At 42.0% G+C, this 71441-nt stretch overlaps 3 protein-coding genes across 11 annotated transcripts; 1 reads left to right on the top strand and 2 right to left on the bottom strand.

Annotated features, from left to right (window-relative positions):
- Positions 1–34: 34 nt before the first annotated feature.
- STOML3 (stomatin like 3) lies at positions 35–9616 on the bottom strand. Its single transcript, XM_075139737.1, has 7 exons — positions 9463–9616; positions 5841–5944; positions 4928–5000; positions 3587–3669; positions 2156–2359; positions 1001–1135; positions 35–852 (listed from the first exon to the last, which is right to left on the bottom strand). Exons 1-7 carry the CDS (start codon positions 9512–9514, stop codon positions 652–654), a joined length of 852 nt encoding a protein of 283 aa, XP_074995838.1. The 5' UTR covers positions 9515–9616; the 3' UTR covers positions 35–651.
- Positions 9617–11131: 1515 nt separating this feature from the next.
- PROSER1 (proline and serine rich 1) lies at positions 11132–34216 on the bottom strand. Of its 9 annotated transcripts, XM_075139726.1 has the most exons (14): positions 33746–34216; positions 30538–30603; positions 29730–29798; positions 29176–29270; positions 27103–27196; positions 26485–26595; positions 25688–25771; positions 24664–24742; positions 22286–22381; positions 22120–22164; positions 18059–19820; positions 17246–17393; positions 13431–13485; positions 11135–13068 (listed from the first exon to the last, which is right to left on the bottom strand). In XM_075139726.1, the coding sequence occupies exons 1-14, from the start codon at positions 33788–33790 to the stop codon at positions 12800–12802; spliced, it is 3018 nt and encodes a 1005-aa protein (XP_074995827.1). In that variant the 5' UTR covers positions 33791–34216; the 3' UTR covers positions 11135–12799. The 9 variants fall into 9 exon arrangements, 8 of the variants coding, with proteins under 8 accessions (XP_074995829.1, XP_074995827.1, XP_074995828.1 ...); XM_075139728.1 differs by lacking the exon at positions 25688–25771 and having other exon boundaries at positions 11132–13068; XM_075139727.1 differs by lacking the exon at positions 30538–30603 and having other exon boundaries at positions 11136–13068.
- A 205-nt stretch (positions 34217–34421) lies between these two features.
- On the top strand, positions 34422–43598 carry NHLRC3 (NHL repeat containing 3). The gene is given in 11 exon segments (XM_075139734.1): positions 34422–34459; positions 34461–34532; positions 34534–34587; positions 34589–34768; positions 34771–34884; positions 36172–36324; positions 37181–37328; positions 37862–38062; positions 39207–39298; positions 40871–40983; positions 41484–43598. Coding segments are annotated over 11 exon segments (1374 nt in total). The 5' UTR covers positions 34422–34441; the 3' UTR covers positions 41713–43598.
- Positions 43599–71441: the final 27843 nt, after the last annotated feature.

The raw sequence follows: 71441 nt of genomic DNA, 5'->3' as shown, positions 1-71441 counted from the left end.
GTAATGCATGGGCATACATTTGCTTCCTTTTATTACAGAGCTTTTATTACAGAAATGTCAGTGATATGGCAAAATCCAGCTGAGGTCAGTAAAGAAAGTGCTAATTTTTATTCATGTAAGATAAAGAATAGGCTGTTCTACTGACATACCAATTACCCAGTAATTCTGTTAATAGTTACGAAAGAATACCTCTAAGGTTATGGGCCAAATCCTTCTTTCCACTCCGCAGGACTTGAGTTAAATACCAGTATCTGACCCTTTTGCTGTGTGCAGTACATCAAGAGCTCAGAGGTTCTTGCTTAGCAGACAAATCACCAAATAACTGCTCCACTCAAGACTCTGTAAAATGTGGTGAAAGCATCATTAAAATTTCATATTATGTCTACCACGCATTTTACAAATTTTATTGCATTTTACGCATTTTCTTCCATTTCACTTGGACATGAGTCTGAGCTGAAACTGCTTAGTGCCTGAACTTTGCAAATGCAGTCTCCTAATGTGGGAGCTATATGTGGTTATTAAACTATTTTTACCTTATTAGGTAAAAAGGACCAAAGCATGCTTCTACTTAAATTCTGGTATTCTGGAACACCTTACTTCCCGGGAAACCCTTTAAATGTTTCTGCCCGAGGAGCTAGTGTAGAACAGTCTCTATCCCCCTCTGTTTTTCTGCCCAAAACTCTCAAGTATATCTATAGGGAGAGGGAAGACAATGGTGGAATTATTCTCTGCTGCCACGTTTGTTAATGTTTGCAGGTAGCGCAGCTGAAGACCTGCCGGAGACTCAGCCAGCACCATGGAGGCCTGCTTGAGGGCTTTAGAAGCATTCATTTCTCCCTCTGCTGCCACAATCTGCAAAGTAAGAGAAATGGAAACCACATTGTGACACTGCCCATGGTGGGGAAAATCCACCTTTACAATGAGGAGAAAACAAACAGGCACTTGGATGCCTGCAACAAGGATATGGGAGCTTGGAGGTAGACATTGCCGTGGCTCTCACCTTAGCTCTTGCCTCTCGAGCAGCCTCTGCTTCGGCCGCCATTGCCCTCTGCATGGCCACGGGAATCCTGACATCTTTGATCTCCACTCGGGCCACTTTGATTCCCCACTGCTCCGTGGCACTGTCGAGGATAGCCTTAGGGACAAACACACAACCCACCACGATGGCAGTGGTGACAGAGAGAAAAACCACGCGATGTACCCTGCCGCTCGGACGGAAGGAAAGGCAGCCTGTAAACCTGCACAACAGAAAGACGGAGCCCTCCAGGGGCACTAACATCCCACGTGGTGTGCGTACGGCGGGTACCGCAACATTATGAAACTCTTGCTGATCAACACCGGTGTCTGAGACAGAGTGTCTCCTGTGTGGCTTCTCTACTGTCCTGAACTATGATCCCCATCCTTTCTTTAGGTGGGCACTTACCAAACTTCTCCCTTTACGAAGTAATACTACTGCAACTTCCTAAAATGGCACGATGCTGTAAAAGCACGCTACGGGTGAATGACACGGCACAGCCCTGCAGCACTGGCCACGCTCTTCTGTGCTCAGGGTCCCCGGTGCTACTGCAACCCACGTCACCACCGTGCCCCCGCTCTGCCCATGGCTGCTGGCCTGGCTGGAGAGGGGTACGCGCTCTCTTTTATTTGACTATCCCTCTTCTCTGACTGAAAAGAGTAAATCAGGTTTTGGCTTTCTTCTCTGCTCCCTCCTTGGCTGCCAAATTAAAAGAAAACAGATGGCATTTTAAAGCATAAAACAACTCGGTTCTGTACTCTTAGTTGTTATGACAGGAGATACAAGCCCTGCCTTGATTAAAGCTCAATCAAGGGTCTGCTCAAGATAGAGCTTCCCACAAGCAGCAGATTTCTTCCTCGCCGCTTGCGGCAGCCTCTGTACAAAGACTAAACTGATTTATTAAACTCAATGGATAATTTCAGAATCTTCATTGCTTTTTCGATAGCAAATAACTCTTCTACAAGAACCTGGGGAAATACCATTAGAATAACTCTTTCTGACTCTAAGCAATGAGATGTATAATTGAAAAAAACATAACGGAAAATTTTTCTATCGTTGAAGAAAGAGAGATTATTTCTAATTTCTACTCCCCAGAACAAATCTCCATGCTTGTCAGTGAATTTTGAGAGCCAGATTTACCTGAATACTGTGTGCAATCTCCTCACGACCTGCCAGGAGCTGAGCTAAGCTCTGTGTACCCAGAACGTTTCTCAGGGTTGTCTGTGCCAAGAGGAAGGTAGCCGAATGGACATCAGTGACGTTAGCGACGGCGCTGACAGCACTGTGGATCTTGTAGTACACCACCCCATCAACTCGGGTGGTAACGGCATCTTTTGTGAGAATCTGCATTGGAGAAATGTGCAGAATTAGAGAAGGATCCAATAACACACCCCTTGCCAAGGAAGGGGAATTTTTTTTTTCCCTTAGTGAGGAAAAGGCCCTGATAATTCAAGGAAACTAAGAATTTAATTTGGTTTCATTGTTATTCCCCTGAGAAATAACTTCAAGGAAGTTATCCTGCATCACCAATTGTTTAAACCAGGGCAAAATGTTGTACATAGCCTTTAGACAACTGTTTCAACAGTAAGTGAATCTCATAACCTGCATGAATTTCTTCTGCAATACTAAATGACGGTTATCCTCTTCCCTTCTGGTAGAAAGGGCCATTACTGGTTTTATACATTGTGTGCAGATTGCAAGATCTGTGTTACTTACTCTAAACAATGTATTTGTAAGAAACACCACCAAAACAAAACTGAAAAGCAAAGTGCAAGAAATTGTGAAAAGAAACCCTGAAAAATATTTCAGTATTCATAGAGGAGTTGTGTCATTTTTTGCCAGACAAGCCCCCTGTGCCTCAGCAGGCAGCTGGCCTCAGCAAAGCACTGGTGATGCTCCAACGTCTCTTCCCTCCTCAGCACCTTTTGCCTGCAAGTAAGTGCTTCACAGAAGCCCTGCCAACAGCTGCAGAAGCCTTGCCAAAAGCTGCTGAGCCTTGTACAGCACAAGTACTGCCACCATCTTCCTTCCAGCCTTCCGTTTCGGGGGGAGCCATCTTTCATTCCACCCCATGCACCGCTGCAACCTGCACTCAGAGAAAAACTCTGCTTTTTGTGATTATGGAAAGATAATGGTCCAAGAAACAGCTCCTGGGGAACACAATGGGCAATTCCAGGGGCCAAAGGGGTCCTGGGGCCATCCCGCCCCCCTCGGCTCTTCTCTTTGCGTAAGGAAGGAGACAGCAGTGCCAACTCCTCCAGCAGAAGCATTGTACCATGGTGGGGCTAGGGAATCAAAACGTTTCCAGAAGGACAGGAATTGCTCAGCAACTGATTCTTCAGACTAAATTCTTCGGTCAATGTTTGTCAATAAAATGCCTAAAGATACACTGCTCCATTCCTGCTTGGATGCGAGTTTTGTGGAAGGCAGAAGATACAGTACAGTTCTTATGATTCTATATGGTAGCTCACAACTGCGAGACTACGATAAACACCCACATTATTTTTGATCGTGCCACAAATCAGCTCTATGTTTTATTTCTGTTTTAGATGGCTGCTAGAGAATAATTACCTCTTGTGGAGGAATGTTACAAGTAACAGTTCTAAGATCAACCTTGATAAATGTATCTGTACATGGAAGTATGAGGATCAAACCTGAAAAATAAAAATAATTAGATGAAACACTTGTTTCTGAAAGCTAAGTCTAGAGCCAGGTATCCTGTACAAAGCAAACAGATGGAAATATCCACAGGGTGGGGAATAAGCCCACCTCATTACAACAGCTGTCCTTTCTCTTACGGAGGGTGACAACAGTGAGGTTTTGCATTTTCAAATAATGGAAGGAAATGCAGATATCTGCAAATAACGTGAATTTACTGGAGCTTAATGGCCTAGGGCTCTGAACTGGGAATGGGCAGATCGCAGTTCTGGTCTCAAATCTGCCATGAGACTTTTGAAAAAAACTCCTTCCATGCCTTTGTTTAGTTTCCCCTCTTTAGATCATAAGCCATTTATGGTACAGTATCTGCATCCCCAGGAAAGACATCTCCCAGGTCCAGATTCCTGCACCACCTGTAGGCCCCCACATTAGGAACACCGTCCTAAGATCTGACCCATCCTGTGAAGGAGTCCCCACTCTCCCTTTGCTGGAGAAGGGGACTTGACATAACTATTTTTCTAATCTCAGCACCTGGATTAGGTGCCCAGAGCCACGCAGAAGAGCTCTGCAGCTGCCCTAGCTGCTCTTTGGACCACATGGCTATTATTCAAGAGGAAAGACAGTATTCGGAAAGGACTTTTTCCTTTTATTTCCACTTCCAGTTTGCCCACTTTCGTTGCACAGAGGTGGTAACTGCACCAATGCAAATACCTCATGTTGTTGGGTTTGGTTTGTGTTTGTGGTTTGTAACCTCGTCCTAGGTGACTGTAACAAACTCTGCATAGATGCAGAGTGTCCCTGCCCTGACACATTTACAATTTTCAGAGCAGAAGGCAGCTAAAGAGCTGGCAGCAATGAGCAGTGTTGGAAGTGAGGTACAGGGAGAGTGGCCACAGTCACCCAAAAAAGTCTGCAGCAGAGCTGAAGACTGCATTTAAACCTCCCCAGTCCCTCGCCAGTGTCTGCAGCATGAACTCAACCTTCCGTTGTCCAACCTACTCAACAGCAAAGCCGTACCTGCTATCAAGGTCCTCAACCTTCAATGTTGTGCTGTCACAGGGGGGGTGGCTTCATCTTCTCTTCAGAAAAACAAACAGCTTGCATGTAAAGGAACTGCAGCAGAGAGGACCATCTCATCCCCCCTGTGCTATGAAGAAGGATTTCATGGACCTCTGCAATTCTCTAAGTGGTTAGAGTGCATCGTAATAAAATAGAAACAGTGCATCTTAACAGAATAAAACTACATGCATTCACCTGGTCCTTTTGCTTTCTTTGACAGTATACGTCCCAGCCGAAATACAACAGCACGTTCATATTCTCTGATAACCTAGGAAAATATTTTAAATTTAGAATTTTACAACTAACTCTATTCCTGCTCCCTGGACTGATTTTTTTGGCATCTGTATTAAATGTGAAAAAAAGTACAAATAATATAGGAACCAGCAAAGCTGCAAGTCACTAGGCATTTTATGCCTTCTCCTCACCTCATCCTTTGCTGGAAGAACTCAGACTCTGACCCTGCAAATATTTTACAAAGCAGATCAGATATGAAAGAGTTGCCACTGATCTAATGAGGCCACCCACAACTCTCTGAACATCAGTGCTACGCTCAGAGGAGCTGTGGGCAAAGTATGTCTCACCTCAGATAATCTACCTAACTACTTTGGTTAGTGTATTAGGACTACTCAAGGCCTGGTGTTCAGGACAATCGCTCTGGTAACTCACCCCTAAAAATTTGCTTTAAATTAATCATATTATGCTCATGCCTTGAAGGGACTGTGGGTTTAGGTTGTACAGTCCCTCAATGCAGGGACTTGCTCTGGTTTTCATCAGTACCCATGTTAATCACTATTGCTGGCAACAAATATGGGTTCTTCAGAAAAGTTTGTGTATTTATTCTCCTAGTGTTGTTGTAAAGCAGGGAAGTTTAACTGACGATGGAAGTTGAGATGGGAAGAAATTAAATGAGTAAGTTGTGGTGATACAGAAATTCAGTGGAAGAACATGGACCTCTTGGTCCCAGACCACATCTTTGCTACAAGCCCTTATGATTTTCAAAAAGTGAATGTAAAGTGCCTTGTTTTAACAAAATCAATAAATCAATAAACATAAGTAACAACGATGATCATAGAGCATTCTTTATGTGTCCCAAATCCCACCAGCTTACCTTGATACATGCCCAGATGGAAATAGGAAACGTAATAAGCACCAGGAAGAAAGAAAGGGAAATCAGGATCCAGCCACAGACACTAATTCCTTCCTGCCTGTCAGCTATAAAAAAAAAAGGAAGAAAAGCGGCAAATGCAAATTTTGAAGAGAGTTCTCTGAGGAATGTAGATCTAGCCCAGTGCAATCATGAGGGACTGCAAAGTCCACAGAGACTCGTTCCCTCTTACCTTCCTCCCGTCGCTCACTGAAAGCTGTAAAACAGCTAACCAAACATCCAACCTTATGTCCCTTCTGCCCCAAACATTAAAAGGTTCAGAAAGTACAACAGGAGAGAAAGAGGAAAAATGAAAAACATTGCCAAAGCTGGGGGCTGTGGAGAAGAAATAAATCATTGGGTGGAGTATCCATGGATATGAATCTCTGCCAGTGCGCCACGGCTGGGGCAAAAGATTCAGTTTGTATGAAACAGGTAATAAGGAAAATGAGGGGACCTCCTACTGTCTTTATATGAAAGTTTTGAGGACTATTGATGGACCAGTTCATCCACCGGACCACAAGATTCAAAATCAGTGCTTGTCAAAGTGCATGTCAAGATGCATTTTGAGCAGTTCTCTCTCTGTGTTCAGCTCTTCTCATCCCAAAACTTCATTATAATGAAATGTCATTATTTCATTATAATGAAATCAAAATATATCAAAATAATTTCATTATTTTACCGCCTGAAGGGAAGGCAGTGGTGAGTTGTTGTTCAAGTACTAAAAGTTCGGGAGGCTCTTTGTAAGGGAAAAGTGATCAAGGAGCTGTTGCTCTTTGACGAGCAGCTGGAGCTGCTGAGGTCCTCACAGAAGAGGCACAGAAGAGGGCGAGGAGTGAAACAGGCCAGTCCTGCCACCAAGACAGAGTCCTGCAAGGTCAACTGAATTTTGCTAATTGCAGAAATGCCTTGGATCAGGAGAGTCACGAGAAAAGCAGAAGCATCAGGGATGCAGGCTGGGCTAGCCCTAAGGGCTGCCTGGCTGCCAGGTTTGGGCCAGAAGAGGATTTTTGCAGGCATGAGCACCAACCGATGGGAAGCTGAACACCACAGTCTATGTTTCCCAAGGCAAGGGGAAGAGGCAGGAAAGAGGGCTCAGAGGTCTCCTTGGAGAACCTCCCCCATGCTGATGCAAAGATGCAGCGTGTTTTGGATGTGTCACCTCAAAGGTACAGGGTAGCACTGGGAATTTCTGACATCAAATAAAATTCACATGCAGATAGAAACTGATAAATAGGAAAGAAAACAATTCATTTTATACCTTGTGAGAAAAAACTTGTCACCACAGTGAAACAGCGTGAGGCACAAGCTAACAGACCAGAGGAGCAGGACTGACAGGTTTGTCAGAAAACCCCCAGCAACCCCGGAGGAGGAGACACAACACAGCCCTCCTGCAGCTCTTTCTTCTCCTGGGTGCATAGCTGCACTACACACGCTGGCAATGAAGCCAGGTTAACTGCAAAACTAGATGTGACAACCAAGCCCTTTGCTGCTTCCAGTTTTTCCTTTCCTACTTCTGAGGTCCCCGCTGCAGATTTAATCACTCACACATAAATACGTCTGCGTCCAAGAGGGCCAAGTTTCAGTCCTCTCTTTGACTGTTTGCCCGGAGGGCTGGGCACAGCATTGCTGCACCGGGAGCCTGGCTTTCCTCCTGACCCTTTCCAACAAACAGTAATTTGAAATCCCGGGTTGTTTAATGAGGTATCATTAGCCATGCCGCGATCAGTGGCAGGAAAGATTTGAGGAGCTCCCCTGAGTAAATTACCATGCAAACCTTAAGGCCCTGTGTTTGAAGACAGGACTTTTAAGATTTAATGTGAAAATCTTTACTGCTTTCACTGCTGCTTGTTTGCCACACAGTGTTCTTCGTGTTACACTGGTGGTGTGTCAGGCTACAACAGGTACATGAAGTACCAGCAGTCAAGCGTCTTCTAATCAGTGGAAAGAGGTCAAAGAAACTTGTGGAATGGGCATCATTCATAATTATTTATCTGAAGCTTGGGGAAATTACTCATGAAGGGATGTATTGTTCAGCAGAACTCAATGTTCTCCTTTCTCTTTATTTCAGTTAATTAATAGCTTACAGAAAAATGTCTGAAGATCTTTTTCTCCAATGCCAAACTTGGTCATGAAGAACCTCTTCAAAAGCAATTTTGGATTGTAACATCACCTGCCATCATCCACTTGAGACCACTGTGAAGATACCTGGTAGGAATGACACAATCCACTAATGGAGGGGAATGGCTGGAAACAAGTGCCCACACCCTGCAGATTGATATTCAAGCAGCTGAGAAGAGGTAGGTCAAGATATCACTTATCACCACTATGGACAAGAAGCACACATCCAAAACTTGACAAAGTACAAGTGAATCCTTCTCCACAAGAACTGTCCTAGAAATCCTGTTGCCAACACAGGTTCCAATGAGAAAAGCAGGATATGACAGTATGCCTTTTTAATAGTGAATCCAGACCTAGATCTAAAAAAACACCACAAATGTTCTCAGGTTACCCCGAAGTTTCAAACCATTTAACCACAAGACAAATGGAAGACTGCAGAAAAACACGATAGTGAAGAGTAAGGATCAGTCACAACCCAACATATCAGTGACCTGGTTCTGCCATGCCTGTGTACAGATTACAATAGTCATAACCACCAAAAACCTCACAGGGGTCTACAGTCAAGAGCAAACCATGAGCTGCAATGCACTGCAAAATGTGAGAGCTCATCAATCAGCAGTTGTGGAAAAGCTCCAGGACACTCATAAGATTCACTTCGTTTTTTCTTGATACACTCATTCGCGGTTGGACTCAATGATCTTAAAGGTCTTTTCCAACCTAAATGATTCTATGATTCTATGATCATGAACACACTTGATACATACAACCATGATGTGGGTGTCAAACTTGACAAGCAAATGAAAAGCTCATGTCCCAAGTTGTCTTGTGAAGAATACAAAGAATAGTGGGCAAAAATCTCCCAAGTGTTCTACAGCAACAAAGAGAGATGGAGTAGCCTCAGCCTTTTGTCACCGCTATGCACCCTCCTGCTTTCTATAAGGACCCAAATCAATCCTGCTGAGACTCATGCATGTCCCACTGTACTATCCGTACCAATGGCCAGACACAATGGTGAAAACAGCACACGTTGCCAGTAACAACTTTGGTTTGGCAGCGGTTCCCTTGCTTGAAGAGAGCACCAGGTGCTCATCACACAAGTCCAAACATATCAAGTGTCCTTTGGGGGCTGAAAAATTCTTCTGCCTTCCCTAACTAATGCATATTTTTTCCTTTCCACCCCATCCCTACATACAGAAGTGTATCAATAGCTGAATCAGCCATTTTAGCTCCCGGGGGTCATTTTGGCAGAAGGCAGATGATGCTGACGCATGCTGGCAGGGCAGCGTGAGGTAATTTGCTCTGTCACTCACAGTGGCAGATGCTGAGTTTTCATCTCCAGCCTACATGGGAGACCTGATGAATGCCTGGATTCAAATGTACTTTTTTCTTCTTTGGTTATTTTTACTCCTTTTTATTATTATTGAGAAAAACACACACACACAGACAGACAAAAAGTGAGGCTTACCAATTAGATGCTCTGTGTTGTTCTTCTTGGGCTTCTCTCTCTGGGGATCCATCCCATTCAAGGGAAGCTCTGATACCCTCACAGACGAGACAGCAGCATACCTTGAAACGGCACAGCGCTCATGCGAAGCGCTGAAGAGAGAGGCAGGGTGAGAGGAGAAATCCCCACGTGCAGGAGAGCCCTCTGGGAGTTAGTTACCCTGGTGAGGAAGGGATGTTTACAAAAACAAAGTCTTGTGGATCAGGGTTGTCTCTGATGTAACTCCATGGTCTTCTGTGGCCGTCTTCTGGCTGGGGATGCGCTTGGCCCAGCTGGTTTTACATCCCACAAAATCCAAGCTGGAAATTATTTCTATGAATCAGTAATATCTGTCACCAGAGAGAAAAAAAAACAAGAACAAGACAAGACGGAAAGAAGATAAAGAGAAAACAAGTCTTAAGAGGAGCGGCTGAGGGAACTGGGGTTGTTTGGCCTGGAGAAGAGGAGGCTGAGGGGAGACCTCATCGCGCTCTACAACTACCTGACAGGAGGTTGTAGTGAGGTGGGTGTTGGTCTCTTCTCCCAAGTAACAAGCGATAGGACGGGAGGAAATGGCCTCAAGTTGCGCCAAGGGAGGTTTAGATTGGACATTAGGAGAAATTTCTTCACCAAAAGGGTTCTCAAGCATTGGAACAGGCTGCCCAGGGAAGCAGTGGAGTCACCATCCCTGGGGGTATTTAAAAGACGTGTAGATGTGGTGCTTAGGGACATGGTTTAGTGGTGGACTTGGCAATGCTAGGTTAACGTTGGACTTGATGATCTAACCTAAATGATTCTATGATTCTATAAAGCCAGAGGGTACAGATTGAGGACTGCTCCTCTGCTGTACACCTCTTAATATTACGGGGCTCAGCTACTGTTCAGGTCTCAAACACTAGCAACATAAATAATCCTCCAGGTGAGGTCCCCATGCTGTGTAGAATAGCTCATGACACACTTCTTGATACTGTACATCACAATAGGTGGAACCCTGTTGTGCTAGATAATCTAAAAACCACAGTAGAAGCATTTCAGCTCTAAAGTCTTAAAATTTTCCCCCAAATAAGAATATTTTTCACAAACCACTTTTTAATATTGCCAATCAAATGAAGCATAGCATTTCAGACTAAGCCATTTCTGAAAGCTGCAGCAGCAGAGCAGCCTTCTCAAAGGACACAAATCTGTTGCTTGTTATTTGAGAAAAAATGAGAGGTGGCTTTTCACATGTAATTTAGGAGTTTGACATATAGCTGCATTAATTATATGGCTGTTTTCTGTGGGCATCCATCATCTAGAACATCTTTGAAGATCTGGCTCCAGCTTCATTTCACTTAAGTCTTCATCCCTGCCAGTAATCACATTGGCCCCAGATGGGTCATTCAAAGCTGATTGCTTCCCAGAGAATCCGTTCTCAGCTTCACAGAGAGGGAACTACACCACTGAATGGATGTTTTAAATCACAGTGAAAACCATAAGCACAAACAGCTTGCAGGGCTGGGATTGACAGGCTTATTGCGATACCCTCCCAAATACGTGACAATATCCCTTTGAAGCAATTTTTAGCATTTTCCTTATTATTTGGCTTCTCACACTGAACTGTAAGATCAAACCTGTTCAGGACAGATGCCTACAGTAGGGCAGCAAGGGTGAACAATTAGAAGAAAAATGTGCTCGATGTATTTCAGAAGCAAAAACACAACGAGCAAAACTACCCCAACACCTTTTTTTTTTTTTTTAAAGCAACTCAGTTTTATTGAAAATAACTTGATTCCAAGCCATTTGAATGCCACAACCATCAGATAGATGAGCAAAACATTAAAATCTAACAGCAATAATTGCTCCCTGCTGTTTATTGATAATTCCCTGAGGTGCTTGTAAATATATCCTGTGAAAGGTGACTGAAGCAGATGGTGTTTATGTTCAGGAACATCACTGTATTAGTTTCTCCGTGTTAACTTCAGCTGCACTTCTATTCCCCGTTTCAAAAATTTGAAGTCAAAGGCAGGGCAATCTTAATCCTTGGGGCTATACTGGGGCACGTGTAGAACTCATGTCCCAAAGTGCTATAAAACACTCAGAGAAGAAAATACATGAGGGCTCTGGGGCAAAGCAGTTTACAAGCTGCAAGTTCACTGGTGCTGAACAGCCTGGCACAGCCCTGTGCTATAGAGCAGCACCACAAAGAAAACCAGTTTGAGTCCAAAGGCACTTTAGCAGGACCTACTGACTTTGAAGCAACATAAGATGACCGTGGTCCGGGGGAGTGGCAGTTCAGCTATTTCTGCAGCGTGCTGATGTAGCTAATGCCTTCAACTCCTACTCCGAAAGCAGCGCAAAGGCTCAGGTCAGGCACGATGATGAGGCGCTTACCTGTAAGCAGGCCATTCTCCAACAGTTCTCTGCACCAACTGCTACATTTGCAAATGGCACCAGTTCTTTACAATTTCCCTAAAGTGTCCAGTAGCTCCCACTGGCCTCATCACCCAGTTGCAGAGACTTAATCCTACAGACCAAGCACCCACTTCAAAGTTTGTTAAAACCAGAACAGGAATTCTTAGACACAGCCATTTCTAAACAGTGCCACTCTCAAAGGTATCGAAAAAGTCATCAGGCAGTCCTCACAGGAGATTTGCATGTAACAAAGTTGTAGGTTTCAGTTTGGTTTTTTCTGACCTTTTTAGGGCCCTTACTATTTTTCTTCCCATGCATTGGGCTTTGGCCACACCCTAAAGATTTCTCAGCCTCGTCCTTTCCTGGCCCTGAATTCTGTCCCCAGAATAGGCACTAGCCTATTTGCTTCAGGCTCGTCACTTCTTTCCCCAAATCAAAATTTAGAAGGGACAGGACATAAAGAAGATTAACAGTACCATCCTATGGCTTGTAGGAACATCCCCATATTGCTCCTCCTCCTCATGAAAATGGCATCAGCTTTCAATAGCTGAAGATGGGGAGATGACAGGAGGCACCCCTTTGGCTACACTTTGCTAGAGCATGAGTAAATATGAGAGACAGTCAATCAAAGGGATTGCTCCCATCTCAATCCAGAAAGGAAGGCAATTTGCAAGAAAGTAAGAGCATTCATACCCTGGCAAGTTTCCTTCCAGGTCCAGCCAAACTCACAACATTCACTTGCAAATCAGAGGAAGAAGAGGACAGAAAATTGCTCTGTTTCTCTTGTATTCAGTTCTGCTGCAATTAAAGCACTTGAAAGAATTATTGAAACTTGTATTTGCAAACACAATCCCAACATGTTCTTAGTTGTTCTGAATGAAGGTTTTATTTCAAAGAACATTTCACTACACCTTATCTTTGCAGTCTGTCAACATAGCTGAAATATAGCAGTAATAGGCAACTTGAACAATGAAAAAGTCATAGTTAGTCCAGAATTAAGACATACAGCGACAGCCCTTTCCCAGCACAGGTTCAGTGTAAGATCCGGCATGGTTTGTCTCAGGAGCAGACTTTTCCTTGGCTTTTTAAGAATGGTGCTCAAGTAAGCAGGAAAGAGCTCAGGACAAATCACCCCCTTCAGAAATTCCAAGGCTGTGTCACAGGAGTTTGCTGCAATGCAGAACACAGACTTTATTCCTGAAGAGAAAAAAAAGTAATAAAAACCAATTTTACATCAGGAGAAATATTTAAGAAATTGAAGCTTACCTTAATCCTAACCACTGGAAAGTTCAATTTACAAAATCCTGCTCAATATGATTCAGTAAGAACCAGAGACATTCTGGTTCTGCCCATTCTAGACAAAAAAACTTGACAGTTTAATGCTTCTTAACCTATTTGTTTAACTTGTCTAACACCGATGATAAGCTTCTATGTAAAATTACACCAGCTATGCATGAAATACTCTCTTCTGGGTAAAGGACAGCACATAGACACCACTTAGGAAGCACATTGTTTCAGGAGAATAGCATTTAATACAGTGGATATTCGCTACTTCTCACCTGTTTTCATTTGGAGAAACAGGGCTTCACAGTCTCTTAGGTATCTTTGAGTTGTCTAATGTTCGGACAGAAAAGAAACAACCCACACCCCATGACCATTCAATAGATGTTTTCAGAAATAGACATACAAACTGCTTACTTTTTCATAAAACACTGCAAAACAGCTGATGGCTGGTACTTATTTTTGACAAGGTAATGTGAATTAGTTTAAACTTTGATTGCTTGATGTGGAAACTAGGACTCAAATCAGAGATCAAACTCAGCACCACAGTAAGGTTACAAAATGCTTATTGACTTTAAACTACCTTACATTCACATCTACGGGACAAAAGCCAATTTGCTCTTGAGAAGATACCTGTATTTTTATTTTCTCCTTCTCCAATTGATCTACAAATCTACAAAGAACAAGTTATGAAAAGAATGAGAAGGGAAGTATAGTGAAAGATGGTAGAGATTTTTTCCACAGATTTCTTGAGTCAAGATATAACGCTCTGATTTTAAAAGCAGTTCAGAGTGGACAATCATTAGAATTCAACAGGTTTCACAAAATAAAAAAATGTAAAAGTGCAATATGTTTTCATCTTTAGATTTAAAGTAAAATGTAAATTTGATTATTGCCCAATTGCTGACAAAATATTGAGGACATTATTTAAATTTTTTATCTAAATACTTCATAGGATATTTTTATTGCCACCCTTTAGGAAACCAGTTTTATAATTCAGTATATAATTTTGCATCATAAAGAAACAACATAAGCAGGATCAAACATTAGGAAGTGTCTCAGTAAAAACAAGTTTATTCATCTGTATTTTAGGCAAATATGTAAATAGTCAGCAAAGCCTTTTTGCCATGACTGTAAACTTTTTATTTAAAAAAACTGTGTTAAAAACCAATACAGGAATTTCAGTTAATGTTCTAAAAAAGTTTGTTCACATCTTGAAAGAAAATACATTAGCAACATCTCCCAGCAGAATTCATCTTTAAAAAAGTAAAACTCTAGGTACAGAGCTTTTCTACAGTATAGTATCCTCTACGTTTTAATTTAATCACAGGATTGAATATCATTCTTCTCTATTGTCTCTAAAACATGATCCGAGAGTTTATCTTAAATAGATGATATTCAATGATGTGTTACACATCGCCACAGGTACTAACATTATTAGAAGAGTGCACAACTGAATTTCACTAACAAAGCAAGACCTTTCTATATGCTGCATCATAACCCTTCCTAACCAATACAGTTAATTTAGCTGTATGCCTTTAAAATCATTTTCCAAGGAAAAATACTAAAAAATCCATGGTCCAAATTCTGCTCCCACTTATATTCACAGGATAACATAAGCACCATCAAGTTGTAGTTTATAGCCAAAAAGCATATAGAGAGCCAGTGAGATTTTATGAGTATAAGGGAGAGAAGAACTTGACCCATGTCTGTAAACATTCACAAAAGTCTGCAGTCAAAAGTGCCGGATAGGCAGCCTATCCGCAGTACAATTATTTCATTCACAGAGAGGTGTGGGGGCAGGGAGAATGTTATGGAACATTATTTTAGAGGCAAATTAAAACGCTTTCATGTACTTTGGAAAGACATATTCTCAGCTAGCTAAACCATACTCCAGTAAAACATACTCCAGTAAAACCTAATCCACTTCTACCCAAATACAGTACAGCATCATTTCCTAGCTCTGCTGTTCAGATTCAAAGGAGTACTCAATTCAGCAGCAAGCCCATGACAGTATTTCAAAGCGTAAGAAAACCCCCACACCCCTCTGATCTAGCCTCCCCTTAACAAACTGCTGATGCTAACAGATCCTCACACATACGAAGAAAAGATCCGAAGAACCATAAACTGACCTTGATCCATGCACACACAAGAAGTGTGCATCTAGACGATCTTCTTTAAGTATCTAGTTTCAGTCTAGATCTCATTCTATATTAACCACATATACCATACAAAACGTAACAGAAGGATAGGTGCTTATACACACTATTAAGTATACTTGTTCTCCCCATTCAGTTTGACAGCCAATTGCTCTATTTACATAAACGTCTGTTTGAATGTTCCTGATCTTGTAAGACACCAAACATTCAACTCATAAGCTAGAAGGAGAGCCAAGTATGCTCAGCAATTCACAGGATCAGACCCTGAATCAATTAAATGCAATCACAAATTAGGTTTGACATCTGACACAGCCTCCTGGAATCATTTTACCCTCACGTTTTCCCCCTCTTTCCCCAATTCAGACCATGCTCCCAGTAACACGGAGACAGCCTTCAAAGCGAATAGGATCAGGCTCTGTCAAGCAACCACTGCAGTCTTTAAAAATGTCTGGTATTTATTGCCATCCACTCTGGGGCAGACTTGTCTGCAATGAAAATGGTGTTCCTGGTGTTGACGGATAGTTAGCAAAACCTTCAGGCTGAGCTGTATAGTTCTCCAGAGCAGAAGCAGAATGTGCCTTCAAGGAAGAGAAGAAGTTAGGAAACAGCACTGATAAAAACAAAGAAACAAACAAAAATCTAAATCAAGCAAAATTTCAGCCACAATACCAGTGGTACTCAAGCCAAAACAAACAAAGTATAATCTGAAGTATGCAAAGAACAGAGATGGGCAATGCACCTATACGCAGATGTTAAACTGTAGTGCAACTATTGCTCTGAAATACCAGAGAATGAGGAAAGCAGTTGGATTAAGAGGAAAAATGAAGAAGCGTTAATGGCATTTACTTTCCAGTGGAGTAAGCCACAGCTGATTTGGAAGGCATAGCTTAATCAGGAGCCGTAGTATTTCACTGACTTTGAACTTTCTTTATCTTCATTGCTCGAGTAGCTAAGTGTTAATGTTAGTGATTGGAACTTGTAAACAAGAAAACTGACGTTTCCTCAATGCAATCTGCATACATAGATTTCTACGGAATAAATAAATTCCTGAGCTGCAAAAACAGCATGGCCTAGATTAAGTAATTTGCTTCTTCTGATCTATTTCCCGATATTCAAAAGATATCTGACAATATTCTGCATATTGAACAGTACTTAGACACATGCTCCGTTTCAAAAACTGATCAAAAACTGTGTCACAGAAGAGAAACATTAATTCAAGACACTCAGCTGCCTCTTTTAGTATTCTGTACAGAAGGATAAATTTCCTATCAGAATCCTTAATCTGTACAGAGGCCGTTTTTAACAAAAGGCAAACTAAACATCTACATACAAACTCTGATGATAGTTTCAGTTAACTTATGTAGGTTAATAACTAAAACAAGTTGTTTCATGGACAAGAGAGATGATGAAACTACACATTACCTAAAACCACCTCAAGCTTATATTACAACAATAATATTTATGGGAACTATGAAGAGAAAGGCACAACCACAGTAGATGCAAATTCAAGACAGTCTGATTGCGTGTGTAGAGAGGCACATAACTCACAACAAAGTGGTTTTCCACAGAAATCTTTACGTATTAAAATGTCAGACTGGAACTGAGCACAGATTTTGCAACTACATGGTCAGCTCATTAGATTTAACACAAACCTAGCAGAAATTTCACTTGCATGTCTTTTCTTTTTTCTTTCACTCCTCCCCAATTTACAAAGAGTTTTCAAAAAGGGTTTAATCACATTCATAACATCCAGAAGCATTGTACCTTGGCCTTGAGTAAGAAGTTGTTCTTTATCATCATCCTTGTAATCAGTTCTCAAACAGGTTAGGGGTTTTATCATTTACTGACTTAAACTAATCCCAAGAAGTTAACACACAAGTACATGCTCAAATGATTACTGGAAGCAAAATAGTATTAACAAATAGGCATGTTACCTGTAGTAGTGCTGACTGTGCAGCCGCACTATGCTGCAATTCCTGCAAGGAAGATTGTGTGGCACTTTGGGGAAAGCCAGGGATACCAGGGAGAGATAAAAGACCAGGAAAAACTGCATTTCCCGGTGTCTGTAGTCCGGAAGTCAAGCTGAAAGAATGTCAAGATGCGGCTATTATTAGGAACATCTGCATCATGTTTTATCCTATGTTTCTCTCTCTACAAGCTTATGTCTATACAAATTAGAAAAGCACCTCTTTTTCTAAACCTCATAAAGGGCAGAATTTCCAAACAGAAGCCCAGTTTCTACCCACCTACAAGTTATTCATGCACATACAAACCAAGACTGTCTGGAGCACACCTAAGAAGGGAACTCAGAAATTTTTGTACCTCGGCTGTGCCTACAATTTGCACACAAAAAAACTTTACAGACAAAAGTTAATGGTGAGTACTTCCTTAAAACATAGGAACATCTAAGATATTGTCTGCTATTACCTGGATGTGTCAATGGATGCCCACGTGGAATCCATTCTTGTAAAAGCCTAGGAGGTGCCAAGTATCCTCATCTGGGAAATAAGATCACTCAGCACCTCACTGGATTAGACTGTTGTAACGGGGACTACTGAAGACAACCTATTTAGTAACTACTCTATCAGTTTCTAAAGACGGGTGGAAATCTACTGGTGAACTAACTTTAAAAATTAACTGTAATTACTAACTATGAGTGAAAATAATGTCTACGCCTAAAGTAAAATCAGTGTTTTGCTCAAGAGAAAAAGAAATGGTTCTGACCTCCTTCAGAAACAGAAACATACCCAGCCTGTGCAACAAGTGCAGAGTTGAAGTTTGAGCTAAAGGCCGAGGCAAACCCTGGCAGGACCGGAGCCGGAGATGGGGCTGTGGCAGCTGCCGGCAACGGTGCAACTGCTGCTACTGCAGAAGATGCCTGGAGGCCAGGGAAAGAAGGGAGAGCAGGAGTGACAGAGGGTGTGTTAGAGACAGGAAAACCAGGGAAGGATGGGTTTGATGATCCCAGAGGTCCCTGGGCAACAGAAAAAAGGGAAGGGACGGCACTGGACAAGTTAAGCGAGAAGGGTGGAGCAGAGACTGTTGCTGAGGCGGCGAGTCCTGAGAGTACGGCGGCGGTGGAACTCACATGAGGGGCAGACACTGCTGAAGCGGTTGTAGACGGAGTAGCTAACAAAGCCCCTGGGAGAGTGACAGGTGGCGTAAGTGCTGAATTACCAGTAAAAGCAAAGTTACTGGTTAGAGACGTGAAAGGAGGAAGTCCATTGAACACAGGGGCAATGGGAGCAGAGGAGCCATGTGGAGCGAGGGAAATGGAAGCCAGAGAACCGGAATTGTTTAGAGGAGCACTCAAAGAGGAGAGACCCGATAGCGCTGGATTCAGGGAACTGGGTAAACTGACTGGCACTGAAGCTGCTGAGGTGTATGCACGCCCGAGCGCTGACAGTCCTATAGTGCCATGACAAGGGCCAGCTGAATGAGAAGGACCTTTGAAGGCCGAGAGGGTAGGACTCATGGGTTCTGTTTTGACCAGAACTGGGATACTTGTGGCAGCTGGGGCTGATGACAGCTGCTGATCAGGATTAGTAGGGCTTGTGCCATGCAAGAGGGAGGCTGATGAGCCACAGTTGACTGGCATAATAGATGGCGAAGTGGTTAAAGGTGACTGTGCAGGCAATGTTGGAGGAGTGGAACTAGAATTGGCCACAGATGGGGATGGAAGACCTGGAAAAATGGCCAGTCCAGGTGTGGAGGAACGCTGTGGGGTGGGGGTGGCTGATGGAGTATAACATTTGTTGACAGAGGAAGTGGGAGGGTCAGAGCTTTGATTAGCAAGAGCAGATAAAGAAGCAAGCTCACTTGTCACAGCAGAAGGTAAAGCAGATGAATTGATTAATGAAGTGTCATTTGATGTCAGAAATCCCTTTAAGACAGACAAAATTGGGTTAGGCAAGCTAAGCGAACCAGGGATGGTAGTGGCAGGAGAATTAGCAATTGTAGATGGAACAGGACTAGAAATCCCTTGGGCGTTGGGAGGCAAGGACAAAGGGAGGCCAGCAAAAACTGATGACAATGGAGTGGGATTATTAGCGGAAGCAATTGAAGAGGTTGCAGAGAACGGGAGGCCAGCAAATGGTGCAGTAGCAGATGCGAAAGCTTCACTAGGCGTAGGTGTGGCGCATGGTGTGGAAGAACCTTGCGGAGCTGGTGTAGCAGTGGGTATAGAAGCCAGCCCAGAAAAAACTGCAGGGATAGGGGTAGAGGTTGCACTGTGAACAGATGTGACAGGAACACCAGGCAATGAAAGGGATTTGATGACAGTAGGGGTTGGGGTGGATGGCTGAGATGTATGGATGGAAGAGGAGACCTGTCCTGGGAAAACAGGAAGGACAGGAGTAGACATGTTCATCCCAGATATGAGTGGAGTTGCAGGTGCTAATGGATGGCTTATTGCCTTGACAGGTGATGGGGTAGGGACTGGAGTAGCAGCAGGTGTTGAAGGATTAGAACCATGAGGAGTAAAGAGCTGATTCGCTTGTGCAGAAAAAGCTGCAAAGAAACAAAACTGGTAAGAATACTTGAAACTGTCAGAAATGTTTGAAATCAACACAAACACATTTTATACAGCATTTCAAAATATGATACACAGGCAATAGCTAACATACAATGTCTGTATATAAAAAATGAACACTGGAGCCTATGAAAACAAAACAAAAAAGTACATACAAACACATCACACAAGTTGCACATCATGTAGGCTACCACTCCTCTTTAAAACACTTTGTGACATCTGCTACCTTTTCATGATCTCATGCAAGACAGATAGATACTCAAATATACTCCGTAAGAATGGCTAAGTGATACAGGTAAACACCCTCCCTCTGGTCCCTAACATCTGGCAGTACCCAAACCAGATCTAATATTCCATTGGCATCAGATCACCTGGGCTCCTCTGCATCCACTCTCACTGAAGGTCAGAATTTCCTTCAGAACCCGTTAACTCAATGTATCATGATTTCAGAGAAGTTTAGTCAACAACTGAAGAAAGCTGATTTCAGGTGCTGGTATTTTTCTTTCCTTCAAAATCAGGTCATTCTCTTCACTGTGTTTCCTTCAGATTTTGATTCTAAGAAGGTACACTTTTAAATTCATGTATCACACTACAATATTAAACTAACATTGGAACTTGACCTTATCAACAAATATTTCTATACATCTGAAGTCAGGTGTCTATAATTGAGGCAAGCACCTGCCACTATGAATATCAGCTTATATCAACCCTACAAAGTAAGTCAAAGAGACATCAGTCAAACTGGAGGAAAACAGGCAGGCACACTGCGAATGGGAATGTGGGGGTTAACGGAAAGAGCTGCATTTATGAACACTGGCATGTCAAAAGCCTTGATATGCCTCTATCTAGTTTCCTGTGGAATATGAATGTGTTAATTAATCATTCCTCTCCAACAACCCTCGTGCTTTATTTTACTTTTAAGATAATCTGTTCAACTGTAAGCAAATCACTGATCCAACCAAACTCATCACCCATAACTCTGTAACAGCTTAGATTTCTCTCTTGCCCAAATTCTACATATAGACATACACAAACCCAAAAACAGAATCTTTAAAATCTTGGACTTAAGTTGATATGACAAACTCCTGTTTTACATATCTTGAAACTCTAACAAGTTTGCAAACGAACTATTTCCTTTTACATTATTCTTTTCTAAAAACCTAGACCCAGATTGCTTGGCTCTGGATTCTGTCCTTTCCTCAACCTCTTTCCAAGCTGAAGACTCTCCTAAAGATCACAGTTGTTAATCCTGACAGCCAAGATAATCACCAGAGAAATACCGCTGCAATAGAACCCAGAGCTGTTACTGAACTTCTCCTCCTAAGAGAAGATTTTATTCCTTACACTGTATTCATTTAGCTGTATAAACTACCTTGTAAATACATGCAGACCTAAAGGGGTATATATGAATAAAGTGATTCTTTGAAACAGCAACATTTCTGTAGAACCATCCCTGGGCATAGAGAAGAAAAGACAAAATGTAACTTTTTTTTCTTCCCTAGAAATATTTACAGGAGCTAAATTTATCATGGTCATCTTATCTATTTTGGGTATTTGTTAATATGCCTGACTCAGTAGTCAGTAGATTCTCAGTTTCTATTTGTCAAACCTAACAAAGTATTATCAAAGCCTTTGTATAAGTAGTTCATAATGGGATTTATTATTATGATTTGTACTAAGTGTACAAAGTGTACAAATTACCACACAAATAGAGACAAAAAAAAAAAAAAGCACAACTGTTTTCTGCAAAAAGAACTGGAATTTAAAGGATAAGACAAAAGTGCAGGTAGACATAGGTGGATATATCAGTCTGGGATAAGACATTCTACATGTGGATTTCAACAAACTATAAACAAAGAATCTGTCTCTCTTGTATTCCTAGCTTCCCACTGCAACTAATATATGAAATTAAAATGTGAATGAGTTTTCAAATAGATGTCCCAAGTTTTACAACTGCAAAGATATTAATGAAGTGTTTCAGTGCACTACATTGCAAAGAATATTTTGATTTTGTATTTTACATGATTTCTCACATACTTATATGCTGAAGAACATAAAACTTTAATGAGCTAAAACAAAAGACCAAATTTTAATGTTTCAATGCTTCTAAGTGCCCAATGCCTGAGATGATTTTTTTCTCAACACTCAATTCCAACAGTAGATAAATACTTGCAGGCTTACGGAAAAACCCATTAAACAAATAAGTTGTTTACATTTTCTGAACAAATAACAAAGATACAATCAACACAAAAATCCCCCTGTGGATTTGCAATTTACCTTGATTTTGGGAAGGTTTTGCCTGGCCGGAAAGGTCCTCATTTTCTAAACGGAGAACAACAGCTTGTTATTTAAAAGCAAATGAAACTCCAGCAGTGAACGATCCATTCACAACAACGAATTAGAAAAAATACCATCAACATTTTTAAAGGTATGCATGCTTTACCTGCTACCACTTGATTAGCAGTGTATGGCGGAGGAGCTGGTAAGCCTGGAGCTATGACATTAGCCATTGGAACTAAGCCAGCATTGTTGTAAGCACCTAAAAGAACAAATGCAATACGCATCTCAGTTGTCAGAAAAACCCATATCTAAATGAACCAGTAAGTGTCTTTTGCTTTAAAAGAACATTTTCAAGATTGTAAGACATTCCTTCACCAAAAAGTCAGACCAGTTAATCATCCAGGCTAGATGCTGGCTTTTGCCAATGTCTGCCTGAGTGACATGCATTGTGATCCAAATTTTAGTAAGGGCAGTTCTCTTGAAAGAGCCTGAAAAAGTCAGGTTTCAATTGCTTTCAGTTCCATTTTGCCTGACAAACTCAAAGGGGAGGAGTGATTCAGAGTCTGCCGCATCATTTGTTCTTTTTCTATTCCTAACTTGAAGGCTGTTGCAAGTCTTCCTTTAACATTAAAGCCCTGACAAACAAAAGAGCCAAACATATACCAGTGACCATGACCAGCCCTCCAACACTAGTCAGAAAATTCAGAGAAAAATGTCCGATCTCAAATACTTAGTCTATCATTCTTCAGTATTTCTTTAAACGTTAAGAAATTCAAGTGGATTAGAAAATAGAAAATTATTTTAATATAAAATACTTATTGTATTTACATATAAAAAAATATCTTTTTTCCTCCCTTATTCTTTGGAGCTATACTGTTGTATAGCTATGGTATACAGTTCTGATGAAGAACATCAGAATTTAAATTACAGGAGCATAAATACACTTCACAGTGGTCCTGAATGAATATTTTAAGAGCACAGGAATTTACACTTCATGGGAAAAGGCAGCACTTGAACAATACTCAAAGTGCAGTAATTTGTCATACACAATCTTTTCTGATTTCACACTTCCGTAATAGTTCTACCTAATGTTAAGATTTCTTGCAGGACAACTCTTTGCTGAAAATCAGAAAAGTAACTAACAATCACCCAGGAAGGAAACGTTAAACCAATACATACAAGAGGCAGAAAACAAAACATCGTTCTGACCATTCTGACTATTGCTTGAAAACAATCACATTTGATAGTTTCAGGTCAGCATCTACAATCTCATTAAACACATTTTTTATATATATAAATATATCATCAGTTATGAGTTCCGTTGTCACAAGTTTTTTAAAAACCATGCTGCAGCCTAATAAGGCCCTGAAACCTCAAAAGCTGTTTCCCATCCTAAAATGTACCAATACTTACATCCAGTCTCAGGCCAAATTTTGTGCCCTAACTTACTCTGGATGGGATTTATTTGACATAAATTTGAGCTAGTCTGCAAGTCTCCTGTACACTTTCTAGCGAGCAAGTCATTCCTAGGGCACAAATCATCAGACTTACTTTAGCTACTAGTAGTGCCCATTTTCCTGAACTGACTATAAAGAGACTTGCAGACATCAAGTTGGTTAGATAACTCACCCTTCAACATGCATGCTAAGAGGTCTACCACACTTTCTTATCAAATACCTTAAAAACTCCATGAAATCCCTAACATCAGTGAAAAGCAGGCTTCCTAACCAGAGCACTCCTTGTTTTGCAGTACAGAATGGCAAGATTAGGAAAAGCTTTCAGCTGCTGCTCAAAAATACCAGAGTCTGACTACATAAGTACTCCAAGCTCTTCTTCCAAAGAAATGGCAATTGCCTTGCTCCCTTCCAAAAATGTCCAGAATCAAACAACTAATGCAGCAGAGCAAAGAGAGAGGAGTTTATGAGGAAAGACTCAATCTTACCTGAGGCACAAGGCTAGCAACAGTCAGATCAAACACAGGAAAAGCCAATCACTATGTCCCTTCTGAGACTGAAATCTACATGCCTATACTTTTCTTTTAGGAAACTGTTTTCTCTCCATTGCGATGGAGAGAAAGTAAAGCTGAAAGCAATTGAGAAACAGATTACCATCCTTCAGCAAGTTCCTACATATTTCCACCAATTCAGGGCTGTGCCTGACCATATCCTAAGTTTGGTACAACAGCAACAAGTCAAGAGACTTGTCAAGCCAAAGCCCAAACCTTGGTCAAACGTTACAACAAAGCCCTAGTCTTGACTAACATGCACAATGCCTCCCATAAATGAAATATTCTGTCATCAGAAGAGGATTGTGAATTTTCCTTATGATGTGGGTGTTGGAAAAGAAGTCAATATACTCCTCTTTTTATCAACTCTGCAGTCATGACAGGAAGAGGTAGAAACCAGTACCTAGAGCATGCTTAGGGAGCGCAAGCCAATTTCATTTACGATCATGGTCAGAGAAACTGACACTTGACACTTATTACTTAAAAGGCAAATGGATGAAACAACAGCATCAAGCTAAAACACATAGAAGCCTTACTTGGTGCAATAGTTGCATGTGGCCGACATGGTGGGATGGGGTATGGAACTGGTTTGTGTGGATTGTAGGTTGATGGAGCCTACATAAACAAAAAAACAAACGGAAGAAGCAATAGTGAAAGCATTACCTAATGTTTCTCAGACAAATAGCTAACATTCAGATACTACTACAGACAGCTGTTCTTCACTGGAAAAATATTTGATAGCAAATTTCTTCATAATATCCATAGTGACTGCAAATATTTCACTCTTTCTGAAAAGAATGAAACAAACATCACTAGTATACCTTTAGATTTTAATATAATACTGAACACAGGTGGGAAAGGAAACTCCTTCCTGCCTTGTAGTTTTCACACTCTGCAGTCTTGGACCGACTTAGCATTTTAAAGATTTAACACATTTAAAACTAACAAATACTTATGAAGTTACCTGTCCCTTTAAAATAATACAGCTTAGTAAAAAGTGAAATACAGCTTAATAAAAGTGAAAATAAAACATTTGGACAATACTTCAAAGTAGTATTGGGTTCACTAAAAGTTTGTCCCACATGCTTAAAAATTTTGAAATACAGATCAGCTTTGATGTTAAGAAACAAGAACCTCCTTCTAAGGCACTGCTGTAATTCAAGTTTCCAAGACGCAGGCATTTTTTATGTTCGTGTGGGAAACCCTCAGAGATTGTAATAAAAAATTGCATATATTTGTATCTAAAACTTCCACTAGCTCACGATGAACTACTAAAAATGCTTTTAGTTTTGTCTTCTGCTACTGTAATTTAAATTCTTCCTTCAAATACACACACATTGTATCCACTAGAAAATCCTATCCCCCACAGATATAAACCAGAACTTCCAAGTTAAATAAAAAATACTAGGTCATATTATCTTTATTATAGAAGTTTAGCTTTGTTTAAAATGCTGCTCTTGCAACATAACAGCATTTTATATAAAAGCCTTATTGAATTGGCTGGTGGTTGGATTTTTTTTTTCTTAACGTTTCATTTATTTACTCATTTATTAGACATACTGGCTTGGATGGTCCAAGTATACGGGCTGCTATTCCCTTTCCTTCATTAGTACATTCTTCTGTGTCCTTTTTGATAGGGGTTCCCTGAAACCAAAGAAAATTAAACTATTAAGTATTAATTTAGAAGTAAATTTTGCTGTAGAATTTCTGCCATATTTGATTTTTTTCCTAAACTACATTTGAGTTTTTGAATATTCTGAAAGTGATACTTAACCACGTTTGTTAGGAAAAAGAAACTGTGTTCTAGGCTTGTAAAATGATAAGTAAGAGCATTCCAATAGCTTGGTTTATAATACTGAGCTTTTGTAAAAAGATGTATATTAAACAGTCTATGTTTCTGCCATAATTAGAATTCTGCATTTTGATTTGTGGACATGATAACTTACATTTTGCAGTCCCTTAACTGTTCACAGGAAACACTTAACATGGTTGTTCAAGAACTACACTAAGATTAGCAGTAGTACTGTAGTGACCATATTAGGTCATCTTATCAACCTACCAGTAAGGCTTTTTACACCTCTCCAGATTCTGCCAAATATTGCTGGAGTTTACTATGTTTTCCTAATATGAACAATGTCATATTTATGCAGTAATCTTTACTTGAAGCAGCATAGAAAGAATGGGCAAATAAAAATAATGCAAGTTCCCTATAAACGTGTAATGAGGTAATATAAAAAAAAAACATTGCTTTTGATTCCACTCCTCCTTCCATGTATATGAATACCGGTTTTGGTTATACTATTATGAACCCTAAATCAAGGATGCTGTGAAAAGCAAAAGCATAGAATCACGCTTACTGGGAAAATTCCATTTATGCGGCTTGGTTTGCCCTTGGGATAAGGGTTGCCAGGAATCATACCACAGGATGATATCATAGCATGAGGAGCCTTACAACCCGTTTTTGAAGCCTGCAAAATAATCAAGAAAGGACATTATTTGCTATCAAAATCAATACTTTAAAGAATGAATTACTATTTCATGACATTTAGACTGCATGAATCAACCTGTATGGCACAATTCAAAGCTTTGTCTCAAATCTTCTTCCCAAATAGTCCAAATGGTGTGAGGTTCTGCCAACATCCCCTTTGTTTTGAATAACTCTGCATGGACCACCTCTTTTACTGAACTGGGGTTTAAGCACTTGGTGTTCTCTAAAACAAATGCGGACTGTTTCCTTCAGCATCGGTTGCAATTCTGTGCCCTTTTTTCCATATGATCCTAATGCCTGACAAAAACTTCCTCTTTTTTTGCATATGTATTACATAGCTCTTATCTTTTTGCAGCTGCTTCTTTCAGCTTGTCTTCCACCAGTAGTTCCCAGCAGTCCTCATGGTAAATCCTGACCCCACAATGACCATAAAGATAGAAACAATACTGTTTTGACAGAATCAAGGATACTAGAGTATCTTGACTACCTGTTCAAGAATTCTTCTGCATCTTTTCTTCTCTGACATATTAATTCTGAACAGATCTTCAATAAGGCGATAATTCTGAGCATCAACAATGTTGCTATAAATAAAGACATTGACAAGATGATTACTGCAGTTCCATATGCTTATCAGAAATAATGTACTACTGAAAAGTGATCAACACTCATTCAGCCAGTACCCAACAGTCCATTAAAAAAAACATAATTAGTTCAGATCATAATATTACAATTACTATTAAAGGAAAAGCCCTGGGCTCAAATATGGACTTCATACCTGTAAGTGAAACATGGTTTTAGAATTAAATATCAATACAGAGTATTGGAATTAAATATCAATACGGAACAATGGACAACGATAGATAAACTTTATGGCAAAAAACCTATGTTGACAACATGAATTTTGCGTCACAACAGTTCATTAGAAAGCTTTAATTGCTACTAGCATACAATTCCCAGCACAGCAGAAAACCAGCAGCTACTCAGTTTGCCACTGTTTCTTGCTAGACTGGTAGAGAAACAAATTTTCATCTTATTTACTCCAGAATGAAAAAGATGAAACTCCTGGCAATTCTCCCCATGTTCTGCAGAGCTAGTGAAACCCTTCACACAGTTCAAAAAAGTACCCTTCCTTTCTCCTTGCTCCTCCCCCAAAAATAACACTAGACACACCAAAGAGAACAACAAAATGTGCAAGAACAAGGAGCCTGATGCCTGATTTTACCTTTTTCAAAACCCTGACCACAGCACCTTTATGCTGTCAAACATTACCTGCCCCGTGCAAACTCCTGGAAATACAATACAGCCCCAAAAAGGAGGACTTCTCCAAGGAGCATATTAGAAGAAATGGAATCAGCAGAATGTTGAATGAAAACGCCTCATGAAAAAAGGAGGACTTCTCAAAGGAGCATATTAGAAGAAATGGAATCAGCAGAATGTTGAATGAAAACGTCTCATGAAAAACGCCTCAAAGAATGGTATTAAAAGGTGAATGAAATTTCAGCTTTTTTCTCTAGTTTTGATTAGCAAAGTAAGTAGTACATAGATTTGGGTTAGGATTTCTGTATCATGACTCCCTTATTATGCTGTTGCACTGCAGAAATTCAACAGCTAAAGAAGTTACCAGGCTTTCCCCCTACACCAGCTGAAGTGTAGCAACTAAAGAGTCTATGAGCTCCAATCTCATTTCAAGAGGCAAAACAGGTTAGTTTAATGCGCCACTGAACCTCCTTTAGGCCATCCTGTTTTGTCAGGCTACCCTGAAAAAGACTACGAGCATTCATATAGCTTCTTAAAGCTCAACTCCGAAAGCAAGATCATGTCTATATCCTCAGTCTTATTTGTTTTATGGATATTTATGTAATGAATTTATATGCCCCAAAATGTTCAAGCTGGCTGTAATATATAGCATTCATATGCAAGGCAGACATACTTAATACAAAAAAAACCCCAACCCAAAACAGAACAACTCTTCATATAATAAATCCCCTAAACCAGGCAGAAGATTCCAGTATAAACATATGTACAAGGTAGATCCTGAAGCAGCTGTGTTCAGTAAAAAAACCCAACTTTCTCTGTAAACATACATTTAGAGTATCTATACATCTTTTATAAACATTAGATCTGTAAATCAAATGTGTCAATTTAAGAGATGTATTTACTTAACTCATTTTTACATATGTAATATTTAGAGGGCTTTTCAAATGCAAAAGGGTTAATGCCCAGAATACACAGGTCTCAAGCCTTTTACGTTTCAGTGAGCAGAAATAAGCTTAAGGCCCTCTTCATTCTCTACAAGATTTGAAGACCACTGTAAAAATAGTGGCAAAGTGGCACTCTTCCAGCAGGCAGAAGCCCACATAGCAGCATGCTCAAGACTCAGATGATGGAATTTGCACAATGTCTACTTCTAATTCTTCTTTTTACAGCCCCATCAATAATGGATTTGTGCTTTACCTTAACTGGCCACAGTGCTTCCTTCTAGAAGTATCTTAAGTTTTATATACTGAAACATTAGTAAAAACAATACAACTTAAGGAAATAGAACATAAGAGATACTTACGAAGCTAAGATTTCAAGGGCAATAAGTTTATCTTTACTGAATGTGAAGCAGTTGAGAATATTAACCATTTTCGATGCCGGAACTGCCACTATTTTCTGACAAGTAAGCAAGACAAAGTGTATATAAAATAAGACACTACAATTATTTTAAACCCAGAATGCTACTCAGTAACAGCTTCATATCACGTATTTCAGTAAACGTTTAATATTCTCTCCCTCCCTCCCACTGGGAAGGACACTCTATGTGCTAAATGCTGAACAAGGAACTACAAAAAGTACTTGCCAAAAGCAGAGAAATTAGGAAAGTTAGCAATAGTTAAAAAGGGCTACATCTATTCTTGTGATACACAGGAAAGTAAAAGATACTTTAGTCAGAAAAGATACCCTGGTTAAAAGTATGATGTTTCATATTTTGATACCATTGAAAGAGATGAAGAGGAAACTTTGAAAATTAAAGGGTAGACCAATCCATCAGTTGCAAAAGTAGGTATCACAAAACTAAAGTAAGATTAAGAAGGCAAACTTACTCTACAAGATTATGCCACAAGGACTTACATGTTGCAAAGCCTTTATTGCCTTGAGCTGTGGTTCAGCCCACGAAAAGTATCTCAGTAACTCAACAACCTGCAACAGAAACGCTTTCAATTAATCTTTTATATATATTAAAAAATTATGCTAACAGCATCAATATGATCTTTCCATTTTTGGAGTATAGTGGTATACTGCTAAAAAACATGTGTCTGTCTGTGATGTTTGATTACATCAGTGCCTACCAACATCTAATGTTCTTTTTATTTCTAAGTAGACACCTAAAAATTCTATGTTATGAGATGAAGTTTTTCTATGGAAATATTTAAAATATGTACTTACTTCTCTCTATATATTTGCATATATGCACAACAATTGCCACACTATTAGAATAAAAAAATTAAGTCTTTCTGAAAAAGCTTATAAACCTTCAGTATCTCAAATAGCATATTCACCAAACATACACAAAAAAAAACCCAGAAGAAAAAGAAACAGGAAAAAAAAATCTACATAGTACCAAAACAAGTTGGATACTTATTACTACATGCCAGTTTAGAAAATAAATGCAAAACAATCCTAAATTCCATGATGATCAATTTCTCCAATTTTCCCCACACAACAGGAACAAAAATGTAATGATTTTGATAACAAAATAACTTGGAATTATTTTTAACAGATTAATGCTGATACAATAATGAGGAATTAAATCTCTTCAGTTAATAAGTAAAAACGATAATATGATCAGCCTCAGTATGATTGGAGACACTGTCTTTCTGTATTACTAAATACACAAAACCAATAGCTCCCATTTAAACCCATGAGTGTTGACTTTTACCTGTTCACTAGAAAAATATCCATGAACATATTCAATAGCTTTTAATTTGTACTCAGTCAATACAGCCTAGAAGATACAGAAAGATGCATTAGTCCCTCAAAAATTATAATTATAGCACAATCATCTGCTACAATAACCTATTAATCTAAACAAATCTGACCTTACATAGTGACATTTGCATCAATTACACTGCAATATTTCTAAGTAACAGAATACTCCTTAGATAATTAAGAGAACAATGAAAAGCAGAGATGTAATTTAATTCTTCTGTTAAAAAAAATTTACTCATTTTTGATTTATTTCATTTTGCTTTTTTTGTTGTTTAAAACTGTACTGAGAGAACATCATCATCACTCCTCCTTTTGCCTCTAAGGTTTACATCAGCTTTACGTTAAACAAGATAATACAGTTGATTATTCATACAATCTCTTTGTATGTTGCCTGTAAAATAATTAGCAAAGCATCTTACTTCAGTGAATTCATGAAGAGACTGGATAACAAGTCTGTACAGACAGAATTAAGGATACAAGAAAGCTTGCTCCAAAGGGTGATGTTGTCTTAGCATTACCTTCCTGTAGGTCAAACTTTAATACGCAATCATACAAAAAAAAGGAAGCAGAGTAGTTTAATGCAGTACTGGCCACCACTTTTGACTTAGTGGCAAGACAGTTTTGTTGATAACCACGTGGGATATCTAATAGCCAGGGCTTCCTCCCTCTCCTCATACCCAGCTCACTAACAGACATACAAGATGTAAAGAAGACAAGCACACACCCTTCTTCCCCAGTTTCCAAGGCTCCCCTCTATTGCTAGTTCTCATGCTAACTATTCTCAGACCACCCACACACCCATTTCTATCTCTTCCCAACAGCCTAAAACCTACCCCTATTCCTTCTTTTTTTGTCCTTGTCCCTCCACACAGACAGACATGAAGTTCTCCATCACTGCAACCCAACTGTGCATAGGAAGGTGCAGAGAAACCCACTTGCATACTGTTCGTGGCAACCCCCTTCCTTTCTGTACTTCATTAAGGCACCAACACTACCAGACATGCTGAAGTCACAGGGGAAAAAGAACTTCTCTCTTCACGTTCATTTTTTCTTCTCTCCCTTCCTTCTCTTCACATATTTTGGAAAAAAGCCTGGCATGTCATATAGCAACTTCTTTACCAAAACAAATGTCACTCTTCCTCCTTATATCAACAACTGAATGACTTCATAATAAGAACACAAACAGAAAGCACTGCTATGTATATTTACGAAAAAAAAAAAAACAACAAACTTTATTTTGTTAATAATCATAAATATTATGGGGAAAGATATAACTAAGCTACACATTAAGACATTTAAATAATTGTTCCTGCTAATTGTAGGACTGAAAATGAAACGCACCAACACAACTGAGTTGTGAATCACATAATAAAGAAGGTTCTACCACAGAGCTAGAAATGAAGTTTAAACAAAGACTAGCAACAAAGATAGAAAATAAGCATTTGGAAAATGAACGTTACACTGCAACAGCACAGCCATTGTTAACACAGCACAACACTGATCCTTAGATCAACAGTAAGTTAGGTTTATAGGAATACAGGCAGATAGCATACAGGAAACATAATTGCCTAAAATCACACATCAAAAACCCTTTTGTTTGAAGTCTTTAGTAATCACAGAGCATATTCTGAAGGGCCGCACTGCAGCAGTAATATTTGAAACATTACTCCCTTCCACCATCAATTCTCAGAGAAAGTATTCATGTGCAAGTTGTTCCTTGATTTTTTTCCCCAGATCTTCCATAAAAATTCTTAGGTTGGCAGGGAAGTCCACACCCTGAAATATCTTAGGCTATCACATGTTTTTAGCTGGTTACAAAGCATAGAACATACCTGGTTTATAAAGGAGAATTTATGACCTTGACCTTATGCAAAAATGCCAGTTAAGTGCAGTTGTGGTAACAAAGACTTATCACAGGGGCTTTTGTGCGCAGTGGTTTACATCTCAATATGTTCCAAAATAATACTACTACAACTGCAGCCATCACGGCATCTCACACTGAAGAGAAGCTGAACTGAAACTCAACTCTGTAGCACCCAAGTCCAAATAAAGGAAATGACCTCTCCTAGACAACCCATCATAACAAAAACACCTATTACAAAAGCGCTGAAGATTCCTTTTCTGCCATAAGGCAATCTGATCCAAAACAAGCCTTTCATTTTCACACCAAGATAGCTTTAGCAGGATACATAACCGTTCTACTGTGACACTTAGATCACCTCTGCTTAACTACAGCAAAATATGTCATCCCAGGTTTGTACTTCTCACGCAAGACAGGAGCCATTGATCTCTGAGGTTCTGACTTTTTCTATCTCCTTTTGCACCTCCAGCGTTTGGGGAACTGTCCCAACCACTAACCTCTTACCTTTCCTGTTAAAAGCAGGCCTCTGTGCAATAAGAAACGAGAGACCTGACAGACATCGGGAAGCCCAGGTTTGTGTCTCTGCTCCCCACAACTAGCAGGTATTTTGCTCAGTGAGTTTTTAACAGGAGATGCACAAGCACAGTTCAGAGCACGCATCAAAACCCAGGATTCCACATCCTGGAGGAAAGGTGTGCACACACTCCTGAGCTGTGGGAGATGCAGCTTTGAACAAAGACAGCAGAGTGCAGCTTAGAAATCAGCCTGTCACATCATATTTGTGTGTTGCATCTCCTAAATTATCATATAAAAGGTGGATACTTCACACTGTAAGTCCCAGTCTCCGGTCAGGCCAAGCAAACGCTGCCCCTCCCCCAAATAAGAGATACTTGGCTATTTTGGCTTTTCTCCTTCACCTTCCTTGATGGTGAAAATGCTGCAATACACTTATTAAAATGCCTATTTCAAATGAGCGCTCTTTACGCACATGTTGTTAGTTCAGTGGTAGCAGTATGGACGTTCAATCTCAGTTTTCTGAGAAAATAAAAATACCTCCAAGAGCGCAAGTGTGTCACAGCAGCTTCACATTGTTATATCTGACATACAAACACTAGGATACACCAGCAACACAGGATTATACTCTATTATTATATTTTTCTTCACACTGAAGTGAAATTTAGTCTTTATTGAATCCTGAAGTGATTATTAAAGAACACAAACCCCTAACCTGGTGTGTTCATCAAGAGGAATATTCTACCATCAAATGGTTAAACTAACATGCAAAACGAGAAGTTACCTTTCTAATTTCATCCAGCACGGTTTCAAATGATTTCTTATCCATCTTTATTAGTTCATTCAATGCAGATACTTAAACATGAAGGAAAAAAAAATAATTTAAAAAAAAAAATCCAGGCCAAAGACTTTACTGAGAGTCTTTAAACATATAGAAAAAAAAAATTAAAAAAAAAAAAAGGCGGGGCAAGGAAGGCCGCCTGGGATCTCCTTAGTCCCCGGGAATTCAGCGCTGACGCCTTTGCGATGCTGGACACGGTGCAGGAGACAAAGGCAGACCGCCGGCTGCTGCTCGCCGCCTCGGAGGAGACCCGCGCCCGCTCACTGCGCGTTTCTCGCTATTCTCGCCGGCGAAGGGAGAGGAAGGGCACGGGGCAGAGAGGCCGAGGCAGCAGCAGGACGGTGGCGGCAGCCGCGGCCCCTCGGAGCGGCCGCGCAACGACACCGCAGCGTCGCTCCCCTCAGCACGCGGCACCGAGGCCCGACCGGCCCGCGCCCGCCCGCGGGGCGCCCCCGCACCCCATAGCTCGCTGCGCCGCCACCTTTTGATCCCGGCGGTCAGAGGCCGAGGCGCTTCCGAGCGGCCGCCAGGGAAGGGGGGGCAGCGGGGGACGAAGCAGCCCGGGAAGCGAGGGCACAGCTCGGAGCCACCGACAGAGCACCCGCTCCGCCGGTCTTGCCTCTGCGCCGTCGCGCTCCTATGACATCACAGCGCGGAGTCGAAGGCCCCTTTCCATGCTGGTCGACAACAACGATGCCTGCTCAGAAGCGGCGGAAACTCGAGCCGGACTCGCCCCTCTTCCAGCTCCCGAGCGTCGCGCCGAAACGCTGAGCGCTTCCGCGGGCGCGTCGCGGCGGCTTCTCTGGCCTGTCTCTGCGCTGCGACCGCTCGGTTCGGAGCCGGCACGGTATCGCGCAGCCCGGCGCTGGGAGAAGCTGCGAAGGGGGACGAGGCCCCCTCCTCCCCTGGGCCACCCGGTGGCGGGAGGGGGGTCGGTCACGTGGCTGCCATGGCAACGCGGCCCGCCCGCTCGGCGGCCCCTCCCCGTCCCGGCCTCCATGAGGCGGAAGCGGCCGCCGGGGCCGTGGCTAGTGATGGCCGGCGCCCTGCTGGCCCTGCTGGCCCTGCTCTGGGGCTCGCAGGTGGGCGGCGGCCGGGGCGCAGCGGCCTGAGGGAAGGAGGGAGGGGGCGAAGCGCGGGAGCCGGCCCGGGCAGCGGCAGCGGCCAGCCCGGTGGCCGAGCTACGTGCGAGCCCTCCGGTTTCGGCTTCTTGCCCGAAGGCAAATACCGGGGGAGGGGGCTGGCGGCCGGTCGGGAGGAGCGCGCCCGGGGGCGGCGGGGACGGGGCCGTGGCGCGGCCGCAGCGCCCGCCTGTGCCCGGTCTGGGCGGGGACCCGGCGGAGCGCAGGGGTGCGGGCAGGGCGCCGGGCCCCGCTTCGTCCCGGTGCCTTCCCGCGCCTCTTCTGGCTTACGTCGCTTGAGTGGGGAGGCTTGTTTACGTGACTTGACAGCCCTTCTGAGGTGAATGCGTACGCTGGGCGATTCTTTCCCAGGGGGTTCCGGGCAACATGCTCTGCTTAAACGAGGGAAAACTTCATAATCTGTGGGTGGATAACTCTGCGCTTCTTACTGTCGGGTTTTCTCCCTGCTTAATTACTCTCGATTTTTCTTCATGATAGTCTAGTCTGTCTTAAGCTGTTCGTAGTTCTCTGTTATCGGCTTGCCCCTACTTCTGGCAAGGCAATTAACATGAGAACTGTTAAATGGCCCTGGTCCTTCAGGGTCACCGCTCGTTCCTTCCTAGTTCTAGCCTGATCTTTCCGCTTCAGTGCTTAGATCGCCATCCAGTACTTGTCACAGCGCAGCTGTGCTTAGCTTCCATTCCTCTGCTGGAAACATAGAACAAAAAGGCAGACGATTATTTTTTTCCGTTATCCTTTAAAATTTATACATTGACCTGAGTTTTGCCGTTCCTGGTATCTTACACTTCCCCATTTCTAAGATGTAGTTTTCCTTCTTGACCTGTATTTTCCCTTTATTCTGATTTTTCTTATTTTCATGTCTTCTTGAAGTGGTTATTGATTCTGTTGCTGGAATTTTCTCTACTATTTTCCTCTTCTTTGAGTGTGATTTACAGATAGTAATAAGAACTTTGATGTAAGAAATTTCAGAGTGTGTTTTTTGCCTTCTAATTCCAGAGCTCCCCAATCCAAAGGACTTCATTAGCTAATTTCCAGTTTGTCGAAATTTGCCCATTTGCAGTCCAAAACCCTAGCTACAAGCCTATTTCTGTTTATCTGTTTTCTTAATTTAAATTGAATAAATCAATTTATGATGCTTCAGTACAAAGTTATTTTCTACTGCTGGTTCTTCTGATTCCACCATCGTGGGATTTAACTGTTAATGAATATTTATTTTTGTATTTTCAGGTTTTAAAAGCATTTGATTACTCCTCTCCATGGAAGGGACAGCAACAAATGTACAAGCTGGACATAGGCTGGCCTAAAATTCCAGAATACTTCACTGGTCAAACATTTTGTGTTGCTGTTGACTCTCTTCATGGTTTGGTCTATGTGGGACAAGTGAGTGAGAATACTATATTTCTCTCCATGTTAACCTAGTGTATTTTTGCCTTTAAAGAGTCTAGTTTACATTAAGAGAGATACATATGTGTGTGTATGTGTGTATATATATGAGAATAATTATTGTATCAAAATCAGTGAAAATAGAAGTATAGATATCTCTGCTATATCCATTTTTTAAAGCAGTTCTGGGACCGTACTTGCTTGTGCTTGTAAAAGCGTTAAATTTCTGTGACGTGAATGCATGATCCAACTTAACTGAGTTACAGTAGCTTCTTCTCTAATGGTGAGGTAAGCTGTGTTCTTCCGCTCTTTCAGCCTTTGTCCCATGAAATCAAAAACACGCAGCTCTTTCAACCAGTTACAGTAATTGGAGTTCAATTATTTGCTTTACCCAGTTCCATGCATTGGCATCTCTAGGTCACAGATAAGACATTCTCTCCATGTGGAAAGCGGTGGGATTTAATTATAAAGCACAGTATGAGTATTAGAGTGCCATGCAGCTAATAAGTACAGTTACAGTTTTTCATGCCTGTGTTATGCTTGGCATATTTTTCAGCAAAAACATAAAAACATAATTGAAAATGAAGACCAAGATAGCTGCAGGAGCTTGGCTGCTCTGAAAATTGGACTCTATGTGATTTAAGTTGAAAGTCTAGAATGAGTGGAAGGTTTTGCACCCTAAACTTAGACCCGTCTCTTTCTCTTCTAGCTGGAAAAAATGAGATCTAGCAGACAGTCTCAGGAGACTCTCGTGATTCATGGAACGTTGCAAAAATCTGACAAAGAGGAATTTTCAAAAATATGATTACTTGCTTAATATGTTTTCTTAATAGACCTTTTTTTGCCTTTTCAGAGGGGAGATAATGTACCAAAGGTACTTGTATTCTCAGAGGAAGGCTATTTTCTTTACTCCTGGAATAATACAGTTGAAATGCCTCATGGTATCTTTGTATTGAACACTGCAACAGATAGTTCAGTATGGATCACAGATGTAGGAACAGGTATGCACGGTGGTGATATGAGAAGTATTAGGTGGGGAAGAAAATGCTAGTATTGCAGATACTACTTTAAACAACTCATTTATTTAAGTGTCTCAAACAATTCTGAGACAGATTTGTGCTTTTTTTGCCATGACAAACTTCTCAGGTCCTGCACAAAATACTCTGAAGGTTCATGAGTTGTGCTGTGTGTCTGCTTATAGTTTCTGAACTTAGTAAGCAAGTTTTTTTGGTTTGATTTTTGGGGTTTTTGTTTGTTTGTTTGTTTTCCCAGGAGAAGTGTCAGGGGAAAAAAAAAAATCTGGCTAGACTTATCTTCTGTCCTAGGTTTGGTGGCCCTAATACAATGGATGAATATTGTTGTAGCCTATGGATTTACTAACCCACAGTCATATTCTCACTATAGAATTTTGTCTGTTTGATCTATTAATATCACTTGTGAGTATCAGGAGATTTTCTTTCTTAATCTTTGTAATCGGTTGTAATACTTACATTTTGTTTTAAGATGTTTTTCCCCTTTTTTTTTCTTAATTCAGGGAAATATGGGCACACTGTGAAACAGTATAGCCCTTCGGGTAAACTTATGCAGATCTTGGGCACACCAGGTAATGCTGGTTCAAGTTTGATTCCCCTACAATTTGATCAACCAGCAGAGATCTTTGTAGAGGAAAGTGGAGATATCTATGTTGTGGATGGAGACGGAGGAATGAATAACAGATTGCTCAAACTATCCAACGGTATGGAAAAATGAACTTCCGCAGTAGTTGACTGTTGAAGATTGAATTTTAAATAACATAGCTTGAGAATACTTTTAAGCGAGGACTACGTAGAGCTGTTATTTAACATTAATTTGAAGCCTTTGTTGGATCAGGTCCTGTTTTACTGCTTGTCACTTCAGGAGAAATCTCCTAATCCTTTGTGACAAGAGGCTGAGAGAATGAGTTTGTTCAGTATTCAAGACAGAAGGCTAAGGAGGATTCTTATCGCTGTCTTCAAGTCAGTAATGGGAAGGTATAGAGAAGACAGAGCCACACATTTCTTGGAGGTGCACAGTGAAGAATGAGGAACACTGAGCAAAAGATGCAAGACGGGGGAATTCCAGCTCAATTTTTGGAGGGAAAGATTCACAGTGAGGGTGAATGAGTGAATAGTTTGCCCAGAGGGGGTGTGCAGTCTCCACTCTTGAAGATGCTCAAAACTTGATGAGTTATGAACAACCTGATCTAACTTCAGAGTTGGATTTTTTATCAAGGCTAGTCCTGCTTTGAGAAGCAGGTTGGACGCAATGGTGTCTGGAGATCTTTTATACTTAAATTATCCTGTGATTCTAATTAGCTTGCTCATATTCCCCAGTTAGATGATCAGTGTTAGTTAGGGCTGTGAGCGAGGAATCTGCGCATGTCTACAGTTGAGGAAAAGTGGAGGAGCTACTGTTTCTTCTTTGCGCTGTCATAAACCAGTCCGTTTGCTAATATCTAGTTTGCAAAATGGTAAATTGTTAAAACTCAAAACTGCAGGTAACATGTAAAAAATCAATTTAGTAAACAAATATCATAATCAGCCAACTGTTTTTTGTTTTTGGTTTGGTTTGGTTTTTTTTTGTTTAACAGAGCCTTGGACTATGGCTTTTGTGTTTACTAGTGGCTACATTTTGGTAACCATAATCCTGAAACCACTAATACTAATCCAGTAGTTCCTGTAGTAGTTCAGTATTTCTTGGGTTTATGTATCAAGAGTGCTGTGTTTAAAAAGCCTAGGTTTAGAAATTCCACTTTTAAAAATTAATCGGAGTAAGTTTGCAAGGGAATGACTTAAAGCTATTTTGTTGTTTTGTTACTGTAATTTTTTATACTTTTCTTTTTCATGGTGCTCACTGTTTAGATTACAAAGAGATATGGCTGACTGGAACAAATGGGACCGGCATTGGTCAGTTCAAGATTCCTCACAGTGTAACAGTGGATCCTTTTGGACGGGTAAAGAATAAAGGGAGAATTTTTTTTCATCTTCCGACACACTTGTTTATGTGTATTTGAACAAAACAAATTGTATTTCTTTTTTAATTGAACTGTTGTGATTTGGGTCATTTTACGTGGGTTACAGCTTTCTGCGTGATAGCAGTCATAAGCTGAAGTTTCACACTGCAGATCCTACTAAAGTAGCTGCCTGCAAGGTTAGCACAAGGGTTCTGCCCGGTTACATTGTCAACGTCCATGCAACAACAGATTGTTCCTCCTGCAGTTTCTAACAGGTTGCCATTGTGAGAGTACAGGAGAATTATGTTCTGTAATAAATATCTACCCAAGCACTTAAGTTTCTTCAGGGGACTTTAATTTCATATTTGGAAATTCCAAATAAGCTTAAGATGACAGTAAGGCTCTGGCTAGGTTGTGAACATCAGTCCTTTTCTACATGCAGCTCAAGGCATTCAAGAGTCTACTTCTGCCAGGTGTTAATCGTAGTCTGGCTTTTGCCCTGCTGCTCTTATAGAGGAATTGTGTGGTCGGTCCTTAATCTGTTTCAGGGAAAATAAGATTACTTGACTAGAACATCTTAAACCACTGGTTCGAGCTAATTCTGCTGATGCTGTCTGAACCAGAATAAGAAGCGTATATAAAAATCACTTCTCTGCCAAAACTGGCAGGGTGGGAGGGAGAAGAGGAGGGACATGGGCACTTTGTGTTGAATGCTAACCATGAGTATATACATTCAAAGACAGCAATTGCGATGGGCTACGATTTTATTGCCAACGTGGTGTTGATCGTCAGCTTAGGTTAGAAATAATTGTCAATTCCTAAGAAATCTAAGAGACTGCTGTAGTAGCGTTTCATTTAAAAATAGTGATGAAAGATCTCAGGTCAGCTTGTTTATTGATCCCTTTCAGGTGATATCCCAGAAAAGTTATGAAGTTTACTTATCAGACTGACGAGTTGTCAACAGCTAAAATTTCAATGACTGTAATATGAGAGAGGTGTTCACTGGAACTATCTAATGGTATTGCTAGCTTACAGTGTTTGTGAACCCAGTTAGCACAGGGTGGAACACAGATAAGCTCCACAAAACTGATTAGACAAAACATGCTGAAAATGGTCTTAGTGTTTAAGTTGCTCAATATTTATGGTAGTATTAGGCATATCAGAGTGTTTGCAGATGCAGTCATCATAGGCCTGGATCATGAAATGAGACTACTGTTTAAAACAAAATTGTTAGTGGGTGACAGACCAGTATCTTTAGAATTAAATAGGTGGGAATATGTCCTCACTGCAGGGGGAGAAAAATCCTACTAAAAATATCCATATCATAGCCACAAAAATGAAGAGAAGGCATTGATTGCTATTTTAAAGTAGTATAAAATAATTTGTATATCTTAACTATGTGGCAGGTTTGTTTTATATCTGGAAGTCATATCTACTTACTTAATTTTGAATGTGGAAGTACATTCTTCCAAGGTGTACTATTCTTTTACTACAGGATACTTTCCTCGTGTAAGAAACTAATGTGTTGCATTTATTCTATTTGTGAACAGCCACGAATTTTGTTCTTAACAGGTATGGGTTGCAGACAGAGACAACAAAAGAATCCAAGTTTTTGATAAAGTCACAGGAGAATGGCTTGGGTCTTGGAGTAGCTGTTTTTCAGAAGATGGACCCTATTCTGTCAGGTATTGTTGAACAGTTCTTCTAGAAGCATGCAATTACATAAATAAGGTGTACTCTTACTGGTGACCTAAAACGTTGATATTTAATGCCAGATGACAAGAAGTTAACCAGTTTAACTAATAGGGTCCTGGGCCCTAATCATATGCACAGTTGTATCTTGACAGGGAAATCCTGGCTTTATAACAAGCCCCACGGATTTGAGTGCAGGATTGGGAACTGTTTTGGGGAACAATTTTAAAGTTGTTGGCCTTACTGTTGCAGCTTTTACAGGAGGAGAGATTGTCTTGAATGAGTTTTCTGAGGCATAATCTGTCTTAAGGAGCAGCAACATGTAGAGCAAGGCTTACAAGTTAATTCTCAATGTTTCACTGCATTTAGTCTGTTGTAGCCTTCAAAACCTTGACTATTAAGGAGATTTTGTTTGTTTTAAAGTCCATGGTTGTGTTAAAATGAGATGTCATATGGAGTTCATAATTCAAAAATATATTTCTGTCTTTCACAGATTTACTGCCAGTTACAAATACCTGATTGTAGCTCAGCTGAACATCAACCGGTTAGCAATCTTGGCGGCACCACCAGTTGGCTCTATTGGGGACTGTGTTATGGTCAACACAGTCCAGCTGGCAGATGAAACCAAACCACACCTCGTGGATGTAGACATGAAGAGTGGAGCAGTCTATGTTGCAGAGATTGGAGCCCAGCAAGTACAAAAATATGTACCCTTAAGCTGATGGTTTCCCACAACTGCCCTGGCACAAGCTGTGTGATGTATAGGACCTACGACCGTATTTCCTTGAGTTTTCTGTAGCTTGTGTTTCCTTAAACAAGCACAGAACATTGTGCTCCCAGAACTGTAGAGCTAAGAATCTGTCCTAGCTGTTCTGCAGTCCTGGAGAAGTACTTGGTCTTGAGCTGTTACTCATTTTAGTAATGCTATGGTGGCTTTTGCTTTTGTTGCTGGGAATTGTAAAATGACTTTGATAAGCATCTTGATTTTATTATATAGAACTTTACAAACACAGCTGCTGTTCTTAAATGTACAGGGTCATCTTGGGGTTCCTCTACTTAGCCTGTGTGTGTTGTTAAATGAAGGTCCGAACTATCTGAAAGAAGTGTATAAATGATTTCCTGGGAAGCGAGCACCTCATTTTAATGTTTTTTCACTTGTTTTTTGGAATCATTGTGCTGATACTGCTCAACATGGAATACAGAGATGCATTATGATGTTGGATAAGATCCTGCCTGGATACTGGTGTCAGTGCTGATACTGGCATCTGCCTTAGGTGGTTAATGACATAAGCATTGAAATCTAAGTTTTCAGCTCTAGTCTGTAATAAGCTTAAGTTAAATTGATATCAGGCACTTCAAACTAAATGAAAAGTATGTGCACAGCAGCCAAGTACTGATTCGTAACTAAATCAATTCTTAACCTGATTTGATTTATATCAGCGTGAGTTTTCTGTTCCGTAAGATTTCATAGTGGAACATATTGAAGTTCAACTCATTTAAGTTCCTCAAGATAAACAAATTCCAATTTGCTAGGAAAGTCTTAATCAGCATTAGGGACTGGGAGTCACATGATTTTCTCCCAATTTCATTGACGCTCTGTCAGTTAACAGCAGTGCATCTGTTTTGATTTGGGGATTTTTAACTGTTTTATATCCAGCACTTAGATTTCATCAACTCCATTAATGTCTAGAGTTAAGTTTCTTACGCTGTATCCTAGCAGATGTCTCCAAGCTCTGTCCTGAAAAATGCTGTCTCTTTCCATTCCCAGTCCAGAGTGGTTCCATTTTCTTTCCAATTTGCCTCAAGATTTTAAGTTAGTTCACTTTATAGCACAGAGGCAAATGGGTATAGGAAAATGGGATGGGGAAAATGGCATGGCAGAAATGAGACAGTGAATAACTGATTACATCTGTGAAGCTGTGGACCCACATTCCATATTTATGTACTAGCTCTTCAAAATATTTGGGAGGATTTTTGCTGTTTCCACACACTTATTCTACTATGTGGACTATTTTAATGCTAATTACCAGCTAAGAGAGGCAATTTTTTGTCAATTTCCTTAGAAAGGGAATATGGGAAATGGAATTATTCTGATGGGAAATATCCACTTCAGTGAATGTTATCAAAAGCAAATGCATATTAATTTGGCAGGTTTCAACCTATGATCACAAATTTCTGGGTCAGCAGATGGGAAAACTGTCCAGAAAAGTCAGATTCATATGTTCTCTAGTAAGTAACTCAGCTGTGGAGCCTGATTTCAGTACTATTTGAGATTAATGCACTAAATATGAATGCTTTGTTGTTGTTGGCTATATCCACAATAACAAAAGCAGATCTAACCTGGCTGCCCTCGTGCAAGCCTTAGAACCAGAACTTCAGGGTTATACACTAGCAAATGGGGTCCATCATTCACGTGGTCTTGAATGGTAGCTAGTAAGCAATATTTATTAGCTGAAAAAGTAGCAGTACTTCCTCTAGACCTAGATGGATAGGTCCACATTGCTTTGCAGTGTGTTGTGTGGATTTTCTAACTAGGTCTCCACTAGCTCAGGGATCTCGGCTCTGTGTGCAATTTAGCTATTTCTCACCTACACAAGGTGGATTTTTTTTTTTTAAATTTTATTGTAATATCATTAACTATATTTGAGTGTATCTTGGTGGTGTAAGGGGTCCAGGCACGTCCATCCTTCCTCACCACATCCTCTCCCTATTTATTTTTCCTTTGTCACATCCATTTGAAACTGGACTCGAAGCTCTTTGGGAACATACTTCTGTGTTCAGTAAAGGGGTAGTGCACTTTTGGATGTTGACCAGTAAGTTATTTCTTACAAGGTTCTGTTTGCTGAGTGAATCTGCTCTCAACTCTCTTTTTACATAGGCTTTTGCAGTCCCTAGAAATGGGGAGCATTCATCCAGTTTTGTCTGGCTTTACAGAAGTAGGCCATGGTGCCAAAATGCGCCTTGTCTCTAGGCATTCGGGTATCTGTGATAAGAAGGGATGCTCACAATTAGTATGAGATGCTTAGACTCCTTTTCACCTCTGTGTTTATGACCAGACTGAGAAAATGATTCATTTGTGCACTAACTTGCTAATTCTCTGAAGGTTTTCTTATGTATCATCTTGAAACTGATTTCTGAAAAATTGCATAGTAGGATAATTTGATAAAATAAACTGAGAATTTCCCATTATGAAAGGCTTGGCTTTATTTCTGTACTAATATCAATACATTCCATTGCAATGGATTACTTTAATAAATATGGGGTCCTCAGCACTTTAATAAGGTTTTTAATAATTTCTGATACCAACATTCAAATGTAATCTAAAATTCCATGTTATCTTTATACATTACTATTTCTGTGGCCCATCTCTTATGCATTCTAATTTATGTATCAAAAAAGGCACATAAATCTCTCCCAGATGTTTTCCTCTGAGTAATTAATAAAATGGGATGATGAGTTACGTACGTGCCAAGTATAAAAAAAATATTTAAACTGTATACCCTTTTGATGCTAATAGGGAAATTAAAAACAAACTGACAAAACACTTCTTAATATAGAAGCAGGTTTTATTTCGAGAAAAGATTTACTGAGCAATCTTTAGTTTTTAGAAGATCAAGAAGGGACTTCTCTATGGGTTAGAAATACTTGCACAAGAAATAAAAAAACATACTACAGTGTTAACTAGACAAGAAAGAAAACATAAGATGATTGCTAGAACCCTGAAAAATCTAATTTAGTTAATAGGTGTCAACTTTTAAGTGTGAGAAGTAGTGACTGGAGTATCCAAGTAAAGGAAAAAGGAATATTCCATGTTTTGATGTCTCCAACTTTGCAGACTTTTTTTTTTTTTTTTTTAATTGATCCTTTTCTTTGGGTAAGTACCTAGATTGTTAACTGGATGACATTCCCAGGAGGTAGGACCAGGTCTATTAATACAGTTCATCTTGATTTTTCTGTGATGCTAACCAGCCTTTTTTTTGTGTTATCATAGTCAGCAATTGATTAACAGTATCTGTCTGGCCAAAACAAAAGAAACCTCTATCAGGTTTGTGCCATGCAAGATCAGTTTAGTGAGGCTGAGCTGCCTCAATAAAAGCTGAGGGGGAAGGTGCACCGGTATATCTGTGGGTCTGCTTATTACTGTTAGTAAGTTCACCACCTTAAAGTGGTTATTAACCTTTTTGAAGCATTAAGTAGTTAGTTATCTTAGCTGACGCTTACTTTCTTAACAATTTGTACCCTGAGAAGCCTTCACAAGTGATCTATCACCAAGAAGTGTTTGCAATCACTGAAGTTGCTTGTATAAAACATAAGAGGGCACCAAACCCCTGCTGATGCTTGGCATACTATGTGTAGCTATACACTAGCAAATGTAAACAGCTGGTAATTTCTGAATATTTGGAGTAATTCAACAAAGATAATAAATTGCTTCAGACTTCCTTTTTCTTTTCAAAATAGCTTGCTTTAAACATAAGCAGATAATTGTATTATAGTAATTTTGACTTATTACTACTGGATTTACGTCCATCTTTTATTTATTTCCATTGTTTTTCCTAGAAAAAAATTAGTAATTCAGTGTCCAGAGGCAACTGGATATGGTGAATTGATTCTTCTATTCCTTACGTCACTGATTTCAATGGAATTACTCCTGATCTGTTGCTTTGGAAACATAATAATTTATAATAGTATAACTGTAGCAGCATAATTATACCAAAACAGTAATGCCAGTATATTTCCCTACAGAGGTGACCCTGACTGAGATTAGATCTAAGCTTACTGGATCTGATTCACCAATTTTTTCTACCTCTCCTTTCTCAGCCTTTGTCTAAAAACCTTGCTCTGATTTTGTATTACTATTTTATTCTACTTTTTTGGGGATTGCATCTGCAAAAATCTTATTTGCCAGCAGTTGCCATCAAAAAGTTTAAACGTGGGCTTTTCTTCAGGTAAATGATTCAAAATATTTGAGTCTTTCAGTGTTCATGGAGCATCAAAGTCCTATTGCTTGTCTGAAATTTGAAAGTAGGAACATATTGATTTATGCACACAGGATGATTTGTTACTGCATTAGAGCCAAAGTAACACTGATACACATGAGAGATGAATATCATCAGATCACATGTTTTCAGGCTGAGGAAACCAAATATGATTGTGTAACTGGATCTGCAAAACAGAGGTAAAAAACTTTGCCCAGTTACATCAGGAAGGAACCTATTAATTCTGTCTGAGCTGTGATGGGATCTCTTATAAACAAATTAAGACTTAAGAAATCTAACTCTTTAATAACTAAGGTCTGTATATTTTAATCCTTCCTAGTAGACAATAAACAACATTATAAAGGGAAGGCTTTACATTTAGTCTGGATTCGTTTGTCTTCAACCTGATGTTTTCTGGTTTTAGCTAGCTTAGAGAGCTGTCTAGTATGGGAAATTTTTTTCTTATCCACCATGAAGTAATTTACAGATGATGACTGAGTCATCTCTTGCTCCACTCCTTGTCTAAACTGTATAGATCGGAAAACTTGCCTTGCAGTGGAAAACTGGTAAGGCTTTAATTTCAAAATGTTTTCATAGCATTTATTATTAAAAACAAACAAATCCAAAAGAATGTTCACCACGTGACAGGAAGTCTGGATATTAGAACTGCCAGCACTAAACCGATCTGTGTGCTGTGCAGGAGTAATACTATCTCCCTGTGATTTGATGTGGCTGAATTGGTTTCTGCTCCTAGCTCTCAGGAGTCTGACAGTTGTCAAAGGGTTTGGGTGACTAGGTGGTCAAGGTGTAAAGGAACCCTGCTGAAAGAATAGACCAGAATAGATACTGGGGTTTTTATCTGTGCTTGCTGTCGAAGTCCTTAGCAAACTTTCCATGCTGTTAACATTTTTTGACAGGGTCTTAATGGGAAGATCTGGCTGAAATTGAAGTGTCAGTAAATGGCTTATTAAAACAAACTGATAAGTTGCTAGCAGGTGTTCATTTCATTAAGGTCATTCAGTATTTTCAGAAGACTTCTGAAATACTAACTTTTGCTTAGAATTTCCTTGGTACCAGAGGAAAGAAAAAATGGCAAATATGGTTTAAAGGAAAAAAAAAAACCAAACCCACACCTGTGTGTGAGGATTCTGGAGAGATCCAACAGAATTGATGGCTGTACCTTGCCGATTGACATAAACCATAATGAAAAAATAGATGTATTGGATACACAACCATGAAATCTATTACAGGTCTTTGGAAGAATCTCTGAGCATCTATGTCAGGATGATCTGGCTAATAAAGTTTGCTTAAATTTTCAAAAGGCTTTCAACAGCATCTCTTGCCCAGTGTCCATAAAGAAATTGTGTGGAATAAGAAAGAAGGGATAATTATGGATTACTAATTAAAAGATTATAAATGAAGTATATTCTAAACTAGTTCTGTGCTGCTCAATATATTGATAAATGATCTGGAAATGGACTTGGGAAGTCAGGGGCAGAATTTACTGACAGTGCCAAGCTACTCAGGCTAGTAAAGACAAAAGCTGCAAAGAGTTGCAGAAGGATATCATGAAATTGAATGACTGGGCAATAAAATGTCAAATGGAATATAACATTGATAAATATAAAATCAGTACAATTAGTAAAAAGAAGTCTAATTTTATATATACAATGATAGCTTTGATGGAAATGATCCCAGGCTCGTAAAAGATGGTTCTATGAAAATACCAGTTTCCAAACACAGCAGTTGTCAGAAAACAACAAGAATAATGGGAAGTACTAGGAAAATACCAGATGATCAAACAGAAAGCATTGCAATGTAACCATGTGAATTCCTGGTGCAGGCTCATTTTGAATACTGCAGGCAATTCTGACTACTCTTCCCGCTTCTAATCTCAGGAAGGCTACAGTGGAACTAGAAACAGTAGAGAGAAGGGGAAGAAGAGTCTGTTAAAAACCCTTGATTGTATCCAGCTACTGTGTTCAGTATCATCAGCATTTCATCATTTAAGACATCTGCGTGAACATGCCTTCTTCCCTATAGCAGCTGCTCTGAACCAGTTTGGCTTCAGAACTCAGTGAGGACGTACAGTCTGCTGGTGTCTAAAGGTGGGGTGGAGAATAAAGATGGGCAGAGACATGTGGTGTCTACTATGCAGGAGAAGTTAGCTTGAAAAGAAGGTAGGAGTTTGCAAACATCCTAAGGTTTTAGTATTGAACATACTTTTTAAATAGAACATACAGTGCCAAAGTCAGTTCATTGGTCTTCCCGAAAATCAAAAGTTTTGGCAAATGAGGCGGGAGTTGGCCTTGCTTCAGTCTGGTCAGCTTTGATGTTCCCCCCAAGGTGTATGCCCTGGCTGCCTGTGGCACCTGTCTACTGTCCCAGAGATGAAAAGCGCTATACTTGTTGGATCAGGTAACAAAATTGCAAAAAGTACTGGATTCTTCTGTAACACATCGTCACCCATGGTCTGACGTAAATGTGAGGTAGCACAAGCGTAGGCTAATTTTTGTACAAAGACCAGAGCACTTGAAAAATCTTGGAATTAAGATGAAGGTACTCCTTCAAACGTTTTAATAACTTCCAGCCAAGACACAATGCAGATGGTTGTGCTGGTTCATTCTCACGTGCATGGGTGTAGCTGGAACCAGCAGGCAGAAGATGACTGTTAGCTCCCAAATGGGCCCTTCTTGTGTGTCCCAGCTGCAATGTTCATAGCAGTGGGTGACTGGTCTGCAAGCAAATACCCATATTTACCTCTACAGGGATGCTGTAAAAAAGAAAGGAAGGAAGATATCATATTAGGGGCATGTGCTTCAACATGTATATAAATCTTATAGTGGAAATGTGTTATTTAATCAATTAAGGAAGAGACGTGGAGGTCAGAGGGAAGAGGGGGGAGTGATTCTGCCTAGCATATTCCACACTAGCTCTGTAATAAGGCTTGCCGCATCTTACTTCATGCCCAGTCTAATTTCAGAGCTTTGTAAGAGTGGGAGATCATACTATACTTGAGGGTCACCATGACGTGCCTGCAGGGTGGTGCCTTAATGGGGCTTTGTGATGGATGATGCTACCAGACAAAAACAGGAGAAAGTAAGTTTGAATCATCTGTAAGACAGGTAACAAGCTGGAGGAATTAAAAAGATTTGGGATAACTTCTAAGGTGGCACCTTTGAAAATGCTGGCCTATGTTCCTGTGGAGCGGCATGGCCCAGCAGAGAGCTCCCGATTTTCATTCTGCCCAACCTCCTTGTTGAAAATTTCCTTTTTTCTCACAGAGAGTTGAGTCAGGAGGAAACACAGGTCATAGCCAATATTTATTAAACACCTTTTTATTAATTAAGCTGTTGCCATTACTAGAGACAAGCTGTTGTTATTAATAGCCGCTAAGTATTTCACAGCGCTGCCGCCTCCCCGCTCCAAGCGCTCAGGCACGCAGCTGCCCTGCCGGAGCAGCATTTGGGAGGCCCCCCCAGCTCTCCCAGGCGCGGAGGGTCACCCTGGCGGGGTGGGAGGGAGCCCCGCGGGGGGTCCAGTGCTTCATGCGGTGCCTCCGTACCCTGGGGTCTCTGTATGCACATGGCAGCCACCGCCTCCCTGGATGCGGCCACGTTGCATGGCCGCTGCTCGCGGCAGGCATGGCCGGCCGGCACTGTGCCCATCCGCCCCGTCTGGATCTGCCCCCGGAGCTCACCCCGCTGCAAAGGGCTGCCACGCACAGCCCCCAGCATGTACTTACCTTCTCTCTGGCCTGCTGCTTTCCGGCCACTGTTTCTCCATCCCCAGGCAGTTTTTAGCAATGCACAGGTCTTCAGCCCTGCACACAGCTCCCCGGCAGTGCACGGGAGGGGAGGACGGATCTCAAGTCAGGAAACCCTGACAGCACTAGAGGGGCTTATGTTAGAAAAGTCTCTTCCTAACCAACCATTGCAAAGAAGGACGCAGCTTACCTGAAAAGGCAGACTCGCTGGCAGTCTTGGAGGGGCCACCTCTAAAGCAGAGCCGGCCACCAGGCTGTCCTGGGAAGGCTGCCAGGCGCTCTGAAACCCGTGCAGCCCCATGGAGCAGTCGTGTAAGGTCTTGTGCATCACGTCTGCTTCTCCCTGTGCCCTTCCTCTTCTGCACCAAACCCGACGGCCCTTCCGTCGTGATGGCTGCTCTCTGAGCACCACCTTCCTTCTCCAACAGAGGAAGCAATCACGCTGCTGTTGTAAAACCCATAATGATCTGCAGACACAAGCACGGCAACATTTGCAAGGAAAAAAGAGTATCTCTCGTTGGCGCAATTGTGGCAGTTTAAAATGGGAGATGAGCTTTTGGGTAATGCAAGTCCTTGTGTAATTATTTTTTTTTTAACAACTATCTCACTAGGTATAACAAAGGATGTCACCTCCCCCAGCAAATCTCAACTTGCTCAAGAAACAGAAGTCCTGTTACAAATTCTAGATTGTATGTATTGCATGTCCTAAACACAAACACATACACACATGTATATAGATAAATATATCAGGAGAGGTGTGTGTAGCAGATGAAGTATATATATCCTAACATTCATACACATGTATGTTATTCTTATTTAATTTTTATTGATGTAGTCTGGGTCACAGACATGCTGGGAGAGAAGAGTGGTAACAAATGCTTCTATAATGAAACTGCCTAAGCCACCCAATATCAGCAGTAGTTCCCTGCGGTGTTTGCACTGTACATGCATGCAACAAAGACAGCCCTTGCCCTGGAGGCTATTGCCAAGGAAATGGGCCGGTGTAAAAGAAAAGCAATACATGATTCACTCAAATGAGCCTCCATGCTTTCAAAAGGAGGTTCACTTTGGTGTGAGGGATCCATTAGACCAGCTCAGGTGTCCCAAGAAGTGCTTTTGCACCCATCTAACTCACTGCATTAATTCCAGTGTATAAGTTTTAATGGATTTTATGACATTCTCAGTTCTTACTGTTCTGCTTGGGGGAATTTTCATCTGGGATAAGAAAGGAATAGTAACTGCCTGACCCAAAATCTTTATCAGAGAAGAAACATTTGCAGCTTGATCTAAAAATCTCAAACCCCATAATTATTTCAAAAGAAAAAAAAAGTGCGTGGCATTATACAATACGTGAGATGAAAGCCTGTGCCTTGCCAAGAGAGCTTGATATAAGCACATTACAGATAATGGAAACAGTGGAAAAATTGAGAGAAAGGAAATTCTGAGCACCTTCTAAAAAGTTTTATTGTAAACATACTTGTTAGCCTGTGGAAGGATTTATTTTTCACTGTAATGTGGTTAGAGGTGAATCCAAGTAAACAAAGCATTCAAGATTTAAGTAGACCACAGTGGCATTTAATGAAAGTATAAGTCCATGAGACAGGCTGGAAACGTATCCTTTTTCTTAGGCAAAGCTTTATGCAAGCCTAGTCAAATTAAATGTGATTACCAGTGCATACATTTAAAAAGAGCTTGCACTGGGATAGAGCTATCCCTAGGATAGCAGTTTCAAATCTGAAGTGTAGATTAGGCTCCAAAGCAGGAATGGCAATTGGTGGTATTTAAATAAACACCAGCAGGCCGAGTGGCCGGTAATCCCACTGCTCATCCCTCGCTAGCTCGTGCCTCCTCGGCAAGGGTGAGTGGCAAAACTGGATACATCCTCTGAAGCGTAATAATTAAATGGGCTGAATCCTGAACGGCCAAGTGTTCAAAATGCAAATGCTGCCGCTTTTTTAAATTCAGCAGAGAATTTATTAGCCTTTTATATAGATAATCAAACACAGTGGGGGAGGAATGAAAGGTAAAATTGAAGCAACGCTGGCAGCCCAGAAACTGGGGGACAAATGGGATTGGGTTGCTTCATTCTTGTTATGGGATGAGACTATTTTAGCTGCTGTGGTTGGTTTAATTGTCTGGCCCTAGTTTTTTAAGTAGCTGAAAGCAAACCTGGAGCCTTGTGTTGGTCCTTTACTTTTTGTTTTCCCACTCACTCCTCAAAGGAAGGGAATGAAACAAAATGGGAGGCTGGCCACTGCTCCTGTCCCTGCCGGGAGCATGGTGCCTCTCCGCAGCCTGGAGAGGTCTCCAGGTGCCCAACACGGGTGGTGTTGCTTTGCAGCAACCCCACTCACCACGGACGACCCCAAGGGGACAGCATCAACCCTCCAGCTTCTCCTCCCAGTTTCATGCAGGTGTCTTACTTGGGGACAGTGTTAGATCCTAGCCTCTGGTGTCCTGTTCGTCGTCTTCAACACAGCTGCTGAAGAAACTCCCAGGGACTACGGTGGGTTTATGAAAATACAAGCTGTGTGATAGGTAAAGCCAATCGTGTCACCAAGCTGAAAGTTTCCAACATTTGCCTTTATTAGATGCTGGTTTTGTTTGCTTTTAACCTCTGAAGTTGAACTATCCAGGCTGAAATCATCCATGCAATAGATTTGTTTTACCTTCTGCTGAAATCAGTGACTTCTAAGAAAGTATATTGTTTTCCACTTATTTGAAAGAACTATAAAACATGGAGAAGCTCTAATGCCTTCCTACTAAATATGGCTTTAAATTCAGCAAAGGGCATGTCCTCGGCATGAGATAATTTCCACTTCTTACTCCTGTGGAAAATATGTGGATGTTTGGCAGTGCAGTGAGCCTGGAGATGTCCGAGGAACGGGGAGCTGGAGGAGGAGCATCCAGCAGAGGACAGGAGCCCCTGGGGAGAAAATAAATTGGAGATCATGTTATTAAAGATTGTAGCCATGATACATGTGGGGAAAGGACAGATTTAGGGTAACACAGATAGCATTAATTCTGACACTTACTAGGGTTTTGCCTGCTTGACTTAGTAGGCTTAATAAGGTTTTTAATGTGAGTATGTGCATGTAAAGTAATGTTTTTTGACAACGTCCCTTTAACCTGGTAATCCTGTTCGTAATTCATAATACCTTGGCACACAATATCACACAATGAAAATAACTGTTGTGCAAAATGAACCCTAAAACATAGCTGAGGAGCACATAAAATTACAATGCGAAGTGGGCTTTTGGCATTACTGGGAAAGAAAATAATCTGTATCACCAGAGGTGGGCTGCTTCTGTGGATCTTATTCTCTCTTTACAGTTTTCCTTATAGCTATGTCCGATGGTGTGTCCAGTGTATGTGCCTAAGTGGAGGGGGGAAAACCGTTCACTGGAAGTCTCAAGAACCTACAATAAAAACATTCTTCCTGGTTTGTCAGTTGCTCGTTTTTGTTACTTCTGCCATCAGCTCTATCTTTTGCTCCTTCTTAGCTTTAAATCTTCTTTTTCTCGCCTTGCCTGTACACAAATACACATATAGAACAGGTCAGTGTCCCCTCTCACAGTGTTATACTCAAAAAATAGCTTTTCATGAACGATGCTTCCAGTCTTTTGCAAACAGAAATAGTAATCTGAGTCACAACAAGAAGTATTAAACAAATAATTTCCTGTACTGAGCCACAATAGGTATTTTCCTCTCTACACCTCTTCTAATTGCTCGATGTTATTCTTATTGCTTATATAGCTTTGATGGGTTTTAATGCGCTTAAGATGTTTCTCCAGAGTATTTTCCTACATTCTGGGGAGCAGCGTTATTTTATGGTTGGTCCTTTCGTCTGCTTAGCATCTTATTACTTTATCAGTTAAGATTTTATGAGTAGTCCTACCTTGCTAAAATTTGCAAATCAAATTCCTTTTAATTTAAAGAGGAATGATTTGATGGTAGTGTCTGCTGGGTTCAGTTAAAATAAATCAAAATACACTCAGTGTAGCTGAAATTGTCTTGAAAGCAGAAAGGCAGTTGCACTGTAAATCTGTGGGGGTGGAGGCGATGAATTATACTGTGAAAGAAAATGAAAACCAGATGGCACTTGCCAAACACCAACACAGTGCAATTATGCATAGTGAAGGCATAACCACATAGCACGTATACAAACCTGTTACCTAGATCCTCACCAGACTGCTGAGCAGAGTGAAGTTTGAGTTTTGCTAAGGTGTCTGGTGACATCGGGGTTTTGCAAGATGAAGACGAAGCAGCTGCTTGGGCTGAATGAGCCCAGGGTAGAGATGAGATGATGGAAGGGCAGTTTGCCAGGAGCTCCCTGGCACCGATGGCTTTGCCCAGAACTGCTGCCCGGTTTGGAGCCCCCCCCGACGCCTGCGGGGCAGAGAGCTGCTGGCTGCTCCGGTGATGGGGCAGGGGCTTGAAGTCTGAGTTTGAACAGCATGATCTTTCCTACCGCCTTTACTACAGCTCAGGCATCACTTTGGTGGCCACGGATAGTTTTAAAACTACAACTTCAGATGCATTATGAATCAAAACTCGGTATAGGAGGAATCCAGACTTCATATAAAAAACTTGTAGGAAAGATTAAAACCCTGACTGCATTGCAGTCAGGAATAAAATTGTCACTGACAGCTACAGCAGAAACAGGATTTCCCTCTATGCAAATACACCACATTTTTTTGTTGTTGCTAATATGACCCCACTTATTAGGATCATGGCAAACACAAGCAGACACAACCTCGTGACGAGGGATTGACATCAGAACTGGGTTGGTTCTGCTGCTCCAGTGCATCCACAGTTTACAAGCTGGGGAGCAGAGCTGTAAGTGAGCAGAAGCTTTTGCACAGTGAGTTATTGCTTATTAAATGTTGTTGTGCGAATTTCCTTGCAACTTTGAAGTAGATTTTCCAATCAACAGATGAGTCATTCCCCTAATCCTCTTTATTTTGCCAACACAGACAAGTAAAAAGACCCAGCTGATATACAGCTTGGCATATTGCCATTTTATGATTCAATTTACTACCATAATAGTTTGTTGTTCTGCTTTGTTTCTGTGAAATTGATGGATTACAATAATTATTTTGCATATTGTAGTTCTCTTTTAGTCCTTAGATCTAGAAAGGTATTTGGACCAGTTTTCCTGCAAGTGAACCACAGTAGGGGCATGCCATTTTTATTTAGAGATACCTAGGTTAATCTTTATTATCAACATCTGCTATTTGCAACATTAAAGAGGAAAATCAATTCCCAAGAAAATCTTTCTGGGCACTTTCCCATCAGCTAAAAGGTCATGGCACTACAGAGTTAAAACCTCATCATCTCAACATGACTATTCTTGCTGGGTTTGTTCCAGTTAAAATATCTTGTGACATGGTCACATGAGTGCTTTATGATTGAATGAAGCAATTTATAGAAGATATGTCCCCTTTGGCTGGAATTTTCCACCCTGCAGCTGAGATGCAGTAACTGACAGCACGCCTGGCGCAAAGGAAGGTACAAATCAAAATGGGAGAGGCTCACAGTTCGTGTAGGTAAGCATTTCTAGGGGTTCTGCCATGCTGTGGCCCTGCAAGGTGCTCAAGGTGAAAATGTTTGGTCCCTTTACATTGCAAAACTGAGCCCTCCAGCTCGGGTGAATGTTGCATGTTGCAACCAGAAAGCCTCTCCGTGGGGAGAGCTTCCAGATGAGATCTCTCATCTACCGCGTTGTGCAGGCAAGGGTCTAAGAGATCTGTCAGCTATTTTTCTTGCAAAACCCTCCTGCCAGACGTGGCTAGGGGCAGGCACGGCAGCGTGCCTCCGCCTGCGAGCCGGTGCTGACCTGGGACGTGCAGCTCCTGGCAGCTGCCCTCATTTACACCCAGCTGATGCCCTCCATGGGAAGACGATGTTTGCTCTTTTCTTTGGGCACCTGGAGGACGGCCTGAATTCCAGTATCTCAGGTTGAAAGGCTAGACGGCAAAGGCAAAGGCTAGATGGCAAAATAACAAAACAGAGGGTTTGGTCCCTCTCCCTGAGTGATACGGACTGTCTCACATCCATGCTGCCCAGGGCATGTCCCTTCTGTAGCATTCCCACGCCATCCTCTCCCTGGATGTCCTTCGGGACCCTGCTGGTGCCCCTCCAGTGACAGAATCATGATTTGGGGGGTGTATGGGTGTCTATGTGGGTGTGTGTCTTTTCCTTCTTTTCTTTTTCTTCATTTAAAATGTCTGAAATAATCCAAGGTTTGCTCTGCAGCTCTGAATGTCATGAACCTGTGAGTGGGTGTTTTATTCACACCAGTGTGTGGCTTGAGGACATAAGTCAATGTTGGAGGGTCAAGTCCACCCATGGTGCCTTCTGGGAGGAGTTGCTGGGAAAAACTCTCCCCAGAAGCATGCCTGGGCTTTGCCTTGGAAAAAGCTCATTGGAGTGGTCAGGCCAGCCCGTGAGCAAACAAAAAATTCAGTCCAGTGCTCAGGCTCACTCCCTGCCCCACGTTTATTCAGCAGTACTGGCATACCAGGAGTCAGCGCCTTATTTTAGCCAGAACAGTGTCACCAAATGAGCAGAAAGGGAGTGACAAAAATCATACCCAACACTGCACACACTCACTCCCTGCCAGGAAGCAGACATTCCCATCGGATGCTGTTAGTTTAATCCAGAAAAAAAAAAAAAATTATATATATCTATCTAGCAGGGAAGGAATCTTCCCTGTTTCTCAAGTCAAAGTGCCTCTTGGGACTTCTCCTGGGGAACTCAGCACATGCCCCACCTCAAGGTCCCATCCAAAATTATGGTTTCATCTTATGCAAAACACCCTAATTTTTTGGCAGAATACTTGAAAATGAATACTGCAGCACAACCATGGAAATTCCTCTCTTTTTAATAGGATTTTCTGCCTGGCTACTAAATAAATTGTCTTTCAAATGAAAGCTGCCTCTGACTCTGTTCTCCCACTGGGTTCCAGCCCAGCTAAGAGAGAAGGAAACTCCAGAGAAGTTATGCCCTCTCTGACAATGATCAATGCCGTTGAGTAACAGGTAATGGCAATATCATTATTTATTTATTGATTGATTTGCCGTCATTAATCTCTGTTGCATTACTGCCTGCTGTCTCTCCCCATTGGTTTAAAAGGAATGTTACACTTTGGGCTGTTGGTTTTTTCCTCCCAGTGCTTTTGCCACCCACCTCTTTTGTTGTTATTGTTGTCTCCTGTCTTTCAGCCTGGGGACAGTTTTCTGCCATCATCTCCTTTCTCTATCTTAGAGTTAGGTTTGCAGTCCTTTCTCCCTAGGGGTAGGTGAAGGGATGGAAAAAACGGGGCCAACAATGAATGAAAGCAGGAGGGCTGCATACCCCAGCAGGGTAAAATACTGACTTAACCAGCACTGCTTTAGACAATCAAAGTTTCTTCTGAGTTACTTTACTGGTCACAATCTCAACAGGTCATTGTTGTGCTGTGTAGACACAAGCTTCTCAGACCAACAAATATACATTTTTATTTATCTTGAGGCAACCAGCACAGCTTCTGAACGTAGATGATAATTCACTTCTGGCATTGTCTTGTGCTGCATTAATATGAAAATGCAGTGCTGATTTTGTTTGTTTGTTTTGTGTAAGGAGATTGATGTTAAGTTTCCCCCTGCAAATCCAACAGGATCGTTGCAGTTTAAAATAATTGCATAGCTTAGCATAGTAGTAAAACTGCAGTTGTTTTCTGGCACTGAGAGCCTGCCTTTGATGTGCCTCAGGTTCATCTCCTGAAATTGAGTGCCAGTTTGTTCAACGATCCATCATTTATTTATTTATTTAAAATTAAAATAATCAAGATAGTTTCCCAAGGCTCTATGGACCTGCCATAATAAATTATGCAAAAATACCATTAAGTTAAACCTCAGCAGTTCAGTCAGCCAGTTATCTACCTCCATTGTCAGCTGGAAAGCATGTCTCTACCTCCTCTGAAAACCCTCTCACAAAAATGTCTTTTGCAGTGTGCCTGGAAAGTCAGCAAATTTGATGTCTTCAAAAGGAAAAGAGGTACAATTTCCAGAGCCATCAAATATAACACTTTGCGAGTGCTGTGCTTTCCCCAGTTTCTAGGTCCTAGAGCTTCTGAAGAGGGGCCATTTCTTGGTGTTTCAGGCCCAGTCCACAGAGGACTTTAGTGTGCACACAAAACTGAGTGTGTGAGAGGACATGACACTTAATCCAAATTAATGAACACAGAGAATAAGTAAACCTGCAAGGGAAGACCACAGATATATTATCTCTGCTTTCCCAGGCAAACACCATAAACTCCAAGCAGACTCTGAGGCACTGAACACAGCTCCTGACACACCAATATCTTATAACTCCCAAATATTCTGCACGGATTTCAGCTGTTAAGCTGCATGAGGCGTGTTACCGGCATCTAACCCTGAGGTCACTATCACGTGGATCACATTGTCAGTGTTTGTGCCCCCAGAGGGAAGGCCGTATGTGCCTAATGAGACACACGTGATGAAAACTGGCTAAAGAGGATGCTGGCAAAGGAAGAAGAAAGTTATAAATAAAGCAGACTTAAAAAACAGTGAAATTATTTAAATTATTACTTCCTTTGTAGAAGCTCTAAACTCCCACTTTGACCCCTAAAGCCCACATCCCTGGTATCTCCTAAATAACCTCCCAGTATCCTATTTTTTTCTACTCTTGACAGTGCTGTGACAGAATTGTCAACTGGCACAAAATGACCTAAGCTCATACTATTAAATTCCTTTACCCTCCAAAATGCATGGCCTCGTCCAGTCTGCCTATTGGCACTGCTCTTTGACATGTAGTAACTCCTGTGCTCATGAGTTGTCTGGAAAAGTGCTTGTGGGCCAAGGCCAAAACCATGCCAAAGACTCTTTGCAAAAATTCAGCACAATGTAAGCAATTTTAGTTGCATGAAGCACCTTCTGCAATCAATGGAGAGCAACAGGCTGTATTCAGCCAAGGATGCTGCCCATCCAACAAAGCTCCTGACATGGGGTTCTTGAGCTCTGCGGCTGAATCTGGACTTGTTGCCCACCTGCATCTTTGGTCACCTCGATGGCTGTGCCTTGGGATGGACTCTAAGAAGAGCCCAAGCAGACAACGGGCCCAGTACTAAATGGGAATAAAGCACCCTTCTGAAATCTGGTTCCTAAAGGGAAGGGTAATGGAAACTTGACTGAATGGATGCTAGACTTTAGCTAGATCCCTAAATCCCATTTTTCCAGATCCGATCTCTAGATCTTACAATACCAAGTAAAGCTAAGTACAAACACTTTCAGAAATAAAGGAGTTACACTCTCTTTGAAAATCATCCTCTGCAGGCTTCAGCCAAGGCCACATCCCAAATGGGGAGAACTGTGGTGTTCTGTCTTCCAGCATTTCAGTAAAGAAGCAGCCTCACGGGAATGCTAAACACCCTGGGACCAGTATTGGTTATTGCGTCATGTTGGAAGGTCACTTAGCCTCTTCAGTATTTTCTGAATGAAAGACTCCTTAGAATGAGGAAAAGTAAAAGGCTGTAGACTTTTTCCACGTGTTCAGGGTTTTCAAAATCAGAAGCAGTAGCAGGATCCTCTGTTAGACATCCTACTAACTGTGGCTGTATCTTGCCATTTCTAATATGGCTTTGTTGAAGCCTCTAAAACAACTCAGCTTTCAAAGCTTGCAAGAGTGCTCAAAGATTATTCAAGGATCAGGGAGCACAATCCAGAGAACTGAAGTGGAAGAGTCTGGAACTGGTTTTGATGAAATTACCAGCATGCATAACTAAATCACATGTATACATGCTGTATGTTTCAGCAAAGTTGCGTTTAAGCTGCTTTTCTTCTTGAAAGACAACAGCAGCTCCATCTTTCCCACAGGTGAATGCAATTTAGATATGTTCATAGGTAAAGCAGACAGAGCAGCTGCAGGTTTAATTAAACGTTGCCTAACCACGTAAAAAGACAGTGATATATCTTCATAGCATCTGGCAGTTTAACTATTCGCTAGTCATCCTATAATTAGCATGCTGGCGAATTTAATAGAAGACTGTTCTAATGTAGTGCCAGATGGTCCTTCTGACTGACAAGGGGAATGACAATTTCTGTCATGTTTACTTCCAGGGTAGTAGAACAGTCAAAAAGATCCTTCTTAGAGCACAACCCTGATGAATAAGAGGTCACGTTTGCTCTCCTCGGAAAGCAATGGCTTTGAATGTTGCTATATGGAGAAAGCATGATTCATGAACTTTCCATGAAAAGTTTTTCTTGGCTTTCCTTGTTTATTTCTCCTATTTTGTAAAGACATTAGCTTGCTTGCTATGTTTGCAGAAGAGCTTTGTATAAGTCAATGCTAGCATCTCAAGCTCCTGTGGGACAGGAGGAGGTGGGGGACATAAGTGCTGAGAGAGGTCTGCTTTGCAGCGGGGCCCGTGAATTGACCCCTGACCGTCTCACTGGAGCCTTAAATTAGCCCAAACACTACACAAGTGACTCTTTGCTACAGCTCCATTCATTAGAGAAATTAACTTTTACAAAGCAACTAGTGAAATGGCAAGGACACTAAAATGAGGAATATCCATGGAGGAGAAAATTAAGACAGAGACGTTTTTGTTGTTGATAAATGAAGACAATTATTATGTAGCCAGTGGAGAATTTCAATAAACTTCAGTATTGTTCTGGAGTTTATAATAGACGTTAGTGGAATTAGTAGTCAGACTATACCAATCTTGTTATTAAAGGATGTCTTGTAACTAAGAACCTCTGGGAGAAGATACTGCGTATGACAGATAAATCTTAGTGATACTTTCATTTTGAAGCTGGATGCAGCCTGGTATGCCAAAGACTCCTTCATGACGGGTATCGATCATGTTCCAGCTGAGCTCCAACTAACGTTTTGAACATTAAAACTTGCTGACTGGTCTTCATTCAGCCTGTCTCCATACAATCCCTTTCTCTTAAATAATAAAACTTTGATTGAGCCATCTATCTATACTGCCAAAATGTCAGTGTAGGGACTCCTTACAGACTTCTACCTTATCAGCATGAGCAACACACTCCATACTAATATCCTAAATCCCCCCCTACAGAGAACACCTGCTTCAAAATGTATCCAGATTGATGGAGATCTCAAACTACTTTTACGGGCTCCTGCAGTGATCCTGACCAGAAGACCATTGCACATCGAGGATTAGTGATCCATGTAACAGTGAACCTGCATAGACCCAGGGCTGTGCTGTGCTACACGTACAGCATCGCCTTCAGGCCTGTGCCGTGCTGCACCTCTCCTCGGTGCAGGACAGACTCGGCCGGGGGATGCTAATGGAGGAGCCTGCAGGCAGCTCCCACTTGGCACCAGCGATTACACACCTGTGCGGCCTTGCCTTTATCTGACAGTGCTGCAACCAGTTCTCATGTGAACATCCTCCCTGTTTGACAGTAGAAATGATGAATAGTTGTTTTCTTGTAAGAAATCCTGTAAGAGCTCGAATGACCAGATGGGTTAATCCTTCCTACCGATGGGGTCTGCACGGTATGCTGCGCGTGGACGGGAGGCCTGTCCGGTGCTGCACAGCGCCGGGTTCCCCGCGTAAGATTAACTATACTATTCTCTTTCTTTATACTGTTAGCTCTAATAAGTAGTATTTTAGATGATACTTTACAGAATCCGGGTGCCTTTCTCACTGGCATCGTAACATCTTGGTGCAAAACACTTGTTGGAGACGGCAGGTCCGGCGAGAAACGCCCTTCTGGAGAAAGGATACCGAGGGGGGAGGCGCCGGGTGCCTGCCGGGCCCGCAGGCAGCGGTGGGGGCAGCTGCAGGGCGTGTACCCCGGTGGCTGGGGGAAGCGAGGAGGGAGAGCCCGGACGCCCCACGCCGGCGGAAGCACTGGCGCCTTTCCGAAACCATGGGGCAGGAAAGGGGAAGCGGGGCAAAGCGTGCGCTGTGTTTGCTTGTGCCTGAAGCGGAGCCGCCCCGGGCAGCCCCGCAGCCGGCGGGCAGCGAACGGCGGCGGCCCGGGAAGGGCACCGCGGAAGAACGGGACGTTGGCGCCGCGGGGGCGGTGGGACGGAGGCCTCGGGGGGCTCCGCGGACGAGGAGGGGTCGGGGGGCCCGGCCGCCGGTGGCTGCCGAGGCGAGGGGAAGGGGCGAAGGCGGCCCGCGCCCCTCCGCCGCCGGGGCCATGCGCCTTCCCTCACGGCCCCCTGGCTCCCCAGCCGGGCCGAGGCGGCCCCTTCCCGCCCGGCTCCCACACCCTCCGCGCCGCTCATAATGCCCCGGGGCTGGCAAAATAAGCAACGGGTTATGGCTCTGCCAGGCAGCGGGGCAGGGGTAGCCCTAATTCACGGAAACCTCTCCTGAGCACCAGCTAAAAGGGTGATTAACCCTCCTAATTAGGGGGCAGGTGCAACAAAGGCTCCAGGCTCCCTGGGGCAAGGACAGCTGATCACAAGCTGCTAGAGATTCTTCGGTGAAACGCCCTCTTTGCTCCCCTTACTTCAACCTTACCTGGCAGCAGCAGGCACCCTCAAGTTTCTCAGAGGGTTCCCAGGTGTTCCCTGATGCTCCTGGACCTTGTCCCCAGAATTACAGAATCATAGAATCATTAAGACTTGGAAAAGACCTCTAAGATCATGGAGTCCAACCGTCAACCCAACACCACCATGCCCACTAAACCATGTCCTTAAGCGCCTCATCTACGTGTCTTTTAAATACTTCCAGGGATGGGGACTCAACCACTTCCCTGGGCAGCCTGTTCCAATGCTTGACCACTCTTTCAGTAAAGAAATTTTTCCTAATGTCCAGTCTAAACCTCCCTTGGCGCAACTTGAGGCCATTTCCTCTCGTCCTATCGCTAGTTACTTGGGAGAAGAGACCAACACCCACCTTGCTACAACCTCCTTTCAGGTAGTCGTGGAGAGCAATAAGATTTCCCCTAAGCCTCCTTTCCTCCAGACTAAACAGTCCCAGTTCCCTCAGCCGCTCCTCATAAGACTTGTGCTCCAGGCCCTTCACCAGCTTCGTTGCCCTTCTCTGGACGCGCTCCAGCACCTCCATGTCCTTCTTGTAGTGAGGGGCCCAAAACTGAACATAGTGTTTGAGATGCGGCCTCACCAGTGCTGAGTACAGGGGCACGATCACCTCCCTGCTCCTGCTGGCCACACTATTTCTGATACAAGCCAGGATGCCATTGGCCTTCTTGGCCACCTGGGCACACTGCCGGCTCGTGTTCAGCCGGCTGTCGACCAGCACCCCCAGGTCCTTTTCCTCTGGGCAGCTTTCCAGCCACTCTTCCCCAAGCCTGTATCGTTGCCTGGGGTTGTTGTGGCCGAAGTGCAGGACCCGGCACTTGGCCTTGTTGAACCTCATACAGTTGGCCTTGGCCCATTGATCCAGCCTGTCCAGGTCCCTCTTGCAGAGCCTTCCTACCCTCAAGCAGATCAACACTCCCGCCCAACTTGGTGTCATCTGCAAACTTACTGAGGGAGCACTCGATCCCCTCATCCAGATCATTGATAAAGAGATTAAACAAGACTGGCCCCAAAACTGAGCCCTGGGGAACACCGCTCGTGACTGTCCCGATCCAATATCGGGGGAGGTTTCCATGTGATCCCAAGAGCAAGATTAAGACACAAACGAGGTCAAATGCCGTATGTCTTAACAACTTTTATCATCAAAAGTAAAAGTTAGTAGGGATACTGTATGTCCTAAACAACTTCTATTATCAAAAGTAAAAGTTAGTAGCTATAGGATAGATTAGAATAAAGATAGAAATCAAGCAAGCATTTGGGATAGAGTTGCAAGAATAGTCACCACCATGGATCCGCGGCATCCCAGGGGTCCAAGTCTTTCAGTGTTTCAGCGGTGGGCGGTCGCGGCGGGGTCGGCAGTGGACGACGCACTCCGGGTTCAGCGGTGGGCGACGACACCTGGGTCATCTTAGCAGTCCCTTTCATTCCTGTTCAAGGGCTGTAGTTTTCATGGCAACGGCACGTTGCTACATTCCTGTGCTCAACCGAGTCTTGCACACAGCGCAGCCCCTGCAAACCGGAGGTCTCCATGGCCTTGCAAGCCGCTCTTATCGTATTCAGAGCAATTTTGAGATAAGTGTTCTACAGTTCAGTCTTTCACACGTATTCAGAGGATACTTTGCTTAGATAAGCAGTCTTTGAGACAAATGTTCTACAGTTCAGTCAGTCACAGTGACTGGCTACCAACTGGATTTAACTCTGTTCACCACAACTCTCTGGGCCTGGCCGTCCAGCCAGATTTTTACCCAGCGAAGAGTGCACCTGTCTAAGCCGTGAGCCGCCAGCTTCTCTAGGAGAAGGCTGTGGGAGACAGTGTCAAAGGCTTTACTGAAGTCCAGGTAGACCACATCCACAGCCTTTCGCTTATCCACGAGGCGGGTCACCTGGTCATAGAAGGAGATCAGGTTGGTCAAGCAGGACCTGCCTTCCATGAACCCGTGCTGGCTGGGCCTGATCCCCTGGGTGTCCCGGACATGGCTTGTGAGCACCCTCAAAACGAACCGCTCCATAATCTTCCTTGGCACCAAGGGGGAAGGCTGGGAGGCCTGTAGTTCCCCAGATCCTCCTTCCAGCCCTCCTTGTAGATGGGTGTCACATTGGCAAGCCTCCAGTCATCCGGGACCTCCCCTGTTAACCAGGACTGCTGATAAATGATGGAGTGTGGCTTGGTAAGCTCCTCCACCAGCTCCCTCAGTACTCTCAGGTGGATCCCATCCAGCCCCATAGACTTGTGAGTGTCCAGGTGGCATAGCAGGTCATTAACTGCTTCCTCTTGGATTATGGGGGCTTTATTCTGCTCTCCATCCCTGTCTTCCAGCTTGGGGCTGAATGCCCTGGGGATAACTGCTCTGATTATTAAAGACTGAGGCAAAGAAGGCATTAAGTACCTCAGCCTTATCCTCATCCTTGGTGGCAATGATGTTTCCCCCCCCCCGCATCCAATAGAGGATGGAGATTCTCCTTGGCTCTCTTTTTGTTGTTAATATGTTTGTAAAAACATTTTTTGTTATCTCTTATGACAGTGGCCATATTGAGTTCTAGCTGGGCTTTTGCCTTTCTAATTTTCTCTCTGCATGATCTAACGAGATCCCTGTACTCTTCTTGAGTTGCCTGCCCCTTCTTCCACAAGTGATAAACTCTCCTTTTTTCCCTGAGTCCCAGCAAAAGCTCCCCGTTCAGCCAGGCCGGTCGTCTTCCCTGCCCGTTCTTCTTACTGCATATGGGGACAGCCCGCTCCTGCGCCTTTAAGACTTCCGTCTTGAAGAGCGTCCAGCCCTCCTGGACCCCTTTGCCCTTCAGGACTGTCTCCCAAGGGACCCTCTCGACCAGTGTCCTGAGCAGGCCAAAGTCTGCCCTCTGGAAGTCCATGGTAGCGGTTTTGCTGACCCCCCTCCTTACTACAAGAATCGTGAATTCTATCATTTCATGGTCGCTAAGCCCAAGATGGCGTCCAACCACCACATCTCCCACCAGTCCTTCTCTGTTTGTGAACAGCAGGTCAAGCGAGGCACCTCCCCTGGTAGGCTCACTTACCAGCTGTGCCAGGAAGTTATCTTCCACACACTCCAGGAACCTCCTTGACTGTTTCCTCTCTGCCGTGTTGTATTTCCAGCAGATGTCCAGTAAGTTGAAGTCCCCCATGAGAACGAGGGCTAGCAATTGTGAGACTTCTGCCAGCTGCTTGTAGAATGCTTCATCTGCCTCTTCATCCTGACTGGGAGGTCTATAACAGACTCCCAGCAGGATATCTGCCTTGTTGGCCTTCCCCCTCATCCTTACCCACAAGCACTCAACCTTATCATCACAATCGTTGAGCTCTATACAGTAGAAACACTCCCTAACATACAGAGCCACCCCATTGCCTCTCCTTCCTCGCCTGTCCCTTCTGAAGAGCTTATAGCCATCCATTGCAGCACTCCAATCGTGAGACTCATCCCACCATGTTTCTGTGGTGACGACTAAGTCATAGCTATCTCGCTGCACGATGGCTTCCAGCTCTTCCTGTTTGCCCCCCATGCTGTGTGCATTGGTGTAGATGCACTTGAGCTGGGCTATCGATTTCACCCCTGACATTGGCGTGCCGCCCCTAGGCTCTTCTCTAGTGAGCCTGAGTTTATCCTCTTCCCCCTTCAAACCTAGTTTAAAGCCCTCTCGATGATCTCCGCCAACTCATGAGCGAGAATCTTTTTCCCCCTGTGAAACACTTGAACTCCATCTGTCGCCAGCAGGCCCGGTGCTGTGTAAACCTCCCCATGATCAAAAAAGCCAAGATTCCACCCATGGCACGAGCCTCTGAGCCACGTGTTAATGAGGTGTGTTTTCCTGTTTCTTTCAGTATTCTTCCCTGCCACGAAGGGAGTGAGGAAAACACTACCTGTGCTCCTGATCCTTCAACCAATCGCCCCAGTGCCCTGAAGTCCCTTTTGATCGCTTCTGGACTTCTCTCTACAACCTCATTACTGCCAACCTGCATAACCAATAGCGGGTAATAATCTGAGGGCTGTACCAGACCAGGGAGTTTCCCAGTAACGTCTCTAACCTGGGCCTCAGGGAGGCAGCAGACTTCCCTGTGGGATGGGTCTGGTCGGCATATTGGGCCCTCTGTTCCCCTCAGAAGGGAATCGCCTACAACGATTACCCTCCTGTTTTTTCTTAAAACAGTCATAATGCATGGGGCTGACTCCAGAAGCTCCCAAAGCAGAACCCAGAGACTGCTGCATCTGTTGGCTGCCTCTCTTAACCATGCTGTAGTAGGCAATTCCTTGCTTACATGAGAGTGCAAATTAAGATGACCCCACTTAAGCCCTGTTTTCTTGATTTTGTGTTCCATTTCGTTCACATTATCATAGAATCGTAGAATAGTTTGGGTTGGAAGGGACCTTTAAAGGTCATCTAGTCCAACTCCCTTGCCGTGGGCTGGGACATCTTCAACTAGATCAGGTTGCTCAGAGCCCTGTCCAACCTGACCTTGAATGTTTCCAGGGATGGGGCATCTACCACCTCTCTGGGTGTGATAAATGATTTAGTCCCAAACAGGATTTCAATTTAAGTTTACAATTTATTAAACGAATAGAGGCAAGCAAACAGCGCTGGGTGCATCGGGAGTCTCTGCTCTACCAAGACGCACACCATACAGTTCCTGTTTTCGGTTTATATCCCTTATACTAATACATATTCATGAATAGGCGTGTCTTCTTCGGTGCATGCCCTCTTCTCCTTCTAGGGTCTTCTCGAATCTTCCCCAGGATGACCCCAAACTTTACAAATTTCTCTTTACACAATACTATGTGGTCAGTGGTCAAACTGGTTTGAGCTGATATACCAGAATGTTCGTTAGGTGGCTTTCGCAAGAGGCAGGAACAGAAGTTGAAACTTATCTCTAAAGATAGGGCTCCCCCCACCCACATAATCAGGATGCAGGGGCTTTGCAGACACATTCACTAAGGTACTATCAGGATAGTCTGTCTGGAACAGACCTGATAACTTGAACTATCTTCTTTTCAGGGCAACCATTAGCCTGCAGTTATACAAGAACAATCAGAATGGTTAAAGATTGCATATACAGAGAGGGTCACATTTTACCCTGAGGCCCTAGCATTGTTCCATATTGACACGAATCAGGTGAACACATTTCACAATCCCTCATCTTCTTTTTTTATGGTATTGATTCGTGTTGTTGTTTCCAATCGAGTCAATACTTGCCGAATTGGTATCAATTTCGGAACTTCTTTTGTTTTTATTATCATCAGGGAATGGGTTTTCTCTTTCCCTGGTTCTGGATCAATAGGTACTGCAGATATCTGCATTCCTTGTATAACCGAGTGTATTAGTCTAGTGAAACAAGGTATTAAACATGGAATTATTAACAATCCTCCACATATCCCCAATACAACTATCCTGATTTTAGTAAGCCAATCACCGCCCATAAAGTCCCCCCATAATCCTCCTAGATTGATTCCATTCCAAGTTTGAACTGGGACATGTGCAGTTTTCTTCATTTCTTTTACAAGCTCATTTACAGCTTTTCCCTCATCATCAATTTCTAAACAACAATTACTAAGATTAAATTTTCCACAAATACCCCCTTCTTGTGCTAGCAAATAATCCAAAGCTAAGCGATTCTGATACAAAGCAGTTCTCATCTTGGTGTTTTGTTTTGCAATTAATCCAAGTGCATCTCCAGTTTTATTTACAATTATTTCTACTACAGCTTGTAACCTAATTATTCTATTAAGCATATATATTGGGGTCCTGTAGCCCCAGGATCCGTTTTCTGCCCATGTAGCTGGATCATAATAGGCAATGATTCTCTCAGGAGGCCATTCGTTATTTTTCCAATGTCCAATTTGCAGGCTCCGTTTATGGCGTCTTTTCCTTAACTTATCAGCTTCAGTATACACTTGGACTCCTAGTCGCTCTCCTCGATTTATGGGTAACAGGAAAAAACTAGGTCTTATAGTTCCTAATACACAAGATCCTGCCCAAATCTTTGGCAAATATGCATATGCTAGTTTGCCACAAATCCAATAATGTCCTTCAGGAGTTGGCCAACCATTTGGTATATTTGTTCCATTGGTCCAATTTTTAAATTGATTATTCATTTCTAGTGGGCTTCCCCACTTATCCCAGCTATTCCGAGTTTCATTCCATAAATAACCTCCTTCACACTTCAGATTACCTACTTTTCTTCCACCTTCTTTCAGATTTTGCCAACAACTCCTTCCAATTATACTCGTTTGGAGTACCAATTGTTGTTTCCTATTACCCTTTCCCATTGTTTTCCAAACTTGGGGATTACTTATGTGGCTCTCCATAGCTTCCCATGGCCATCGTTCACCTTGATTTGTTCCACCACAAACATAACAATTAGTTATATTCAATGACTTAGCAATGTTTTCAGCAAGATTTACAAATAGATTTTTAGCAACTGTGGGAATTTCATATTTCACTCCTGTTTCCATTTCATGATAAAATGAGTTAAATAACAGTCTATGCTGCACCGATTCTTTTGCCCTTTCTTTTATTTCAATACTAATAACTACACCTGGGTCTTCTCCAGGTCCATATATCTTAAGTCCAATTTTGGTTATTTTTTTCTGTTTCCAAATTTCTAAATTTATAAGGGTTAAATTTACTAGATTGCAGGTACAGGTTGTACAATTACTGTCTGTTTGCACCCTTGTGATTGAAGCTTGTAAATTCCCACATTGATTATCATATCCCCAGCCTGCAGTATCCCGACATACACAAGACCATCCCCTTCTTCCACATAGATGTGCCGACTGATATCTCGCTGTTTGACTAGGTACACAATCAGGATTTATTTGACATTGACGTCCACCTGGGCAAATGTATTTTGGTTGATTTCTGTAATACCGTCTCCACGCTAAACTCCCGCAATTAGTGTCTAGATCATCATCTATAATATCACATGCATCAAAAATTACCGACACCGATGTGCTCAAATTGGCTATAACCTTACTTGTTCCAATTAATCTTCCTACTTCCGAATTTGTCTTCATTTCTACGCAATATTGATAAGGGAGTTCTTTTGGATCATAGCATACGGTCCTGTTACCTTCTCTGCATAGAGCATACTGGGTTTGGTTATAAATGCAGATTCCTATTTTCTGGCCTTTACAGTCATAGACAGTATGATACACCAAGGTTTGGCAACTTACCCGTCCCCTTCTAGTAGTTACCACACATTGACTGCAGTTGTTTGCCGTAGTCAGGGTCAAGGAACTCACGCCAAGTAGCACTAGAAGAGGTCCGGTCAGGGCCATAGTGATCGGCGGTCACAGCCCAAAGGGGTTGCAGCCCTTGGCAGACTTTTTCAAGCTGCAACACTGGTTCCCTCTCGGTCTTGCCCTCTTCTTTAATCTTAAGGGGTGTTTTCTTAATACCCAAATTAATTGAGAGTTCGTTCCTTTTTCTCAATTATAGGAAAACTACTTGATTAAACTGATAACAATAAAATCTAACCCACGATAATTTTTCTAAGGGGGTAGATGTCCCACAGCGAATGCACCTAAAATCTATATTATTTCTTAAACTATGTTCTTGTCTTCCTCCTGGAGAAATAATATACTTATTACACAGAGAACATTTCGCTCTTACAAATAAACAACACCTTTTACATAAAGGACAGGCGCTAACTCCAGCTCCTTTCCAGAGGTTTAAGTGAATATGGTTCCCTGCCGATCCTCCTATGTACCGAATCTTTTCATAATCGTTATCTATTTAATTCTTCTTTATTTATTAAAACAGGAGTGATCACAAAAATTCCCACAGCAACTTAGCTTATATTTCTTTGATTATGTTTTCTTCAAGTTCGTCTGATGGTCAGTTTAGTTTCTCCGGGTTCAGATGTGACTCTCCACTCCTTCACTGGACCTTTCACTCGCGACACATGTGTCCATCCTTTTTCAGCAGTTCTCACAGCTGTTTCTGTAGTTAATAAAACAAGAAAAGGTCCTTCCCAGAGGGGAGATAGGTTTCCTTCTTGCCATGTTTTTACTAGAACTTTATCTCCTGGTTCTAACTGATGAATTGCAAATCCTAAAGGTGGTGTTTGGGCCACCATCCCAATCTCTCTTAATTATTTTAATCTTTTTCCAATGGTAATTATATATTTTTGGATACTATGATCCTCGATTACATTGTTCCCCAGAGGCATTCCTTGAAAATAAGGCATGCCATATAACATTTCATATGGTGATAATCCAGTCTCACTATGTGGTTTAGTTCTTATGTTTAAAAGTGCCAATGGTAAGCATTTCATCCAGGGCATTTGTGTCTCAATCATCAGTTTAGCTAATTGTTGTTTTATTGTTTGATTCATTCTTTCTACCTTCCCCGAGCTTTGTGGGTGCCACAGAGTGTGGTATTCCCACTGAATACCTAATGATTGACATAATAGTTTTATTATTTTAGAAGTGAAATGTGTGCCCTGGTCAGAATCAATGTACTGGATTATCCCATATCTAGGTATCAAATGTTCCAATAAAATTTTTACCACCATCTGTGCCGTAGCTCGTGCTACAGGGTAAGCTTCTACCCATTGTGTTAAATGATCTACTATTACCAATAAATATTTTATCCTCCCTACTTTAGGCACTGGGCAACCTGTGTCAGTGTTTCACCACCCTCATTGTAAAACATTTCTTCCGTATATCTAGTCTGAATCTACCTTCTTTCAGTTTAAAACCATGACCCCTTGTCCTGTCACAACAGGCCCTGCTAAAAAGTTTGTCCCCATATTTCTTATAAGCCCCCTTTAAGTACTGAAAGGCTGAAATAAGGTCTCCCCAAAGCCTTCTCTTCTCCCGGCTAAACAACACCAAGTATCTCAGCCATTCTTCATAGGAGGGGCGTTCCAGCCCCTGATCATTTTCGTGACCCTCCCCTGGACCCGCTCCAACAGGTCCATGTCTGTCTTGTGCTGAGGGCCCCAGAGCTGGATGCAGTACTCCAGGTGGGGTCTCACCAGAGCAGAGTAGAAGGGCACAATCACCTCCCTCAACCTGCTGGCCACGCTTCTTTTGATGCAGCCCAGGATACGGTTGGCCTTCAGGGCTGCGAGCGCACATTGCCGGCTCATGTCCAGCTTTTCGTCCACCAGTACCCCCAAGTCCTTCTCGGCAGGGCTGCTCTCAATCCCTTCATCCCCCAGCCT

This window comes from Calonectris borealis, chromosome 1, assembly GCF_964195595.1.
Source record: "Calonectris borealis chromosome 1, bCalBor7.hap1.2, whole genome shotgun sequence".
NCBI lineage: Eukaryota > Metazoa > Chordata > Aves > Procellariiformes > Procellariidae > Calonectris > Calonectris borealis.
The sequence above is the reverse complement of the archived record's forward strand: the minus strand, read 5'-3'. Positions and strand labels throughout refer to the sequence as shown.

What these genes read in the sequence shown, in the direction of transcription:
- PROSER1 (XM_075139726.1), bottom strand. Translation starts at nt 33,790, where the DNA reads ATGGATAAGAAATCATTTGAAACCGTGCTGGATGAAATTAGAAAG. An exon ending in GCAGAAGAATTCTTGAACAG is followed by an intron (nt 26,596 to 27,102) that starts GTAGTCAAGATA and finishes ATTATTTTGCAG; the next exon opens with GCTTCAAAAACGGGTTGTAA. An exon ending in AAAACCTTCCCAAAATCAAG is followed by an intron (nt 19,821 to 22,119) that starts GTAAATTGCAAA and finishes GTTTCTTTGCAG; the next exon opens with CTTTTTCTGCACAAGCGAAT.
- STOML3 (XM_075139737.1), bottom strand. Translation starts at nt 9,514, where the DNA reads ATGGATCCCCAGAGAGAGAAGCCCAAGAAGAACAACACAGAGCATCTA. An exon ending in CAACACAGAGCATCTAATTG is followed by an intron (nt 5,945 to 9,462) that starts GTAAGCCTCACT and finishes TTTTTTTTATAG; the next exon opens with CTGACAGGCAGGAAGGAATT. An exon ending in CCATCTGGGCATGTATCAAG is followed by an intron (nt 5,001 to 5,840) that starts GTAAGCTGGTGG and finishes ATATTTTCCTAG; the next exon opens with GTTATCAGAGAATATGAACG.